Source organism: Coregonus clupeaformis, chromosome 15 (assembly GCF_020615455.1).
Source record: "Coregonus clupeaformis isolate EN_2021a chromosome 15, ASM2061545v1, whole genome shotgun sequence".
In the NCBI taxonomy this organism is placed as follows: Eukaryota; Metazoa; Chordata; class Actinopteri; order Salmoniformes; family Salmonidae; genus Coregonus; species Coregonus clupeaformis.
The window spans coordinates 43,467,934-43,540,022 of record NC_059206.1 but is presented as its reverse complement, the minus strand read 5'-3'; the positions used below and the strand labels follow the sequence as shown (position 1 = coordinate 43,540,022).

The 72,089-nt window shown below is 42.8% G+C and overlaps 2 protein-coding genes across 7 annotated transcripts; one reads left to right on the top strand and one right to left on the bottom strand.

Moving 5' to 3' along the window:
• Positions 1-15,584: 15,584 nt before the first annotated feature.
• LOC121582387 (annexin A4) lies at positions 15,585-22,830 on the bottom strand. The gene is made up of 13 exons (XM_041898135.2): positions 22,735-22,830; positions 21,389-21,447; positions 20,612-20,699; positions 19,618-19,712; positions 18,287-18,400; positions 18,004-18,094; positions 17,551-17,630; positions 17,232-17,288; positions 16,918-17,011; positions 16,413-16,508; positions 16,201-16,259; positions 15,954-16,076; positions 15,585-15,837 (listed from the first exon to the last, which is right to left on the bottom strand). Exons 2-13 carry the CDS (start codon positions 21,395-21,397, stop codon positions 15,784-15,786), a joined length of 960 nt encoding a protein of 319 aa, XP_041754069.1. The 5' UTR covers positions 21,398-21,447; positions 22,735-22,830; the 3' UTR covers positions 15,585-15,783.
• A 3,473-nt stretch (positions 22,831-26,303) lies between these two features.
• Positions 26,304-63,180, top strand: LOC121582384 (AP2-associated protein kinase 1). Of its 6 annotated transcripts, none has more exons than XM_041898127.2 (21): positions 26,305-27,417; positions 32,395-32,513; positions 32,747-32,855; positions 34,809-34,951; positions 38,585-38,706; positions 38,915-38,996; positions 39,297-39,429; positions 39,685-39,788; positions 40,026-40,120; positions 40,321-40,472; positions 42,453-42,613; positions 43,671-44,066; positions 44,529-44,689; positions 44,804-45,033; positions 45,202-45,297; positions 45,888-45,980; positions 53,731-53,835; positions 54,074-54,175; positions 55,346-55,498; positions 55,809-55,919; positions 61,595-63,180. In XM_041898127.2, the coding sequence occupies exons 1-21, from the start codon at positions 27,258-27,260 to the stop codon at positions 62,371-62,373; spliced, it is 3,606 nt and encodes a 1,201-aa protein (XP_041754061.1). In that variant the 5' UTR covers positions 26,305-27,257; the 3' UTR covers positions 62,374-63,180. The 6 variants fall into 6 exon arrangements, with proteins under 6 accessions (XP_041754064.1, XP_041754061.1, XP_041754060.1 ...); XM_041898126.2 differs by having other exon boundaries at positions 45,885-45,980; XM_041898132.2 differs by lacking the exon at positions 61,595-63,180 and adding an exon at positions 56,378-57,320 and having other exon boundaries at positions 26,306-27,417; positions 45,885-45,980.
• Positions 63,181-72,089: the final 8,909 nt, after the last annotated feature.

Sequence of the window (72,089 nt, the reverse complement as noted above, 5' to 3'; positions counted from 1 at the left end):
ATACATGTGTAAGCCTTCAGAAATATTTCTATGAGAATTAGAAAACAGCATACATTTATTTTTTCCCACATTAAGTACCAATTTGAAATCAACAAGGACTTTCTGCATGGCGACAAAATCTGATTGCAGCTCCAACATAGCCTGGTCAGCTGTAGGGGCAATAGAGTACATAACAGTGTCTGCATATAGATTAATGTTACAGGTTTTTGCAGCTAGACCAATATTATTTATATAAAACAGTAAAGAGGACAGGCCCCAAAATCGAGCCCTGTGGGACACCTTTAGTACTATCGAGTCAACTTGACTTGACACAATCAGAAAGCACACAGTGTCCTGTCTGACAGATAGAGTAGTTCCCAAACCACAATGAACATGACGCAGCCATACCTCTGGTGGAGTGGGCTCTCAAGCCCTCCAGAGGTGGTAAACCCTTGCTATTATAAGCCATTATAATAGCCTCCACTATCCAGTGGGATAGACGCTGGTGAGAAATGGGCTTGCCCATGCAGAGGGGTGCCCAAGAAACAAAGAGCTGGTCGCTCTTTTGCTGGACACGAGCAATGGAGACACTCTTCTTCTGTGGAGGAAAAGGGTTGTGGGTGAACAGCTCTACATTGAGCAATTGTAAGCACTGCTGACTTTAGGCACAAAAGCGGGGTTAGGTTGTAAGATAACCTTGGATAACCTCGGGGCATTTTGCAGGCACGAGTGGTGGACTGACAGTGCGTGTAGCTCACTCAACCGCTTTGTGGAAGGCTTGAACGGCTGCTGTGAAATGGCCTCAAGCGCAATAGATAGGCCCCATGATGGGACTAAAGCAGGGATCTTCAACCGTTTCTTGCCCAGGGACCCCCTCCTAGTCAAACCGGTGACCTAGGGACCCCAATCATGCATTAGCAAAGACAATTTTTTCACGTCTTGTCTTACCATCAGATGAATGGTAATGGCAAGGAGAAGTAATCGACATTTTAAAATGAAAAGATTTGGTAGATCGTTTTCATTATTTTGACCTTCCCACATTATAATTGGAAGAGGAAGTATAGGCCTAAAGGTAGCAAAGCAGCTGTTTAGCTAGTTAAACATACTGTAGGTTTGCCATATCTTGGCTAAAATGTATGTCTGAGTCAAGAAAGCTTACCAGTAGGGGTACTGGTAGCCTATTCGCAATACTTTTTTCAAAGCCTATGTCAGATACTCCAGTGAGTGTCACTTGCTCCAATGAGTGTAATTTGCTCAATATTAGGAGTTGATAAATAATGTTGACATCATTAGAAAGAAAATGTTCTCCTCTTCTACTCTAGGTAAGTAATTCAAAATGTGTTTATTCTATTGTTGCTAGCGATATTCCTAAAAGAAACAAAAAAAAAACAAAAAAAAAACTGCAGTACCTCAGCAGAACACTAAGGCGCTGCGGACCCCCTGGTTGAATACCCCTGGACTAAAGGCATGGACACTACGCAATCACCCTTCATAAAATGTTAATAATATTAGAGAGAATTATTTATTTCAGCTTTTATTTCTTTCATCACATTCCCAGTGGGTCAGAAGTTTACATACACCCAATTAGTATTTGGTAGCATTGCCTTTAAATTGTTTAACTTGGGTCAAACGTTTCAGGTAGCCTTCCACAAGCTTCCCACAAAGAGTTGGGTGAATGTTGGCCCATTCCTCCTGACAGAGCTGGTGTAACTGAGTCAGGTTTGTATGCCTTGCTCGCACACGCTTTTTTTTCAGTTCTGCCCACAAATTATCTATAGAATTGAAGTCAGGACTTTGTGATGGCCAATACCTTGACTTTGTTGTCCTTAAGCCATTTTGCCACAACTTTGGAAGTATGTTTGGGGTCATTGTCCATTTGGAAGACCCATTTGCGACCAAGCTTTAACTTCCTGACTGATGTCTTGAGATGTTGCTTCAATATATCCACATTTTCCTTCCTCATGATGGCTTCTATTTTGTGAAGTGTACCAGTCCCTCCTGCAGCAAAGCACCCCCACAGCATGATGCTGCCACCCCTGTGCTTCATGGTTGGGATGGTGTTCTTTGGCTTGCAAAAGCCCCCTTTTTCCTCCAACCATAATGATGGTCATTATGGACAAACAGTTCTATTTTTGTTTCATCAGACCAGAGGACATTTCTTCAAAAAGTACGATCTTTGTCCCCATGTGCAGTTGCAAACCGTAGTCTGGCTTTTTTATGCCGGTTTTGGAGCAGTGGTTTCTTCCTTGCTGAGCAGGCCTCTCTCATCTTTTTAAGTGGGAGAACTTACACAATTGGTGGCTGACTAAATACTTTTTTCCCCCACTGTAAGTGTATGTAAACTTCCGACTTCAACTGTAAGCCACTGCAGTCATATTGTCTTTCCTGACCAGGATGTGACAATTCCAAAGAAAAGGGCCAAAAGCACTGTAAGCAGCTTTAGGTAATTTATGTGTGGGGACCACAATCCGTTCACTGCTCTGCCCTCGTGGACTGCGCCCACCATGTGAAAGATGCGTCTGTCTAAACTACTTTCCTCGCAGACACTTTGGCAAAGATCGAGCGGCCCCACATGGTAAGGACACCATTATCCTCCGATTGAGGTGACGATGGGGACACAGGTGTAGGGTAGACACCCAGTGCTGAAAATCTCTCATCCTCATGCACTTCAGGGGAGTTAGGGCAACCTCCACACAATTTCTGAAAGTCAGAGGGGCTAGTGCTAGCCCGAAAGGGACAACGAGATACTTGTAGGCCGTGCCCTGATTGGCGAACCTGAGAAATCTCCTGTGGGCTGGCCGGATGCTATGTGAAAATAAGCATCCTGCAGATCGACTTGGCAAATGGAGCGAGACAGCACGTTGTGTAGCATATGAAACATGAACTTTTTCAGATATCTGTTGAGAACCCCCACCCCACCCCCCCACCCCCCCACACACACACACACACACACACACACACACTTCAAGGGAACCAGGAAGTACCGAGAATATAAACCGAATTGGCTTTTTTATGCTTGTACTGCTCTGATTGCCCCGTTGCTCAACAGAGAGGAGATTTCCTGCTCTAGTATTTGAGTCACTGCTCACTACTGAAACCTAAATTCCATTGAAAGTGGTTGGTTTCACAACAAACTGAAGCCTGTAACCCTTTGTAACTGTGGACAAGACCCAGGGATGGAATGTGTATGCGCGCCAGTTCTCCACTTTTGTGGCCAGTTGCCCATAGGCTTGATGACTCTCACCCATCAGTGATACCGTAGCGCCGTCTGGTGGAGTTATGGGGAGTCACCCTTTGGTTATACACTTGTTCTGTGCCCTTGGCTAGACACCTGGGTGCAACAGAGGTATATTTGTTTGAAAAGGCAGTGATTGCATACGGAATGGAGACATTGCTTTGTGGCAACTGGAACTTTGTCTTCTGGCCTCTGGCAAAGCTAACAAGGATGCCGAGGGGAGAGCTATAGAATGGAGGACACTCGGAGGAAGAGTGGGCACAAAACGATGGGTTGCTGCAAGGGGGATATGGCTCTGGGAAAGCAGATGTGCCACTCCTTGTCCATCAGGCTGGACAGGTTCAGCCACGGGCCCTCTCTCCTACCACCGCAAGGCTCATGGCGTGCCCACAACCTTGGATAGTGCCACTGGAGGCGCGTAGGTTGAGGTCCGAGATGACACAGATCTCTTCCCAGAGAGCTGGGTTGGGCATGCCCGAATCCAGGAGGTTGCCCATCTCATTCAGCAGCTTGCCCTCATGCCATCAGTATAGAGGTGACATTCAGCTCAATCTTGAGCTTGGCTGCAGTCCGTTTGCACACGTGGAGTAGCCCGTACTCCAGGCTGTGAGAGGAGGGCCCTGCACTTAGTGCGCTGGAAGGCTTCAAGGTCTGAGCCAGGGGGTCTTCTTCCCCTTCCTTATCCTCTACACGGAAGAGGCGCAGAAAACTGTCGTCCTCCTCCTCGTCCATCCCCATGTCTCCCTCCCCTGCTGTTAGTTCATCTAACAGCGGGTGGAAATCCAGGGGGGAGAATGTCCATAACCTCGGCCTAGCTGGTCTCGGTTCAGGGTGGTTGGGTTGCCTCTTCGCCCAAAGGCTGGGAGGAAGAATAGCCTCGTGGGGGGGCTGCTTTGTGCACCCTGCGCTTGAGTCTGGACTTCGGCAACTCCTTGCAATGCACACAGGACTCTGGGTTAGCGAGAGCTGTCTGGTCATGCTCCAGTCCCAAGCAGGCAATACAGATAGGATGAGTGTTCTTCTCTGACATAAATAACCCAGACGGACATGGGTGTGGGGATGCAGGGGGCCTACTCGGTTCACCCTGTGAAGGGGTAGTAGTAGCCATAGCTCCGGCTAGTGGGAAGTCCGGGCTATGCGTGTGCTGACCAACACTTAGCAGTTCACCTTGTGGGCTAGTAGCCTAGATATAGCTAGCACACTGCTAGCTAAAGAAAAAGCATGTTGCGTAAGTCTTTGGTGAACTAGCTAGGTTAGCGTTGCCTTGCAGCGTGGGCTAACTGAATCTCAAAAGTTTGTTTTCTCTCTTCCACCATGGTGGAAACAAGCAGCACGAAGCAAGTAGCTAAGTGGGCTAGTGGGGTGAAGGCTAGCTTTTTGGCGCTACTGTCGAATGGAGACTGAGAAACAAACTTTTCCTTTCAGTAAAGTACTCAATCATCTCGACGAGAAGCTGTAATCCTACGCTCTGCGGCAAGTCCTAGCAGGTCACCTGTGAACAGTTAAGCAGGAAAACAGTGATTCAAGTTGTACTGAGGAGAGCATAGAATGAGTTTGTGATCTCCGTGAGGAATAAACACAATAATGAGTTAGAGGGTGGGACCGTGGCGCTTTATAAGGAGTGGGGTTCCCATTATTCGCACACTTCCTGTCTGCCTGCGACAGACGTTGTGTGATTGAAGCTCTTGTGACTCCGCCCCCGAAGGACATTCCCCATAGTGAGATACCTAAACGAGTATTTGAAAGAAAACACAGAGGAGTGAGTGCCCAATTAGGCCTATGGGAGAGCACAACAAAAACAAGATGTACTAACAGCTATTACTAACAAACTGAAATCGAAGCTCAGAATAAAATTAAATAAACCGAAAGTTGTGTTGTTTTATCTGTGTTTGTTGGTGTGAAAACTTCTATCAGGCACTCTGAAGTAGATAGGTATAGAGGCACAATGCAGGGTAACTACAATGTTGGTACACATTATTAAGAAGTACACATTACTACAAAAAATTGTTTTCACCTGTTTGCATTGTGCACAATTTAAAGATTCAGCCCACAGTAAGTGTAATTCTAAAGAGAGGGGAGGTTTAAACACCATCTATTTGCATTTGTTTCACAGATTTATTTATTCCTCATCTTTATGTGTGAATTGTATCATGTATATTTATGAAGCCAACAATGAAATCAATCAAATAGATTGAGCGCATACATACATACGGTATAGGTCTGACTTACTCTCAGACTCCCGCTGTGTCAGTGACATCCATTCCCTCTGGACTGTGTTGAATGGGTGTTAGCGGCAGAGGCAGTCCCTCCTGCTGGCCCTGGCTCAGGCCCTGGCAGCTGTGAGTCCCTGCATGGGCTCTGCTCTCCTCCAGCTTGATGAAGTCACAGCAGCATGGCTCCTCGTAGCACTGCGTGGTCTCCGTGTCTTTATGAGCGTGCCACTACTGGCTCATGATTGGTGCGATGGAGATGAGGGCAGCCACGGCCCACAGCACACACACCATGAGCAGCGCCCGCCATTTCCCCAGTAGAGAATGGTACCTGAGGGGCCGTGTGATGGCGATATAGCGGCCCACGGCGATGGTGCACGGAGTCTCAATGCTGTCCTTCACAGAGGACATCCATGGACATCCAGAGCTCACAGGCTGTGCCGCTGAGGAGCCAGTGCCCTGTCACCACCAGGGAGGCCCCCAGTGGTATGCAGCCCATTATGAGGTCAGCGCTGGCAAAGAAGGTGATGAAGACGTTGGAAGTTGTCTGGAGGTGGAGGGTGCGGGCGATGCTGAGGATGACCAGTAGGTTGCCAGCAACTGTCATGAAGATAATAACCAGCAGAACAGGCCAATGGTTCAGCCGGGGGGCTGGTACGATCCAGGCATTGGCAGGGGGATTCTTTCTCGCTGATGAAAGATAAGGGCCATATGTTTCGAAGCCGTATCGCAAGTGATGATTAAACACAACGTCGGGATTGTAGTTCACATAAGGCAGTTGTGGGCGAAGCTAATGGCTAACAACTGTAAGGAGAAGGCAGAATGCCCCCTAGAGTTTGAGAGCTATGGGGACATCGGGATGTGGCTGCGCTGTTGATGTCATGTTAATCAGGCCTTTTGATTTGAACATATGGATTGCTTTAGTTTTGTAAGGTAGGCTACCCATTTTAATTATTGAATTTATGGATCAAGCCTTAGCAGTCATTCTGATCTTGTTACCAATGATCAGTGCTTTAGTTTATGTTGCTGTCCAGTGGTTCTGAATTTGCGACGCAACGACTGTCCAAGTTCCCTGTGCAATAGCCTTTTCATTTGTGCTAGGTTATTTGATTTAATTTATACACTACCAGTCAAACGTTTGGACACACCTACTCATTCAAGGGTTTTTCTTTTTTAAACTATTTTTTACATTGTATAATAATTGTGAAGACATCAAAACTATTAAATAACACATATGGAATCATGTAGTAAACAAAAAAGTGTTAAACAAATTATAGTATATTTTATATTTGAGAATCTTCAAATAGCCACCCTTTGCCTTGATGGCATTCTTTCAACCAGCTTCACCTGGAATGCTTTTCCAACAGTCTTGAAGGAGTTCCCACATATGCTGAGCACTTGAGTTGGACTACTCTGCGGTCCGACTCATCCCAAACCATCTCAATTGTGTTGAGGTCGGGGGAATTGTGGAGGCCAGGTCATCTGATGCAGCACTCCATCACTCTCCTTCTTGGTAAAATAGCCATTACACAGCCTGGAGGTGTGTTGGGTCATTGTCCTGTTGAAAAACAAATGATAGTCCCACTAAGCCCAAACCAGATGGGATGGCGTATCGCTGTAGAATGCTGTGGTATCCATGCTGGTTAAGTGTGCCTTGAATTCTAAATAAATCACAGACAGTGTCACCGGCAAAGCACCCCCACACCATAACACCTCCTCCTCCATGGGAAATACACATGCGGAGATCATCCGTTCACCCACACCACATCTCACAAAGACACGGCGGTTGGAACCCAAAATCTCAAATTTGGACTCCAGACCAAAGGACACATTTCCACCGGTCTAATGTCCATTGCTCGTGTTTTTTGGCCCAAGCAGGTCTCTTCTTCTTATTGGTGTCCTTTAGTAGTGGTTTCTTTGCAGCAATTCGACCATGAAGGCCTGATTCACACAGTCCCCTCTGAAAAGTTGATGTTGAGATGTGTCTGTTACTTGAACTCTGTGAAGCATTTATTTGGGCTGCAATTTCTGAGGCTGGTAACTCTAATGAACTTATCCTCTGCAGCAGAGTTAACTCTGGGTCTTCCATTCCTGTTGCGGTCCTCATGAGAGCCAGTTTCATCATAGCGCTTGATGGTTTTTGCGACTGCACTTGAAGAAACGTTCAAAATCTTGAAATGTCCCATATTGACTGACCTTCATGTCTTAAAGTAATGATGGACTGTCGTTTCTCTTTGCTTATTTGAGGTGTTCTTGCCATAGTATGGACTTGGTCTTTTACCAAATAGGGCTATCTTCTGTATACCCCCCCCCCCACTTTGTCACAACAACTGATTGGCCAAACACATTAAGAAGGAAAGAAATTGCTCAAATTAACTTTTAAGAAGCAACACCTGTTCATTGAAATGCATTCCAGGTGACTACCTCGTGAAACTGGTTGAGAGAATGCCAAGAGTGTGCAAAGCTGTCATCAAGGCAAAGGGTGTCTATTTGAATAATCTCAAATATAACATATATTTTAATTTATTTAACACTTTTTTGGTTTCTACATGATTCCATGTGTTATTTCATAGTTTTGATGTCTTCACTATTATTCTACAATGTAGAAAATAGTACAAATTAAGAAAAACCCTGGAATGAGTAGGTGTGTCCAAACTTTTGACGGGTATTGTATATGTTACAGCACTTAATAAATACGTTGAAATGGAACCGAATGATCTGTTTCTATTCTGTCCTCTTTAAATGGATAGATGGACTAGATGGGCTATATGGCCTACGGTATAGGTCGAATGTGATAGTCTGCCAATAACCAGCCTATCACTCCATTCCTATTCAATTCAGAGTTTAGAGAAATTAATTGAATTATTATCAGGCTGGTTAATGCAATGCCATGTCTGTTGAATTTGGAAAATCCACCCGCACTCGGCCCCGCCACACCTACTCAGCCTGTCAGGAGCTGCTATTGCGTTGTGGCCGTGCATACTGCATAGTTTTTACTAAACGATATGTGCTAAATAGTATGTAACGATGAGTACATAGTATGCAATTTAAGTATGCAGTATGCTAGGATGGGTATTCGGACACATGCTGCGCGTCTCCTCTGTGAAGGAATTCAAATCAATAGTGTTTTTCCTGAGCCTCTCTCTCCGTCTTAGTGTTTAAAGCAACAATCCACAACCACAATGTTTTAACTACACTCTTAGAGAAAAGGATTCCAAAGGGGTTCTTCGGCTGTTCCCATAGGAGAACCCTTTTTGGTTCCACGTTGAACCCTTTTGGGTTCTAGATAGCACCTTTCTTTCTAAGAGTGTACAGTATTGCAACAACAGGGCTTCCCTTTCTGTGCCATGTTCGTCTTAGTGGTAATTGTAACCCGACATGGAACCTGGCACTGAACACCAACCTGGGTATCCATCACCTGGTATAAAGATGGACATACAGTATCACCCCATGTTGTGTGAAGTGAAGACACAACATGGTGTAATTACCAGTGCTGGTTTTCCAAAACGCTGAATCATCCAACTGCAGACACTAAACCCTGTTGGAAGTGTGCTGTGCTGGCTCCATTTCACCAGGATCTTGTCAGTTGGTGTGATAAGGTGAAGTGGTCTGATCAGTTTCACTATAATAGCGTGTATAACGGCCTGGACCTGGAACCTGATATATATGAGCCTGACACAGAGCACTAGAAACCAAGTTTGATGCAATACAACCCAAACAAAACAGTATGGAAATATGCTTATAGAATGTTAACTAGATGTGTGTACTGACAAAATTCCTGTTCAATTCCCAACAAGACCGTGTACTTGCACTTGTACACAAGCTCTTATGCTCAAGACAATTTACCATATAGAATGATGCAACTGTTTACAAGCCATGCAGTTGAATATTTTAACAGAATTAAGGCATGATTGTGTGATCTCTTCTCAGACTCAGTAGAGTCAACTGAAGTGACCCACTAACTGTAAAGCTTATGGAATAATCTTTAGTTTACACCAGGGGTGTCAAACTCATTTTAGCTCAGGGGCCACATGGAGGAAAATCTATTCCCAAGTGGGCCGGACCGGAAAAATCATGGTATATATAACTTAAAAACAACAACTTCAGATTGTTTTCTTTGTTTTAATACGATCAACATACAACATAAAGCTGGAGCCTGAGGACAGTGTGTCCAAAATAGTACAAGCACAACATCACTGTTAATCATAAAACACGTCAAGTTTATTTGAAAATTCTAAAGAAAAAGAACACACAAACACACAATGCCTCAGTGATTAACATAACTGTTTCACAGATCACAGAACTATATCAGGGTGTCATTTCTCAGGCAGAAATGTAGATACAAATAATGAAATCCTGTTCCCCAAACAAGTGCAAGAACCACAGAGTCAAGAATAGGTTAAATATACAAATAAAATAAAATCAATTAAAAACAATAGCACATCAACATAAAAACATATAAACATAAAACTGGAGCCTGAGGACAGTGTCCAAAAGCACAACATCACTATTAATCATAAAACACCTCAAGTTATTTGAAAGTTCTGAGGACAAAGAACACACAAACACACAATGCCTCAGTGATTCACAGAAGTATATCACAGAACTATATCAGGGTGTCATTTCTCAGGCAGAAATGTAGATAAATATAATGAAACCCTGTTCCCCAAACAAGTGCAAGAACCACAGAGTCAAGAATAGGTTAAATATACAAATAAAATAAAAACAATTAAAAACAATAGCACATCAACATAAAAACATATAAACATAAATCTGAAAGCGTTGCTCAAACTCCCGTAACAGTCCCGTTATTTTATCTTTGAACCGCTTCATGTCTGCCACATGTTGGGTCGCGCACACATTTTTCAGACAGGGGAAGTGAGCTGCATCACCACCGGCAAGTTGCGTCTCCCACAATGACAGCTTCAACTTGAAAGAACGTATGCTGTCATAATACTTGCAGCTGTTTGTTCAAGTTATTCAGGTGCTCTGTAACATCCACCATAAATGCAAGGTCCTGCATCCATTCTGCGGAATGAAATTCTAACACTGGTTTGCCCTTTTCTTCCATGAACTGTTCAATTTCTTCTCGTAAATCAAAGAAACGCCTCAGCACTGCACCTCGGCTTAACCATCTTACCTCAGTGTGGTATGGCAGGCCATAGATGTGGTCTTTCTCTCTGAGAAGGCTGTCAAACTGACGGTGATTCAGGCTTCTGGATCGGATTAAATTAACAGTTTGGATGACCACCTTCATGACGTTATCCATCTTTAATGACTTGCAACACAAAGCCTCCTGGTGCAAAATACAGTGAAAAGTCAAAAAATCACATCCTCCATTTGCAGATTGCACTTTCTCTCTGAACTTTGTCACAACGCCTGCTTTTTTCCCGATCATTGAGGGCGCACCATCTGTAGCCAGGCTGACAGCGCGGGACCAGTCCACTCCGACCCTGTCCAGCGCGCCTACGAAAGTGCGGTAAAAATATCAGCTGCTGTCGTTGTATCTGTCATCGGCACCAACTCCACGAACTCCTCGGTGACGGTCAATGTGTCATCAACTCCGCTGGATGAAAATGGCCAGTTGTGCAACATCTGTAATGTCCGTGCTTTCATCAATTGCAACCGAAAACGCAATAAATGACTTTACTTTTTGCTTCAACTGACTGTCAAAATCCACTGAAAGATCGGAAATCCTGTCTGCAACTGTGTTTCTTGTCAGGCTGATATTTGCAAAAGCCTGCCGCTTTTCAGGGCACACAATCTCCGCTGCCTTCATCATGCATGTTTTTACAAATTCACCCTCACTAAATGGTTTTGAAGCCACTGCGATTTCATTAGCAATGAGGTAGCTAGCTTTCACTGCAGCGTCACTGATGTCTCGGCTGTGAGTAAACACAGACTGCTGTTTCTTCAGACCCGCCAACAGTTCATTCACCTTCTCTCATCTCCGCTGTCCTTGAAAGTTGTCATATTTGTCGGCATGAAGACTCACATAGTGGCGACGAAGGTTATATTCTTTCAGCACTGCAACATGCTCTGAACACACCAAACATACAGCTTTCCCATTCAATTCCGTGAATAAATAGGATGACCATTTTTCTTGGAACACTCTGCACTCTGCGTCCACTTTTCTCTTTTTTGACAGAGACATATTGGGGCAATGAGGGTGCCAAAGCACATAATGTTAAAAGTAGAAGCCGTAATAAATATTGCGGGCAAAACAAAGTAGCTCATTGGCTGCACGTGCTTGACCTACTTGCTCTGCCCCGGTATAAACAGTTTGCTTGCTTAACACAATTGCTATTGCGCCATCCAGTGGACGCAATTGGAACAGCAGTTTATTTTATTGAAAAATTGCAGCGCATTTTTATACTTTACAAAATAAAATAAAATATATATATATATATATTTTTTAAATCATCTCAAGGGCCGGATTAAACCCGTTTGCGGGCCTGATCCGGCCCGCGGGCCGGACGTTTGACACCCCTGGTTTACACCTACCAAAAAAACTACAAATTATGTTTCCAGCCACCCAACATTGCACTAAATGCAGCTGCTCTGTATCGGAACTCATAACTTGTTCCATACCAGAGAATGGCAATGGCTCCTCCCCATGGTTAACAGGTACTAATACATCTTCCCTATAAAGGATTTTACATTTCAACTTGATTCTCACAACTCTGTGATTAGGCTGTAGGTGTATGAGGAAAGGGGGATACCTAGTCAGTATGGGGGCCTGCCTGAATTGATTATTATTTATTTTATTATTAAACTTTTATTTATACAGGGTGGGTCATTTGCAAGGGAGCCTTATAAATATAAGGAGATATAAATAATATCAATAAAATAAGTACAACAAATTCACATATCACCTCCCTTAATTTCAAGGTGGCCTGAAGGCTAATCCATGAGCTGGGGGCACAAAAACTAAAAGTATTATTCCCCAGGTCAGTGGAGACCCACGGGACCTCCAGAACCAGCCAGCCCAGGGAGTGGGTCTGAAAATTACTGGATCTCCAGTTAATGCGTGAGCTGAGGTAGTGGGGGAGTCTCTGAAGAACCGCTTTATGTACAAAAAGTAGCCAATTCTGGGCCCTTCTGGTAGTCAGAGACTCCCTGCCAACAGAACTATACAAAATGCAGTGATGTGTACGAAAATTGTCCCGAGTGATAAAACACAGTGCTGAATGATAGACTGAATCTAAAGTTTTTAAAGAAGAGGCTGTTGCATGCTTTTAGATTATATCACCATAATCAAGTACTGGGAGAAGCGTTGCTAGAACAATCTTCCTTCTACTTTCCAAAGCGAGGCATGATTTATTTGTGTAAAAAAAATCAATCTCACCTTTTTTGTCAGTTTTCAATGTGTGTTTTAAAAGAGAGCTTATCGTCATGCCAAATACCCAAGTAGTTATAATGGAGAACTTGTTCAATTTGGGCTCCCTTCAATGTGCAAATATGCAGGTCCTCAGGGTCAATATTTACAAAACCTAGAGAACAACAAACTTGGTTTTATTAGCATTTAGCACTAGTTTAAGATCAGTAAGCAATTTTTTAATTGAGTCAAAACCAATGAATGTCATGAATGACCTGCTGTACTGAGGGGGCACAGGAGTAAATAATTGTATAATCCGTGTAGAGATGAATGTTACATGTTTTCACAGATATATAAATAATATTGGTCTAACTAGTGAAGAGAACAGGGCACAAAATTGACCCCTGCGGCACACCTTTCGTAATATTGTGGAAACTAGATTTGATACAGTCAGTAAGCACACATTGTATCCTGTCCGTTAGATAGGCATCTTGCAATTGGTTCAAGAACTGATCTAGGCCTATTTCAGACAACCTTTGAACAAGAAAGAAATGGTCAACTGTATCAAATGCCTTCGACAGGTCAATCAATAAGACAGCATAATGATTTTTAGTCTAAACAATATAGCACATCATCTAAGACAAGTGTAGCTGCAGAAACAGTGCTATGTTTAGGTCTAAAACCAGATTGGTGCTCATTAAGAATAGAATGAGAAGTTTAAAAAGTTAAGCTGAGAGTTGGCCAGGGACTCTAAAACTTTGGCAAGGGAAGATAGCTTGGAAATTGGACAGTAGTTATCCAAGTCAGAAGGATCTCCGTCTTTGTGTGGGGGTAGGACTTGTGCCGTTTTCCAGATCTTAGGGATAACCCCAGAAACAATTGTCAAGCTAAAGATATAGGTTAATGAGTCTGCAATAAGTGGGCAGAAAGCTGCAGCAAAAAAGGATCAAGTGAGTCAGCCCCAGTGGATTTAAAAAAAATATATATATCTTCAATAAGGCACTTAGTACATCATAGACATCAAATGGTTGAAATGAAAATGAGGAATGTATATCTGGGAATGTATCGTTCTCTGCAACCTGGCTCGAGGTGAGTAACGGAATCCCTCGGCTGGAATCAGAGTTTTCAGAAGCTATTTTATCAAATAGGTGGCCTGCTGAGGTAAAGTGGTAATTAAAAGCATCACAAATGTCCATCTTATCTGTTATGGGACCAGAGGCTGTCATAACCTGCTGGGGTAATGAGGGAATGGAGTTTTGTTTCAGAGATTTGACTACCTTGCAGAAGGCAGCTTGATTCCCACCATTCGTAGATACACAGTTCAAGAAGTATGCAGATTTTTTTTCTTCTAACCAGGGATAGACATCTATTTCTCAAGTGTTTGAAGGGCTGCCAGTCAGACGTAGAATCAGTCAGCCTTAACCCAAGCTAAATGTATCTCCTGAAGTTTATCTGATAGTTCATTCATGACCCAGGCATTAGCTCTATCCCTTACCCATAGTTTCTTGAATGGAGCATGCTTATCTGTAATAGAGTTGAGCAAAGAAGTAAAACAATTTAGGGCCTGATCCAAGTCAGAGATATCTAACAACCCCCCATTCACACAATCCCAGATCAGAAAATAATTATTGCCTATAATTTCTCTTTGTAATAATGCAAGGGCGAGATTTCGGTAGCTTTGCATCTCTTATGCAGGCAACGAGACAATGGTCACTAATTAGCAAAAATGTCATTAGGGCATTTGTCAAAATAATATCTAAAAGAGTAGATTTTTCAGGGTGTTTAAAGTTGGGGCGGGTTGGTTCATTTATCAACCGAGTTAGATTTAGCTCAATTCAGATATCTTTCAGCCTGTCAGAAGCTGGCATCAACCAATCCAGATTAAGATAACCCAAAATGTATAATTCAGATTTAGCATAGTTAGATAGCAAGTCAGACAATTGGCTAAGAGCACATGTTGAGGCAGAGGGATACATTCCCACTAGTGTAAATTGGCCATTATTACCAAGGCCCACATTTAGGACTAGACATTCAAATTCCTTAGGGACAGAGTTAGTGTCCTTTGTAAATATGGCAACTTCTCCACCTCTGCCAACTCTGTCAGATCTAAAAACATTATAACCTGCCAGAGACACATCCGGCATAGTCTTATTTAGCCAAGTTTCAGATATTACCAGAATGTCCATGTTGGCTTAAGAGGCCAGAGTTATAATAAAATCCATTTGAGATCAAACTTCTGGCATGCCGCAGCTGTGGGATTTCAGATCAGACGGAGTCTCTAATACAAGCATAGGCCTACATTGCTCAGTTGGTAACCCCTTATTTGAAAATAACATAGGGCTAGATTGATACAAGATTGTCTAGAACTGTATCATTGGGCCTATGCTTTGAGCGAGGACATGGATTAAAACAAGTAAATGACGGTTACCTGTTGTGGGCCTGCAGTAGGATGAAAATGCTGTTCATTTATAGTTGGGATTACCTGAGCGGAATTTGGGGTGTTGATAATCAATGTCTTAGCGCAGCCTTGAAATGTGAGGACAGGGTCCAGGCACCAAGATGCTTACATACTTTATTGCCTTCCAAATCAAACTAACATCAAATTAAGGTAATTGAATCAAATGACTCAGAGTTGACTCAACAAACAAGACATCCAAACGAAGTCATTAAATGGACTTCAATCAGTAAGGGATGAAATTGGCCTTCTGCTGAGACTGGGGTGGGAGGCAGAGGTTCAAAAGGTCCATATTTTATGCTTCCTGAGATGTGGCAACAGCTCTCTCTAACCAACAACACTAATTAAAGCTCTAGCAGGGGATCAATAAAGAGATGCAGGCAGGTGTAAAATGTCACTTGTCTTTGGTTTAATTAGGATCACAAACTGTGAAAAAAGGCATCATGGTCATTATAAAATGCTCTGGCCACAGAAGAGCAGAGGATTTTGAGAGCTATAAGCAAAGGAAACAGCAGATGGTAGAGGTACCAATGGTGTTGTTGCAGAGTGAAGTCATCGCTGAATGATGTCCTAGATGTTCAACGTCCTACTCTCCACATAACTCCAGCAGGATTTTGCGGTAATCTCCAGATGTGTCTCCCTAAACAATACAGAAACACTCAGATTACGTCAAGAAAACAGAAAGAAATGGGCACAAATATAACTTTTACTTTTTATGAGATAAAGTATTACTTAATCTCGTGACCGGGGTCTCACCTTGATGAAGGAATGGAGAGTCTTGCCGTATGCCTTCAAGAACTCGGTCTTGATGTCCAACATGTCAATCTCGGCCCGAGCCACCATGATTCTAATCAGGACGCTGTCTGTAGTTCCCAGACCCTGAGAAGACAGGAGGGAAGGAGCTGCCAACATTCTGATACATTCTGTCTGATAACCCACAAGTGTAGGCAGATATGCACCCTCCATGGGAGGTGTGTTAAAAAAAGTCTCAATTAAGCTTTACCTTCATGGATTTATATAACCGCTCTGCAAAGAATGCTGGCTTGTTTCTGAGGCATTTCACTGCAAAAAAATAAATCAAATCAATACATCAGGCATGATAGCTCAACAAGCTTTAATTTAGCTTATTTTCATCAGAACTGATCTGACTCTCAGTCTTATCTGTCTTTGGTACATTATTACAAGAGGCACTGAAACAAATTGGATCCGTCTGACCTATTGCCAAAAATACATTCTCCAGCGAGCCAGACATCTCCCTCTTAATGCTGTCATCGATGTCCCTCCCAGAGATCTTCTGATACTCCTTAAACACTGAGACAATGAGGTGAGAGAGAGATGTGGAATCAATCATACTGTTGTAGTGAGTAAGAAGCACATCACAAAATGTTGATTCCTCAAATAACCAGAATAGGTCAGCAGAACAGTGTCTGTGCATTACATTTTGGGCCAAAGTCAGTGTGGAAGTAACTTAACTGAAGAGAAGTGTAAAGCGTAATAAACAAGCAATAAACAAGTAGAATGGGGAGATTTGTTGTTGTTGAACGACTGTGAGAAGGTCACTTCTGGTGATATGTAACTTGTTGTAACTTGTCACTCTGATCTTAAAGGCGAGTCTTGGCAGAAATGTAAAAATATCTATTTTATTATTATAAAATATTTTGGGAGTGGCGGCAATGATGAATATATGGAAAACACTGAAATATTTATGAGGGGACAATACCTTGGAGTAGGTGGTTTCTGTTCCTCACACAGAGCACAGTGAGGAACTTGACCTCATCTGTTCCCCAACGAGCCTCCCCAGCCTCGTAGATATCCTGAGAAACCACAGCAAAAATATTTCACAAACCCAAAAAGAAAATCTCCAAACACTGACTGTTTTGGGACATATTTGATGTCAGATTAGGTTAAAACTATGTCTAAAATTGATCTTACTGTTCATCTTCCTAACCGTAGGGTGATCCTGATACCCCAGCATGTGCTACTATGCGAGTTAGACAGAGCCAGGTCACCTCCTCTCTGGGTCCATATTCTCACCTTAGCATCCTTCACAGCCTGAGCCTCATCCACAGTGTTGCCCTCATCTCGCCCCGCCTGTCAGTCACAGCACAGAGACAGAGGCCATGTTAGCAAAGAGTCAGACAATGACGTAACCATTACCTGGCTATAAGAGACCTCTAAAAACTACAAACATCCATTATGTGTTAAATTGTACACAAGTGATGAAGTGAAGGGGGAGTGACTATTTCATTGACAACAATTAATATACTGTAGTTCTGTTTGCTTTCCTTTGATTGTTTGAATATGAAGGTCAACCAGGTGTGTAGTAAGAGAGGTCAATATTGTCTATTCTCACCGTGAGCAAAGAGACTAGAACTCTCTGGAACATTCCAGAAGTATCACTATCAATATCTTCCTCCAGGCTCTGTCCATGTTCTGCCGTCACACATGATTAAGCAAAAAGTAGGAGTTAAGAGTGATCTGACTCGGCAATTATAACCACAACACTTGAAATGGTTTGTGAACACCCTGTCAAAAGCTATGGCAGGCAACAAAAGTTGAATATTGCTCTATAGAAGACACTAATAAATCATTCATATCATGCATTGTGTTCATGTTGTGTAATTCATTGTTTGTCAGTACACTCTAAAGAGGGTGAGACACTGATATCTTAGATCAGAATTCCTCTTTATATACAGTGATCAATACTAAAGGTATTGACTTGTACCATACACCGCATGTGATACCTCTTCTACAGATGGAGATGCAATACATGGCACAGAAAGGCTGAGTACTGTGTAGCTACTACCTTTGATATAGACCGTCGTGATGGCTCTAATTTCAGCGTTCGTCCTTGAGGCCAGGATATCAATGAGAGCAGCCTCCTCTGTTCCAGCACCCTAGCGTTCAGTAAAATAGAGATGTGGAGAGCTATGTAAGTACTTCAAAGAGTAGTGTGATGCAACACATTTATGGGTTGTGGATGAGGTGAATAGCCCAATACAATGTCAATAGCTCGAAGATGTACAGTATTGAAAAGCGTTACATAAATCCCCATTGTGATGGTCTCCCTAGCAGTAATAACCTCTGACCTTCATAGCGTTCTTCAGCTCGTAGGCATCATACACAGGAGCGGTCATCAGGAGGCCCAGCACCACCTTCTCAAAGTTCCCCGTCAGCTCTCCCTGCAGATCATCTGCCAGGTCCTACAGGGACAGAGACACAGACATTTAAATGGGTCTCAATTGACACAATCTCCTGCCTAGAGCTCAAGTAAGCATAGACTATTGCTCTCATACACTCATATCTCAGAGGTGATAAACAAGGCTTTCAGAATGTTTAATCTGTCAGGCCTTGGATTTCCTATATGCTTCAGACATTCCAGATACAAGTCTGCTTCCAGAAGGGAGTGGCTGCAAAAGAGCTGTACACAGAACGTTTGTAATGTACACATTTAGCTTCTTCATGAGTCTGCCTGCCTGTGGGCGTCCCCATGGACTGTATGACTCACTGTTTCTGACCAGGAGGATTCCACTAGCAATCTTTGCCCTTCCCTGTGGCAAGCTTCCTCATTCATGGGACCTTTTAGATAACTTTATCAATGACGTATTGTATGCCAAACTCTGTGCCAACAGAGTAAACATTGATCAGACTTCCCTTTTAGTTTTAAAATGTCGAGTTTAGTTATTGTTTAACATGGGGCCGGTCATTCTATAATCTCCCTACTTCACTCAAACACAAAGTGCAGTATCCTGATTGACACTTGTCTTCATTTAAAATCAGGTTAACCTCAACCCTCATGAGAGAGGTCTTTCCACCTGACCTGTGATGGTAGACAAGCTTCTCTCTGTTCTCTGAAACACATAACCATCTTTGTGTAAGAGTTAATGATCAACCTAAGGCACCAACTGTCAGCACAATGTTACCATTAACAACAGACACCACCACACCCATAGAAACACACACAAAGCCACACACCAGAGGGGTATACTACAAAACAGCATCAATAAGTTAGCCAGCTAAATTTGATAAATAACCAGAAATATTTGTTGTTTTTCCAGTTCATTAAGAAAGCTAAACTTAGATATGTGTATTTGGTTGTTGAGCCAATTAGAGAATGCCCATTTCAGGCATATCTTTCTAATTAATAAAATGTTATTTTAATCATATTTAGGCCAGTTAGCGGGCTAACTCCATGATCCTGCTTTGTAGTATACCCTCCCATGACTGATCACATGATACATATAACTATTTACACAATCCATACACTCTCCTGTCACTATAAAGTATTAAATATCTTCACCCCCCATTACTGGAGCTGGTGGTATTTAGCTTTTGGAAAGTTTTGAGAATAGTCTGATAATTCAAACTGGGATATGAGAAATGCAATAACACAGGTAGAACACGTCAGTAGAACACTTACCTTCCCCACGGTCTGCTTGTAAGCCTCTTTGATGCGTTGCCTCTGAGCAATGGTACGACGTGCCAGGACTTCAATGACAGCTGCCTCATCCGTGCCTATAAGAAAACATCACAGGGTTACATTACTGTATACCTTCACATTATACTGATCCATTAGATAAAATAACTTGCTGGTGATAAAACAGCATCAATCACCATTGAAATATCCTAAATATCTCCCTGGTATCACACAGTTATAAAGAGCTTAGCCAGATTTCAATGTTGAACAGACACACTTCCTGCTTCCAAGCTCCTCTGTCACCCTGGAAACACCCTGGTCCCACAGGCACAGTTGTTTCTCAGTGTATGTGCCATCTGTTTCTAATACATCTCACACTAGAGTCAGATGAAACCTATTAAGTCTAGCTAACAGCATCAACATTCCTAACATAGAGCCAAGTATACTATCGTGTAGGCTTGTGTTTAACATCTCGTAACTTGTTTTCTTACAATGCTCATTGTTTTTTCTGCATTGTATCCCTACAGCATAGACCTGTAAAAAGCAGAGATACAAAATATAATACAAAGATAATGCAATCCTACAGTAACTTTTGACTAGAACAGGAGAAAGGCAAAATAATGATGAAAAATAAAAAAATATGAGTCACAAAGACTGGAGTGGAGAAGGAAAGAAAGTACTCCCAGGCCACACTCAGAGGACTGAATGAGGTCTTAGAAATGGAAAGTAACTACAATCATGTGTAGGGCCTGTAGAGGGCCTGTAGAGAGTTCTAGAATAATTACAACTGATTAAAGTAATAGTAGCATACTGTTCAACATGGTGTTTTTGAAGCTTTCATTGAAAGGAAAGACGTACAACTATTTTAAAATTAAGACCTATTTATCAGAAGAAAAAAGGGGATCCTATCATACTCATCCGAACTTGTTTTCTGAATGTCTGAATCGTTTTTAGAAACAAACAGCTAGTCATTGCTTAGAATGTTGGGATCACTCACCAGCCCCCTTCATGGCTCCTCTCAGTCTCTTTACATCCTCCTCTGCATTGAAGCCAGCGGCTTCAGTCACAGTTCCACGGTTGCCAATCTGCAGAAACAAATATTAAAATGGCATACATATAACTCCCAATGAATTCAGCAGCTGGAATTTATCCAGTCACTATCCAACACTACTGCACTTTGAGTCATAGGCTATAACCCTCAAACTCAACTCTGGACCTCGAAGTCAGTTCCACTGCATTTTTTCATTATTCACGTCTAATCAAGGACTGATTTAGACCTGGGACACTAGTGGTGTGTAATTAATTATCAGGTAGAACAGAAGACCAGCAGGCTCTGGACCTCGTAGGGTAAGAGTTGAGTACCACTGGGCTATAGGTACACACATGCACAAACATACACATCTCAACAGGTGTGTGTGTTTGTTCAGTAACAGCAATAAACGTATTTACTATGTACCGTATAGGTGTAGCCTATATGTCAGACTGCCTTTGTTGCTCTTTGTATACCGAGGCTGATACTTTCAAAAAGCTGTCTTGTCTGTGCTGTCAGTAGGACTACAGCAGTAAACATTTGTTTGGATAATTTAATTGGTATAGTACGTCATACATCTTTTATGCAAGCTTCAATGAACATACTGTTCATAAGTAAATCATTTCCAATACTAAGCAAAAAAAAAGAAATCTGATCTGATCATGCAAATGTTGAACACTACAATCATTCATAGTTCACTCACACTGCATGCTACAGTACACATGTTTGGGTGCTGAGACTTACCGCTGCCATTATGCCAGTGAGATAGAGTTTCGAATCTTGAGCAAGAGAGATGGGAAAAGCTATGAAAATAAAAAGTTATATTATTTCTCAGCATTGTTAATAAACGCATATATGTCATTTTTCCTGAGATGTGCATTATATTACCATTATCCATACAATACCTCTGACCCTTGAGTAACAGATAAAGATGGGCTAACGAAACATAGACCATCTACATACATTTGTTAATTCACACTTTGATCAGTTGATCAAAAGCAGATGGTCCCGTTGCTACATTACCTAATCAGCTCTGTAGAGAATAACAATGTGGTGAGCTTTCACAGCAGGAAAGACTGGGTTAAATACTCATTACCCTCATTACTGTCTAATTACTACTGAATGTGATAGTGCCCTGAGAGGGTTTTACCCACACACATTTCATAATTTAGTCTCCTGTGTTTTCTCAGTGGAACTCTCCTCACAGGTCAACACACACACACACACACACACACACACACACAAACAAACACACACACACAGCTCAGAAAGAGAGAGCCACTGGGTCTTTAACTTTTTCTACTCTTAAAAATCTACTTACCAACTGAAACAATTAGCCTACAACACTTCCCCCAAAATACATCAGTCTCTGGTCAGAGCTTAGTTCTTCAGGGTGTCACTCAACATAGTTTATGTTGTTAATTATTATATTAATAGGAGACAACATCTTTATATTCTCACTTAAAATTTTAAAAAGTGCCCTTATAGTCCAGGGGTTGTTGTCCATTTTGTGCCTCTTCATTAACCAAGGATGACAACTCTTTCAGGAATTTACTGTATACATCTGCTCAGTTTGGGGTGGAAATACCTGGCACAAGAAGAACCCTTTTGACCCCTGCCTCGGTCACACTGCCATATCAAAACATTACTAGATCTAAAGTCCCACCTTTCTTGATTACTTTTTACATCAATAGGCCTACATTAGTAGCCTACATTAGCCCACTGGAGTAAATGCATTTCTCAAAGTAACCACTGCGCAGATCCTACAAACCTTTGGTAAATATGGAGACATTATTACCCAACACATTTCTTATAGTTACTTGTTAGTTTCCAAGTTGCCCCGCTTGTGATTGTAACTTATGACCCAGTTCAATAAGTATATAGTTTGCAGGACGCGATGGATGTCTGTCTGCTGGCGGCCAGCAATGGAATAATAACTTTTGAGGTTTAGTTTCGGTTCGAGACACACCCTTGAATGTGTCAGATAATAGGGCTTCTAAAGCTTCTAGCTAAAAACAACACAATACATATCGAGCCTATATTTCTAGTTTAACCTCATCCTATAAGATGTCATAAAAAAGTTTACTTACGGTATAGACAGTAAAAACGACTTCTCCTTTCAAATGAGGAAAACGGAAGAGAAGGTCTCTTCTGCGAACGTTGGGCTTTGAACCGCAGCACAGAGAGGAGTTTTCGGTCCCTCCCCTTTGTGGTAAACCATTTTTTTTCACCTTTATTTAACCAGGTAAGCCAGTTGAGAACAAGTTCTCATTTACAACTGCGACCTGGCCAACATAAAGCAAAGCAGTGCGATAAAAACAACAACACAGAGTTACATATGGGGTAAAACAAAACATAAAGTCAAAAATACAACAGAAAATATATATACAGTGTGTGCAAATGTAGCAAGTTATGGAGGTAAGGCAATAAATAGGCCATAGTGCAAAATAATTACAATTAGTATTAACACTGGAATGATAGATGTGCAAGAGATGATGTGCAAATAGAGATACTGGGGTGTAAATGAGCAAAATAAATAACAATATGGGGATGAGGTAGTTGGGTGGGCTAATTTCAGATGGGCTGTGTACAGGTGCAGTGATCGGTAAGGTGCTCTGACAACTGATGCTTAAAGTTAGTGAGGGAGATAAGAGTCTCCAGCTTCAGAGATTTTTGCAGTTCGTTCCAGTCATTGGCAGCAGAGAACTGGAAGGAATGGCGGCCAAAGGAGGTGTTGGCTTTGGGGATGACCAGTAAGGTATACCTGCTGGAGCGCATACTATGGGTGGGTGTTGCTATGGTGACCAATGAGCTAAGATAAGGCGGGGATTTGCCTAGCAGTGATTTATAGATGGCCTGGAGCCAGTGGGTTTGGCGACGAATATGTAGTGAGGACCAGCCAACAAGAGCGTACAGGTCACAGTGGTGGATAGTATATGGGGCTTTGGTGACAAAACGGATGGCACTGTGATAGACTATATCCAATTTGCTGAGTGTTGGAGGCTATTTTGTAAATGACATCGCCGAAGTCAAGGATCGGTAGGATAGTCAGTTTTACGAGGGCATGTTTGGCAGCATGAGTGAAGGAGGCTTTGTTGCGAAATAGGAAGCAGATTCTAGATTTAACTTTGGATTGGAGATGCTTAATGTGAGTCTGGAAGGAGAGTTTACAGTCTAACCAGACACCTAGGTATTTGTAGTTGTCCACATACTCTAGGTCAGACCCGTCGAGAGTAGTGATTCTAGTCGGGTGGACGGGTGCCAGCAGCGTTCGATTGAAGAGCATGCATTTTGACTTGTGTTTAAGAGCAGTTGGAGGCTACAGAAGGAGTGTTGTATGGCATTGAAGCTTGTTTGGAGGTTTGTTAACAGTGTCCAATGAAGGGCCAGATGTATACAAAATGGTGTCGTCTGCGTAGAGGTGGATCTGAGAATAACCAGCAGCAAGAGCGACATCATTGATATACCCAGAGAAAAGAGTCGGCCCAAGAATTGAACCCTGTGGCACCCCCATAGAGACTGCCATAGGTCCAGACAACAGGCCCTCCAATTTGACACATTGAACTCTATCTGAGAAGTAGTTGGTGAACCAGGCGAGGCAGTCATTTGAGAAACCAAGGCTATTTAGTCTGCCAATAAGAATGCGGTGGTTGACAGAGTCGAAAGACTTGGCCAGGTCGATGAAGACGGCTGCACAGTACTGTCTAATATCGTTTAGGACCTTGAGCGTGGCTGAGGTGCACCCATGACCAGCTCGGAAACCGGATTGCATAGCGGAGAAGGTACGGTGTGATTCGAAATGGTCGGTGATCTGTTTGTTAACTTGGCTTTCAAAAACTTTCGAAAGGCAGGGCAGGATGGATATAGGTCTGTAACAGTTTGGATCTAGAGTGTCACCCCCTTTGAAGAGGGGGATGACCGCGGCAGCTTTCCAATCTCTGGGGATCTCAGACGTTACGAAAGAGAGGTTGAACAGGCTAGTAATAGGGGTTGCGACAATTTCAGCGGCTAATTTTAGAAAGAAAGGGTCCAGATTGTCTAGCCCAGATGATTTGTAGGGGTCCAGAGTTTGCAGCTCTTTCAGAACATCAGCTGTCTGAATTTGTGTGAAGGAGAAGCAGGGGGGGCATGGGCAAGTTGCAGCGGAGGGTGCAGAGCTGGTGGCCGGGGTAGTGGTAGCCAGGTGGAAAGCATGGCCAGCCGTAGCAAAATGCTTGTTGAAATTCTCGATTATTGTAGATTTATCGGTGGTGATAGTGTTTCCTAGCCTCAGTGCAGTGGGCAGCTGGGAGGAGGTGCTCTTATTCTCCATGGACTTTAGTGTCCCAAAACTTTTTGGAGTTAGTGCTACAGGATGCAAATTTCTGTTTGAAAAAGCTAGCCTTTGCTTTCCTAACTGCTTGTGTATATTGGTTCCTAACTTCCCTGAAAAGTTGCATATCGCGGGGGCTATTCGATGCTAATGCAGTACGCCACAGGATGTTTTTGTGCTGGTCAAGGGCAGTCAAGTCTGAGGAGAACCAGGGGCTATATCTGTTCTTAGTTCTGAATTTTTTGAATGGGGCATGCTTATTTAAGATTGAGAGGAAAGCACTTTTAAAGAACCACCAGGCATCCTCTACTGACCGAATGAGATCGATATCCATCCAGGATACCTGGGCCAGGTCAATTAGGAAGGCCTGCTCGCTAAAGTGTTTTAAGGAGCGTTTGACAGTGATGAGGGGTGGTCGTTTGACCGCTGACCCGTTACGGACGCAGGCAATAAGGCAGTGATCGCTGAGATCCTGGTTGAAGACAGCGGAGGTGTATTTAGAGGGTAAGTTAGTCAGGATGATATCTATAAGGGTGCCCATGTTTACGGATTTAGGGTTGTACCTGGTAGGTTCCTTGATAATTTGTGTGAGATTGAGGGCATCTAGTTTGGAGTGTAGGATGGCCGGGGTGTTAAGCATATCCCCGTTTAGGTCACTAAGCAGTACGAACTCTGAGGATAGATGGGGGGCAATCAATTCACATATGGTGTCCAGGGCACAGCTGGGGGCTGAGGGGGGTCTGTAGCAAGCGGCAACATTGAGATACTTATTTCTGGAAAGGTGGATTTTTAGAAGTAGGAGATCAAACTGTTTGGGCACAGACCTGGATAGTATGATAGAGCTCTGCAGGCTATCTCTACAGTAGATTGCAACTCCACCCCCTTTGGCAGTTCTATCTAGATGGAAAATGTTGTAGTTGGGGATGGACATTTCTGAATTTTTGGTGGCCTTCCTAAGCCAGGATTCAGACACTGCTAGATCAGGGTTGGCGGAGTGTGCTAACGCAGTGAATAACTCAAACTTAGGGAGGCGGCTAGGGCAGGCTACATTATATTTTACAGTGAAGAACATACTCACTCACTCTCTCTCGCTCTCTCTCTCTCTCTCTCTATTTAAAAAATATATATATGTTAATTGTGATTGCAGATAAATGTACCTTATTGTTTGTTCTCTCTCTCTGCCACAGACTTCTTGATTTTATTATTATGCTTCCTGAGGAAAATAGCCTGTTATCCCATTCCCATATACTAGTATACTAATGAAAAAGTTCATTAAATGAGTTCATTTTAGAGATGCTCCATAGTGGCTGCTCACCCGCGCCACCAGGCAATGCCACCAGTGTGTGCCCCCCTCACTACAGACCCCATGACTCCACTGCAGTAAAGCTGTAGGCTAAGGGCTGTAACAGGCAGCTACTGATATGTTGTCGTTGTAGCCGAAGCTTATATTAACCTAGCTTGCGTACATCCAACATATACTAACTTACTATCTAGCTGGCTATATGTTATCTATATTTTCTAAGGGAGCTGTCAAACCAAACTGAGATCGAAAGTAGCTACAGTTGGTACAATTTCGGAATTACCATTTCCTGTTACCATTTTGATAGGCATTTCCTGTTGCGAAAGAGCTAGGTAGCGGTTCGTGGCAGCCAGTAAGCTAGCTGACGTTGGCTAATTGGTACCCTAGCTTGCTAGCTAACTTGATGATGAATTGTAGCAGACTTGGAAATAATAATTATTTGCTGAAAGACATTGAATATGGAAGGATCGTGTAACATTGGCACGTTGTACCGGGGATATATTACAACGGACATTATTTTTACAGGATAACCTCAGCTACATGAAATGTCATAACGTTAAGCTAACCGCGGAGATGGAGGGACCTACAACCCCCTGAACAGCTGCACTGATGGAGATATTTCCTCCTCCAAGATGATAGCTAGCAAGTCGAATACTGCACAAGATTTAGCGGAATTATATTAACGTTAAGTCTGCTATCTTGTCTCTATAGTTATCTAGTCTGTCAAGCAAATGGGAGAGTGGTTATTCGGAGTTAGCTCATAATTGACAGCTAACGTTAGCTGCTGGTGAAGAAATCACTGCTGTTTTTGGCATCTTCAAACAACAAGACTGGCTTTGTGAGACAAACCTTAGGCCTTGTCCAGAAAACAAAGTTAATTTGTGAAACTGACATAGCTGGAAACAAGGACATTTGAGCTTTCTGCATCGTCATTTGAGCATTCTGCGTCGTTTTGATTGAAGTGAGGACAATTTTTCCTGATCATCTGACTGATAGTTATCATGAGGAAGTTCTTTGATTCATCTCGTCGGGAGTTGGTCAGTTCAGGACCTGGTTCTGGAGGAGGTAGCAGTGGATCCAGCCATGTAGGTGGCAATTTAATTGGACGTTCATGTACTATTGGGCGACACCAAGTCACTATTGAAGAAACAGTGGCCGAAGGTGAGTGAGATGTAGGAATTGATGCTTGTCTTTTGGAAACAATGTTTTGATGCCCATGCTGACTGAGAACATGTCATGTGACATTTCAGTCAGACAGCAAACTGCAACAATGTTTCAACATTGATCAGTCATTTATAGGTCAGGTAGCTGCTACACGAACTGTGGTATGATGACATTCAGTTCTGCTTAAGCTAGAGGCAGCCCAAGGTTTCAGAATGATATGGCTACAGTAGGCTATGTCATTGGCAAAGACATATTGTTGTCAACTTCCCACTCAATGCCAAGATGTAATCCTATTCCTGACACTCGTATATCAGACACACCCAGTCCAATGACCATTTCAATGTAGCTGGATAAGCAATTCAAAGGTGCCATGTTGTTTGTAGTTTTCCAGTTTTGATGATCAAGTGTAAGGGCTGTTGCAAGACAGTGATTTATCTGTCACGTGACTGACATATCTCATTGTTTGAGCAGCAGCTTAATTTGGTAAATCCGTTGGCAGGAAATCCCCTTACATATGAGGTGCTGATTAAATGGGCCCAGGGACAGTCTGTTTTGAGTGTTGTATGATTTATTAAAATGTATGACCATGGACACGAGGAGAGGCTCACTCTAGGAATGCTAGCTCATTTTCAGGTACTGAAGAGCACTGAGAGATGTCTGGGGTGTGGAAGTATCTGTAGGCCTACTCTTAAACTAAAGTCCATTGGGGACATTAAACCTAGTATCTTTGTCATTTTGACAACCCAAGACCATACAGATCAAGTTGCTGATCGTTTGGATATCACTCAGGTACTTGGTAGTGAAGTCCAAAGAATCTGCAGATAATGCCTTGATGTGAGGAAGGGATGTAATATTAGGCTAATCCCTGACTCCCTGTGCAAATGGTCAAATCACCTCTCAAAACAGTATATTTTTATCATTAAGCAGCAATCTTGGTTCAAGTTAATGCAAATTCAAACAATTCCTGAAATGAAATAATTCAAGAATAGAAAAATGAAATAGCCTTTAAAAACGCCATGCCTAGCCTAAATAAACACAATGTACATTACAATAAATGGAACATCAAAATTCTCCAATGTATCCCAACCCATGTTACCATACAACCCTACCATTTTGTATCATACACCTGAATGAAAGGTATACACCTTTTTCTTCTCTTAACCTGCTACTCTATATCCCCAGGTGAGTATGTGTGTATGTGGCTATGTGAATGTTAATGTGAGTGTGTTAGAGAGAGATAAGAGTGCTGCATGCTGGGAAATTGCAGTGCCTGCATTATACTGCTCAGTAGAGTCATTTGTGTGGATTGTGTTCACTGGTAGGGTAATGATGTAGCCCTGACATCTTGCAAAAGTAGTTTACTTTGCACAACCTTCTTAAAGACTGCAATTTTGCTCTAACAACCTTGGTTCATCATGACAATAATGGTCCTATCACTTTTTCACATTCAATGCTTTTGTTGATTAGGAAGGCAAATTGCATCATGAATTCTGCCTATTCTGTCCATCCTTTTGAAGCGCTGCTTTGCAGTGTACACGATTCAGGAACTGAGTCTGAGACATGCTGAATAGAGAGATAGTCAGTGTCTTGCATATTGTTGAAGTAGCCTATCCCTGCCCCAATCTTATTTCAGCAACTAGCACTGCAATACTGTAAAGATCTACACAGTGCACTGCAGTTTCAACACACTGAAATGTAACACCAGTATGGTATAACATATAGCCTAGGTAGGTTATCAACATTAGCTACAGACAGCGAATTCCATGCTAAGACAGTTAGGCTAGATAGGCCTACAGTTTCCCTGGGGCAATGCCATCATGGAGGCTTGAGTTGCACTGAAAGTCAGGAATTAAACATGATGCCACAAAGGCAGTTGGCAAAAGATGACTAATGATGCTACACCAGGGTTTCTTTATGTAATTCTATGTGTTACGCACACTACATTAGTGGATGGATGCTGCATTTTACGGAATGGTTAGGCCTATTCGATTTCTTTACTCATATCTTGCCTTGTCTTCTAATCATATTGTTTCGTAGTGGGACGTGAATCACCATTATAAGAGTATTTATTTAATATTTGGTGTGACTTGCTTCAGTAGTCACATTCTCAACCTTTCAATCTTGTATTCTCATTAATTTCAATGGTGGAATACAGGCTTCAACATACTAAACTGAAATCACTGCCACAACTTTCAGAATGTTCAAACTAAAACATTTTGAGAGCTTAAAAACACATTATATGGATTATGATGCTGTAGTACTTAATCTAGTCTACTATGCTAACCCACTATAATAACTCCACACCTACAAACCACCCAAGAATAGGTCACTATAACTAACCCAGAGCCTATGAAAACCCTAGTGCTACCATTACTTCTGCCGTCACTACCACTACTGGGTCGTTGCATTTGATTTCAATCACTTTTTGACCACACCCTTTTGGATTTGAATGACATTTACCATAAATATTGTTCCATGGTAGAAGTGGTCAGAAAGTAAGTTTTTGGACCTGAATGCCAAAACATTCAGGAAAGTTGACCCATTTAGCATACCCCACCATACCATGAGACATGTCTTCATCACTGGAAAATATTAACCATTGAGTTTGATATAATTTAAAAGCTTACAAAAAGGGTAAACTCAAACAATTTAATAATTTCTTGAATAAAATGTATTTTAATAAAGATTATGTAATTCTGTTACCTTTAACGTAAAAAAAAGAAATATTTTCTGCATACTGTAGCTTAAAGGGATACTGCAAGATCAAATCACATTTTATTTGCCACATGTGCCAAATACAACAGGTGTAGACATTAGTGAAATGCTTACTTACAAGCCCATAACCAACAATGCAGTTTAAGATAAAAAAAAAAAAAGCAAATAATTAAAGAGCAGCAGTAAAATAAAATAACAGTAGGGAGGTTATATACAGGGGGTACCGGTGCAGAGTCAATGTGCGGGGGCACCAGCTAGTCGAGGTAATTGAGGTAATATGTACATGTGGGTAGAGTTAAAGTGACTATGCATAAATAATAAACAGAGTAGCAGCAGCGTAAAAGAGGGGGATGGGGTGGGGTGGGGGGGCAGTGCAAATAGTCTGGGTAGCCATGATTAGCTGTTCAGAAGTCTTATGGCTTGGGGCTAGAAGTTGTTGATCACGTTGAGGGAGAGGTTGTTATCCTGGCACCACACGGCCAGGTCTCTGACCTCCTCCCTATAGGCTGTCTCATCGTTGTCGGTGATCAGGCCTACCACTGTTGTGTCGTCGGCAAACTTAATGATGGTGTTGGAGTCGTGCCTGGCCATGCAGTCATGGGTGAACAGGGAGTACAGGAGGGGACTAAGCACGCACCCCTGAGGGGCCCCTGTGTTGAGGATCAGCATGGCAGATGTTGTTGCCTACCCTTACCACCTGGGGGCGGCCCATCAGGAAGTCCAGGATCCAGTTGCAGAGGGAGGTGTTTAGTTTCGGATATTTTTTTATAACCCAACCCTGATCTGTACTTCTCCACAACTTTGTCCCTGACCTGTTTGGAGAGCTCCTTGGTCTTCATGGTGCCGCTTTCTTGGTGGTGCCCCTTGCTTAGTGGTGTTGCAGACTCTGGGGCCTTTCAGAACAGGTGTGTGTATATACTGAGATCATGTGACACTTAGATTGCACACAGGTGGACTTTATTTAACTAATTATGTGACTTCTGAAGGTAATTGGTTGCACCAGATCTTATTTATGGGCTTCATAGCAAAGGGGGTGAATACATATGCACGCACCACTTTTCCATTATTTATTTGTAGTATTTTTTGAAACAAGTAATTTTTTTTCATTTCACTTCACCAATTTGGACTATTTTGTGGATGTCCATTACATGAAATCCAAATAGAAATCTATTTAAATGACAGGTTGTAATGCAACAAAATAGGAAAAACACCAAGGGGGATGAATACTTTTGCAAGGCACTGTAGAGCCATGTCATCATGGAATGCTCTGCCACCAGAGGTTACTCAAGCAAAAAGCAAGTTTAGTTTTAAAAAACAGTTTTGTATCACAGCGTCTCTCCTCTTTCTAAAGATCTAATTTAACTGTACAGTATATGTGAATATGTGTACGTTTTATGTGAACCCCAGGAATAGTAGCTGCTGCATGTTCAGTAGCCAATGGGGATCCCAATAAACTAAACTAAACTGGTGTGCGTGGCCAAAGAGCTCTATTTTCATGTCATCTGACCATAGCATTGCATGAGCGGGGCGGGGTGGCAGGTAGCTTAGTGGTTAAGAGTGTTGTGCCAGTAACCAAAAGGTCGCTGGTTCTAATCACCGAGCCGACTAGGTGAAAAATCTGTCGATGTGCCCTTGAGCAAGGCACTTAACCCTAATTGCTCCTGTAAGTCGCTCTGGATAAGAGCGTCTGCTAAATGACATATTATATGAGCCACGTCAGTTAACATCATTTGAATGAACATTCTACATTACCACAATACCAGGCAGCCATTGTGAGTGTACCAATGAGTTTACCAGTCAAATTGCCAGGGCTAGAGATTCCATGCCTATTCTATTCATTCTATTTGTATGTGTGCTGTTGCTGCAGGGAGGGGGGCATTGCCTAGGCAACCGAAGACGTGTTTGCTACAACATCCTGCTTGTTTCAGGAGCAACAAAGTTTCATCATGTTGTAAAGAGTCCATTTTTGTTATCACACAGACTCAACCGCACAAATGCTCAGCTGTCGTCTTCAATCAGCATTTTTTTTTTTTATGGTTATGACAGTTATTTTATTTTATCTAATTGTGCCAGCCATAGCACAGAGTGGTCTTGCCAACATCCCAACCTTGATACCTAAATACAATAGAATGTGATATGTTCATGACCTGGAATATCCCTTATATTCAGTTTTCTCTATTACTTCAGACTACCAATGGTTGCTTGCCTCCAAACACTGAACCTTAATTCGGTCTCATTCACTCTCTCTCTTTCTCACAGGTGGGTTTGCCATCGTGTTCCTGGTACGAACCAGCCAGGGACTCCGCTGTGCCCTCAAGAGGATGTATGTCAACAATGAGCACGACCTGCAGGTGTGCAAGCGAGAGATCCAGATCATGGTGAGTAGCTGTGACATTACCCCACACCCACGACATGCTTGGAGGGGAGCTACTCTTTTTAATATTCTCCTCTGCTTACATGAAAACACAGGCAGGCCCATGAACTCTGCATCACCTTATTTATCCGTTTCAATTTCCCTCTGGGGACAATAAAGTTTGAACTTGAACTTAAATGGCATGATAATGTTCACTCTGTCTTTTAATGTAATCTGGTTGTGCATGTGCTCTTGCAGAAGGACCTGGTCGGCCATAAGAACATTGTTGGCTATCTGGACTCTAGTATCACCACTTGTGGAGGAGGAGATGTGTGGGAAGTGCTCATCCTCATGGACTACTGTAAAGGTGAGTGCTTACTGAAGGGTCTGTGTTCAATCAAGTGTAGTTGAAAGACAAAAATAAAGCCGGGCGACTGTCACTCCACATGAGGGCGCTCTCTGTCTAACTATTAGTCTAGCTTCCATCAAGGCCAGGGGTGTCAAACTCATTCCATAGAGGACCTAGTGTCTGCAGGTTTTGGGTTTTTCCTTTGAATTAAGACCTAGACAACCAGGTGAGGGTTCTTTACTAATTAGTGACCTTAATTCCTCAATCAAGTACAAGGGAGGAGTGAAAATGTGATCTGGGCCTACCACCGGTGTGGTGACTTTTTTTTTTATACTTGTCTTTGCATATTTACATTTACATTTTGACTTTTTTTTAAATACTTGTCTTTGCATATTTACATTTACATTTTAGTCATTTAGCATATCATTTGAGTTCTGTGCTGCACCAGGTTTTATTTCCTTGATGTGAATATATGTTATATGGATAGTACAAAAAAAACTCCCCTCAAAGGCTGTGAATGTTGCCATTCTTTTGTGAGCTTTATTATCCATTGTGACATTGAGCTTGCTTGCTCTCTTTCACTCCAAGGCTATCTTCACTTATCATGCTAACAGTTAGTCAAGCTAGGGTCCTACATTTCTTTATTTTGTTTGTTCGCGGAATAATTCGCTCTTAATAATGGAGTGATAGAGCATAGTTTTTCCGCTCTATGGGAACACTGTCAGAATGAAGAGGACACTTAAATGTTCATTGAATGACAACATGTCTGACATGATGAAATAGTTGTGAGGTTATGAATTGGTTTTTGAGTATTTTCCTCTGTGGCCCAACCTTGAAGACCTTACTGTATAGACAGTTTTACAAATCTATCAACATATTAATAATACAATATTTGTTTTAGATTCTACTTCTTCCTTTAGTGAGCTGCCTCATCACACTAGCTATACACTGAGTGTACAAAACATTAGGAACACCTGCTCGTTCCATGTCACAGACTGACCAGGTGATTCCAGGTGAAAGCTATGATCCCTTATTGATGTCACTTGTTAAATCAACTTCAAATCAGTGTAGATGAAAGGAGACAGGTTAAAGAAGGATTTTCAAACCTTGAGACAATTGAGACATGGATTGTTTATGTGTGCCATTCAGAGGGTGTATGGGCAAGATAAAATATTTAAGTGCCTTTGAACGGGGTATGGTAGTAGGTGCCTGGCGCACTGATTTGAGTGTGTCAAGAACTGCAACGTGCTGGATTTTTCACGCTCAACAGTTTCCCGTGTGTATCAAGAAAGGTCCACCACCCAAAGGACATCCAGCCAACTTGACACAACTGTGGGAAGCGTTTGAGTCCACATGGGCCAGCATCCCTGTGGAACGCTTTCGACACCTTGTAGAGTCCATGCCCCGTTGAATTGAGGCTGTTCTGAAAGCAAAAGGGGATGCAACTCTCTATTAGGAAGGTGTTCCTAATGTTTTGTACACTCAGTGTACAGTATAACACCATGTGAAACCTCTCAGTAAAGGCCTCTATTGTGAAGTGGTCATTTTAGATCAGTGGTATTCAAAGTCGGGGTCGAGACCCCTAGTGGGGGCAGGGGAACTGCAGTGGGGTCACCCAAAAAAAACATTAAGAGTACATGTTATTTTATAGGACGATACACACAAGTTTGTAGAAAAATATACATTTGTAGGGGGGGTACTTGAAAATTATTTGTTGACGTAAAAATCTATATTTAACGATTTTTATGGTTGTGTCATTAGATTTGGGTGAGTTGTGGTCACAATTAATTATTGTCCCCAGAAATTCTGGTGAAAACAATGGGGTCCCCGCTGTAAAAGTTTGAATACCACTGTTTTAGATGATCAAGAGACTGAGTGTCTGAGTGCAAGATGGGTGTACTGAGTGAACCTTGCTAGCTCCATACCCAGTGTGTGTGTTCAGTAATGAGACTGAGTGATGTATCTCTGCAGGGGGCCAGGTGGTGAACCTGATGAACCAGCGTCTGCAGACAGGCTTCACCGAGGCAGAGGTGTTGCAGATCTTCTGTGACACATGTGACGCCGTGTCTCGACTGCACCAGGGCAAGACACCCATCATACACAGGGACCTCAAGGTGCAGAGGAGTAGGACCCTTCTCCTGTGTTTTCTCCCACCTCCTTTCTCTGCTCCCACTCCCGCTCTCTCATCTCATTCTTGGCTTAGTCTTCCAGTCATATAAATAATATATATGTATATCTCAGTTGAGGCTGCTGAGGGGAGAACGGCTCATAATAATGTCTGGAACGGAGCGAATGGAATGGCATCAAACGCATAGAAACCATGTGTTTGATACCATTCCACTCATACTGCTCCAGCCATTACCACGAGCCTGTCCTCCCCAATTAAGGTGCCACCAACCTCCAGTGATATATATATATATATATATATATATATATATATATATATATACACACACACACACACAGTGCATTCGGAAAGTACTCAGACCTCTTCCCTTTTTCCACATTTTATTACGTTACAGCCTTATTCTAAAATTATTCAAAAAACTATTCCTCAATCTATACACAATACCCCATAATGACAAAGCGAAAACAGGTTTTTAGATTTTTTTGCAAATGTATTAAAAATAAAAATCAGAAATACCTTATTTACATACGTTTTCAGACCCTTTGCTATGAGACTCGAAATTGAGCTCATGTGCATCCTGTTTACATTGATCATCCTTGAGATGTTTCTACAACTTGATTGGAGTCCACCTGTGGCAAATTCAATTGATTGGCCATGATTTGGAAAGGCACACACCTGTCTATATTAGGTCCCACAGTTGACAGTGCATGTCAGAGAAAAAAACCAAGCCATGAGGTCGAATGAATTGTCCGTATAGCTCAGAGACAGGATTGTGTCGAGGCACAGATCTGGGGAAGGGTGCCAAAACATTTCTGCAGCATTGAAGGTCCCCAAGAACACAGTGGCCTCCATCATTCTTAAATTGAAGAAGTTTGGAACAACCAAGACTCTTCCTAGAGCTGGCCGTCCGGCCAAACTGAGCAATCGGGGGAGAAGGGCCTTAGTCAGGGAAATGACCAAGAACCCTATGGTCACTCTGACAGAGCTCCAGAGTTCCTCTGTGGAGATGGGAGGACAACCATCTCTGCAGCACTCCACCAATCAGGCCTTTATGGTAGAATGGCCAGACGGAAGCCACTCCTCAGTAAAAGGCACATAACAGCCCGCTTGGAGTTTGCCAAAAGGCACCTAAAGGACTCTCAGATCATGAGAAACAAGATTCTCTGGTCTTATGAAACCAAGATTGAACTCTTTGGCCTGAATGCCAAGCGTCACATATGGAGGAAACCTGGCACCATCCCTACGGTGAAGCATGGTGGTGGCAACATCATTCTGTGGGGATGTTTTGAAGGTGCAGGGACTGGGAGACTAGTCAGGATCGAGGGAAAGATGAACAGAGCAAAGTACAGTCGTGGTCAAAAGTTTTGAGAATGACACAGGTATTGGTCTTCACAAAGTTCGCTGCTTCAGTGTTATGAGATATTTTTGTCAGATGTTAATATGGTATACTGAAGTATAATTACAAGCATTCCATAAGTGTCAAAGGCTTTTATTGACAAGTACATTAAGTTTATGCAAAGAGTCAATATTTGCAGTGTTGACCCTTCTTTTTCAAGACCTCTGCAATCTGCCCTGGCATGCTGTCAATTAACTTCTGGGCCACATCCTGACTGATGGCAGCCCATTCTTGCTTAATCAATGCTTGGAGTTTGTCAGAATTTGTGGGTTTTTGTTTGTCTACCCGCCTCTTGAGGATCATCCACAAGTTCTCAATGGGATTAAGGTCTGGGGAGTTTCCTGGCCTTGGACCCAAAATGTCGATGTTTTGTTCCCCGAGCCACTTAGTTATCACTTTTACCTTATGGCAAGGGGCTCCATCATGCTGGAAAAGGCATTGGTCGTCACCAAACTGTTCTTGGATGGTTGGGAGAAGTTTCTCTTGGAGGATGTGTTGGTACCATTCTTTATTCATGGCTGTGTTCTTAGGCAAAAATGTGAGTGAGCCCACTCCCTTGGCTGAGAAGCAACCCCACACATGAATGGTCTCGGGATGCTTTACTGTTGGCATGACACAGGACTGATGGTAGTGCTCACCTTGTCTTCTCCGGACAAGCTTTTTTCCGGATGCCCCAAACAATCGGAAAGGGGATTCATCAGAGAAAATGACTTTACCCCAGTCCTCAGCAGTCCAATCCCTGTACCTTTTGCAGAATATCAGTCTGTCCCTGATGTTTTTCCTGGAGAGAAGTGGCTTCTTTGCTGCCCTTCTTGACAGCAGGCCATCCTCCAAAGTCTTCACCTCACTGTGTGTGCAGATGCACTCACACCTGCCTGCTGCCATTCCTGAGCAAGCTCTGCACTGGTGGTGCCCCGATCCCGCAGCTGAATCAACTTTAGGAGACGGTCCTGGCGCTTGCTGGACTTTCTTGGGTGCCCTGACACCTTCTTCACAACAATTGAACCTCTCTCCTTGAAGTTCTTGATGATCCGATAAATGGTTGATTTAGGTGCAATCTTACTAGCAGCAATATCCTTGCCTGTGAAGCCCTTTTTGTACAAAGCAATGATGACGGCACATGTTTCCTTGCAGGTAACCATGGTTAACAGAGGAAGAACAATGATTTCAAGCACCACCCTCCTTTTAAAGCTTCCAGTCTGTTATTCTAACTCAATCAGCATGACAGAGTGATCTCCAGCCTTGTCCTCGTCAACACTCTCACCTGTGTTAACGAGAGAATCACTGACATGATGGCAGCTGGTCCTTTTGTGGCAGGGCTGAAATGCAGTGGAAATGTTTTTTTGGCATTAAGTTCATTTTCATGTCAAAGAGGGACTTTGCAATTAATTGCAATTCATTTGATCACTCTTCATGACATTCTGGAGTATATGCAAATTGCCATCATCAAAACTGAGGCAGCAGACTTTGTGAAAATTAGTATTTGTGTACTTCTCAAAACTTTTGACCACGACTGTACAGAGAGATCCTTGATGAAAACCTGCTCTAGAGCGCTCAGGACCTCAGACCAGGGCGAATGTTCACCTTCCAACAGGACAACGACCCTAAGCACACAGCCAAGACAATGCAGGAGTGGCTTTGGGACAAGTCTCTGAATGTCCTTGAGTGGCCCTGCCAGAGCCCAGATTTGAACACGATCGAACATCCCTGGAAAGACCTGAAAATAGCTGTACAGTGACGCTCCCCATCCAACCTGACAGAGCATGAGAGGATCTGCAGAGAAGGATGGGAAAAACTCCTCAAATAGAGGTGTGCCAAGCTTGTAGCATCATACCCACGAAGACTTGAGACTGTAATTTCTGCCAAAGGTGCTTCAACAAAGTGCTGAGTGAAAGGTCTGAATACTTATGTAAATGTATTATTTCCGTTTTTTATTTTTTATAAATTTGCAAAAATGTCTAAACAGTTTTGCTTTGTCATTATGGGGTATTGTGTATGGATTGATGAGGGGAAAAAACTATTTAATCCATTTTAGAGTAAGGCTGTAACAAAATTTGGAAAAAGTCAAGGGGTCTGAATACTTTCCGAATGCGCTGTGCCATTCAGCAGACACTTTATATCCAATTCACATGATCAAAAACTGAAAAGAGCAGCCGTTACGTGACTCATATTTTATCCTTCTCTGGCTTTGTTTGAATCTTCTTCTCTTTTATATCGCTGCAGGTGGAGAACATCCTGTTACATGATAAGGGACACTATGTGCTGTGTGACTTCGGCAGTGCTACCAATAAGTTCCAGAACCCACAGATTGAAGGAGTGCCAATAGTCGATGATGAAATAAAAAAGTTTGTGAACTTACATAGCTTAATACATGCCATTTCCTGCCATTTTATTTCCTTTAAATTGAGCATTTTTACAGCCATAGAAGAATACAGTTCAGAAGAATACAGGCCTTTTCAGCCGTGCCTAGTCAGAGTTAGCCTTGTGTTAGTTCAATAAGGATCATGATATTCTTCATCCTCGTCTTTGTGACCTTGTCCTATTCTCTCTCAGGTACACCACTCTGTCATATCGTGCCCCTGAGATGGTAAACCTCTACAATAGCAAGATTATCACTACTAAAGCTGACATATGGGTGAGTGGACCTTGTATGTTAAATGTAGGCTTTAGTCATGGTATCAGTGCCAGCTTCTGATTTGTATGGGGCTTTTTTACAATACACTTTGCAGCAATTTGTCACAGAATGCTCATGAAAATTGTGTAAAATATATATTAGCTAAATGAAAACTTCAAACTAATCTTTGGTTTAGTTAGTACAGTAAGAAGTTAGAAGAGCCATATTTGTGTGGAGAAGCCTTTTCCCATCAGGTTTCTCGAGGCATATGGATGTTGGCTCTAAAAGGTATGTAACTTTATTATTGTGTGTGTTCTCCAGGCGATGGGCTGTTTGCTGTATAAGCTGTGCTACTTCACTCTACCCTTCGGGGAGAGTCAGGTGGCCATCTGTGATGGCAGCTTCACCATTCCTGACAATTCCCGCTACTCCTACGACCTGCACTGCCTCATCCGTCAGTATTCCACCACTCACTGTATCTGCTATGGAAATTAGTGTCGATTTTACAACGCCATTACATATTTTCTAAGTATATTTTGTAAGTCCTGTACTACATGTTGCCTCCTTATCTAACAATGCTTAATCTATAGTTTGTGGGTTAGTCAGTGTGTTGCTTTTCTCTCTTCTGGTGTGGTTCAATTGGTCTCACTTTTTCTCTCACATTTCCTCCTCCTCCACCTCTCCTTCTCACTCTGTTGGTGTTTGTCAGGGTACATGCTGGAGCCCGACCCTGACAAAAGGCCTGACATCTACCAGGTGTCCTACTTTGCTTTTAAACTGGCTCGTCGGGACTGCCCTGTTCAGAATGTGAAGGTCAGTCTCTCTCTGCTCTGTGGTCAGTCTGTGTGGGTCAGTCTCTGTAGTGGGGTGACCTTTTCTAGTCTGTATGTCTCAGTCTCTCTCTGCTCTGGGAACAGCTGTGGATTGGTCCTCTAACAGGCTCTGAGCCAGACCTACCAATGTTCTATTCAGTCCATGCCCTGAAGCTACTGAATGTGCTTCCCAAATATACATTTACAATACTTTTGTCTCTAATCTACCCCCATATAGAACTCTCAAATTCCTGCTCAACTCCCTGAGCCAATCAAAGCCAGCGAGGCAGCTGCAGCGAAGAAGAGCCAGAGCCAGACCCAGAGTAAGGCCAGGTAAGTCTGTGTGCTGGTGTTTGTCATACAGGGGGGCTGCCTGAGTAATCTTCTGGTTGTTGTTGTTATACACACCAGTATTGCAGCTAGTATCCTTATTTTTTGTCAGTTGTGTGTTCTCTGTTCTGTTTTGACATCATTCATAAGGTAATTTCGTACCATTGACAAGTTGATCACCAACTCTCACCTTTGACCCCCAGGTTGACAGACCCCGTCCCCACCACTGAGACCTCCATCACACCCCGGCAGAGGCCCAAAGCTGGCCATGCCCAGCCCAGCGCTGGCATCCTTCCCATCCAACCGGCTGCCCTCACCCCTCGCAAACGGGCCAACCTCCCTGCCCTTCCTCTAGGTATGTACCCACCCTCACTCGGCCACTCTGCCGTTGTACTGCAATTAGGCTAACATTGGTCTTATTTGGAGGCATGTTAGCTACTCAGTAGATACACAGAAGCGACTGAGGTAGATTCTCTACCCCGCGCCGGAACTTACTTACTAATAATTTGTAGAGTGCAAAATGACCGCAAGAAGCCCAAACAGATATAATATTTGACTAAAACATAATAATTTAAAACCTTGCTTACATTTGCATACGATCACGTGTATCTCTATTTATTTGACATTTTGCAGGATGAAATCTCTTTAGATGCACCAAAAAATAAAAATAAAAACAATACTCAGTAACAAGAATAATATGGCAGCTACTGTGTAATAATAATAATAATAAAATAAAACGTACATAAACAGCATAAAAAAGCTATACAACTACTAGGCCTACAACTAATAAAAACGACAGAACTACTTATACAACTATGTACCTATAATACAGTGTTTTAATGCATACATATTTATAAATATCTTCACATGTTGATGTTTCTATTAGTAAAAAAACACTATTATGCGTGGGAACAGATTTCCAAAATTAAAATCACTTGGAGCTGATTTCCTGGTGTTTTTACACTTATGTCCAACAATGAAAATCCACGCCCCCTTTTTGTTTTTGCTCAGAAAACTTGGGGGGCCACATAAAAATGACAGTTGGGGAGCCCTGCTCTGCCCTAATGGCAGTAGCTAAGTTGGACAAAATTGAAGTAAATGAAGATGTAGGACATTGGGTACTAGCCATGATAAATACATGTCTGTGTAAGTGGGCATTTCCCTGAGGATCTAACCAGCACTGACCTGGAACAGTTGTTTTTTTCCCCCGTAGTTTCAGTAAATCAAATAAATGTCTCTTAAGGCTCCACCTGCTCAGAACATTCTGCCAAATTTGGTTGAATTATTTCTCAAATTAGATCCAAGTTATATTTAGTCAAAAATTATAGGGCTCTCGTTAGAAACCAATGGAGTGAACACTTGGCTGGTCTGCTTAGTCTGTCTCTCAACATTCTCATCTAATGAGGTCTAGCCAGAGAGTTGTCGTGCTCTGATGATTTTTCCCGCCTTTTTCCCACCTCTAACCAGACTGACTGCTCTAGACACCACTTTGCTCTGTTTTTGTGCTGCTTTTCCTCCAGTGATAGACAGGACACAGGAGAGTTGTGTACTTGTGTTTGCATTTTGATGGGGAATTACCTTGTTACTCAATTATTTAACCAAGCAGAGCCAAGCCACTGTCACTGCTTGTGACACCTGCCATGTCTAATTATGTTACTGTATTTCTCAACAGGGAGTTAATGCAGTTAACAAACAAAACACTTAGCAGCCAATTCATTTCCGTATCTATTAGACCACATTACCATGGCAGCAGCATTACGCAGATGGGCCTTAGGCTAAACTAATACCCTATAAATCCTATAGGACATGAACTGTCATTGTTCCGTTTTACCAATTACACTTCTTCTCAATGACGATTCTTCCATGAACCTTACGGTTTGCAGAAAGCGTATATGGCAGCCAAAAAGATGGTTGCGTTACGTTGGCAAGAGCCTCACTCTCTGCTATGGCATCAATGGGGGTGCTATAGAAATTGCTAACATGGAACTTTCTGTGTCCCGTATGCATGGTGCTAAAGAGACAAATGTTGAGCTGTGGACTACTGTTATTGAAAAAATAAGAGAACTGCCATAATATCTTCAGTAAACAGGGTCCTGTGGGGGGGGTGGGTGTTTAGTGTTTTCTCTTTTGTCCTAACTGTTGTGTCTTGTCTGTGTACCATAAATGAATTTTTTAAAATACATTTTATAAAAATAAAATTGTTTGTTTAATGAGCTAGATATTTCTGTCCTTTAACGTAATGTGTGACGACAACATTTTATGTATGTATGTTGCATTAAATATATTTTCATCGTTTCAAGACTTGTATAGTAACCAGATTCTGTACTCCTTGCAGGAGTGAACTTAAACCTTGCCCAGCAAGCGGCAGCCCTCCAATCACAGAAGGCACAGACCACAGCTCCGCCTCAGCCAGTGACCGGCCAATCACAGAACCCTCCTAGTCAGGCCACACTTCAGCTGGGTGGAAAGCCCCAAGCTGGTGCTCAGCAGAAGCAGGTAAACTCAGGCAGCCACCCAAGCCCACAGCCATACCACCCTGCATCCCACTGCTGGCTTGTCTCTGAAGCTAGCAGGGTTGGTGTCTGGTCAATCCCACCCTTAGCGGCGTTGGCAGAAAGCGGATGTTGACTGTTTTCAGGGATACAGCGTCTCACAATAGGAGTGCTGATCTAGGATCAGGTCCCCCCCTGTCCATGACGTAATCTTATTAATTGTTATCTTAAATCAGCACTCCTACTCTGAGAAGCGACCACAGATATTGTTGGAAGATTTCTAATTTGCATGATTCACCCTCTACATTGTGATAGTTGTAAGCTTTCTGGCACAAAATTAACTGCCATCAGCAGGTGGGTGCTTACACGTTGGTGGTGGATGACGTGAGTTTCCCCCATAGTGCTCTGAGGATCTGGAAGTTTTTAATGAATCTAATCAATTACAGTACAAAACCCTGCGTTTTTTACACACTTAAATGGGTTAATATAATTGGAGAAAAAAAACGTTTCTAAAGAAAATGTTCCTCTTTACACTAAGGGATCTGGAAAAATGCATTTCAAAGAAATGTAGATTTTGGGGGGGGATTTTGTTGCTTAGTGAATAAAATACACTTATACCAGCTGTAAAATACCATCTGTAAGATGAGTTGCTGCTCAGGGTTGGGTTATTGTTCAGTGGCCCCTTGTATAGACTGTGTAATGGAACAAGCTTAGATAAGGAGATAAGTAAAGTGCAGGAAACTCTTGACCAAACAGAGAAGAAGCGAGCATTAGGGAGGAAAATGGATGAAAGACGTTGCCACACAATTATACCCCATTACATTTTCATGAGATTACAGTTTTTACAGTCTGCTCTCTTATTATAACAAAAACACAAGCAATGGAGTAATGGGTCCTTAGATTTTAGGTAGGGAAGGCAGTTTTCCGGGATTATATGTATCATTCTGAACCCACAATAACAGCCACATGCATTCTTAGTGGCACTCTGTGTTTAAAGCAGCTTTGTCTTCGTTGTCATGGTTTGTTGACGCTGTGTGCTGTCGTCCGTCTTTGTGTGGTAGCCAGGGCAGCTGCAGCAGCAGCCAATCGCGGCAGCAGTCACCGCAGCAGGGGGAGGAGTGCAGGCCAAGACAGAGGGCCTGAGCGCCCCACAACAGGCCGTGCCTCCCGCGCTGTCCAGTCCCACCCCCCAGCAGGCCCCGTCCAGCCCAGCCCCACCTAAAGCCCCAGCACGTCGTAAGCAGGCCAGCCAGAGCCAGGCCCAGCAGCAGCCAACCGCTCAGCCCACTCCAGCCCAACCTCCGGCTGCACAGCAGCATACAGCTCAGCAGCAACCAGTTCCTCTACAACCAGTTGCCCAGCAACCAGTGGCCCAGCCAGAAGCAGCCCAGCAGCCACCTGTCCAGATCCAGTCCATCCCTGCTAAAACCAGTCAGAACACAGCTGAGACCGAGACGGTAACATACCTGCAGCCTGCAACGAGTCTGCTCCCTGAGCTGTCAGACACTCTCAAAGCCTGCTTGAAAGTAACATCAGGCCATCCATTGTTCCACCCAGCCATCCATCGTCATGGCAATGCCATCAGCCTTCATCGTTTTGCTGTCTTTTCGGTTTTGTTTGTTTGAGTGTTGTTCTCGCAGTACCTTAAAAACGAAATCCATTGTGAACGTTTGAATTATCCTCATTTCGGTGTGATAGACTTTTTTTCCCCCCTTTGTCTGTTCATTTTTCACTTTAATTGTAATTGTTTGACTTTGTTTGCCTCATTTTCTTTTGTGTTGTATGTATTTGGCATTGACAGTTATTCATTAGTGTGTGTTATTGGGTTTAGTTCTTTAAAATTAGTTTCCTTTTCTTCCCCCTATTTGTATTGTTTATATGATATTTTTATTTCTTCCTCTCTCTCTCCGTCCCTCCAGACTTCTCTTCCTGCTCTGTCCAAGACTCCGCCCCACTCTCCAAAGGCTGCAGAGCGCACCCCGAGTGACTTTACCCAGAATGCAGTCGGTGGGCTACCTGGAAGTGACTCCATCCAGCCACTGCAAGAGGCCACAGCAGAGGATGGCTTCAACCAGTTAATGTAAGATATGCGGCAACGACATCATCCCCTGAAATATCAGCCTTAATTAAATATATTTAGTTTTTAATGTGTAACAACAAGTTGACCTGTTCCGGCCTTTGTGTGTTTTTCCAGATCTGTTGGTACAATTCCACCCAATTCTACCCAGTCTCTTCAGCAGAGTGTGTGTGAACCAGCCCAGGATGGCAACTTTGCTGCCTTTGCCCCTTCCCCTGCCTCTGCCCCTGGCCCTGCCATCGGCTCCCCCAGTCAGCCCGCCTGGAACCCTTTTGGTGATGATGCCTTCTCCAATCTCAGTGTGGAGTATCTGATTAACAAAGACTTGGTTGACATACAGGCTGATGGTAAGGCTATGTGCGCACGCGTGTGTGTGTGCGGAATTATGTGTTCATAAAAGAGATAGGAGCTAAAAGTACATTCTTATACCTCATTTCTAATATATCCTCTGGTGTAATAGTATTTCCAACCAGATAAAGCTGCATTATAAGTTACTTTGTCTTTTTCTCTATGAGACGTGTCTGAAGAGGTGGAGACGGCCCCCACAGAGGACCTGATACCTGGCCTCCTGGAGGTATCCTCCCCTGGGGAAACAGCCCCCCAACCTGCTGGTGAGACCCTTCTTATCTCCATCACTCATATCTCCCTACTGTATATCTCTCAGATATTCCCATAGCTCCTTTGTTCTTCCTATAGCAATCACATCCTCCATCCTCCATTACCAACAGCTATAGTGACATACCCATAGAAATCCTATAATACACTGTTCTATGTCATTCTATGGACATAAGGGAAGGGAACTCTGCTGCTACCCAACTCTCCAAACAAGGTGCATGAAATGAGGAGAAAACTGAAGTGAAGAGAAGTTGATAAATGTGCTTCTATATTCCTGCTGAGTAAATGGTCCTCTCTGTGACCTCATCAGTGGCCATCTGAACGCTAAGCTCAGCAGAAATGTATATCTGAAAGCTTTCATTAACTCTGTATGCTCAAATCCCTAGCTAGCCATTTAATGGGATGTCTTCATTGAATAACTTACCAAGAAAACACTGTCTCTTTGCCTTGCACTATCCATGCTCAATCATCTCTACTTGTAATTAGACGGAGATGGACATTGCGTGCTTTTTGTATCTATGCAGTGTTCATTAGTGTCTGTGTTGTCTTTCCCTGCTCCCCGCCTCGCTACTTACTGTACCAGTAGAGCAATCTGAAGACATCCTTGGCCTGGGTACAGGAGAGTCTTTGTTGACTGTTCTGGTCCCTTTCAGCATCCTAGAACTCTCAGACACTCCAGGTAAGGATGTGTCCATTTCTATGTGTAAAAGCACACTCCAAATCACTTATACCCACATACCAATTTTTTTTATTTATTTAACCTTTATTTAACTAGGCAAGTCAGTTAAGAACAAATTCTTATTTACAATGACGGCCTACAATGACGGCCTCAGTAAAATGACTTACTGAGATGCTGCCGATTTATTGTCTAAGACCAGAATTAGGGTGCGTTCGTAAATTCACTCTGGCAATCTACTTCAAGTTCAGAGCTCTCTGGTTTGAGAGTGCCAGAGCACATAATAATTAATGCATTTACAGTTGTTAGGACAGGTGCCAGTAAACATTGACTAAAAACAGAATTAAATTGTTGCCAGTAACACAGTTACAATGAATAACCCTCTTAATAACATGAAAACAGTCTAACCAGTTCTGCTATGGCGAGTAAAATGGTCAGAGTGATCTCTCTCTCATTTGTGTCTAAAAGTAGCTAGCAAACTAGCCAATGTTCGCTTTGTTAGCTTCGGTGCTTGACTGCTGTTGTGATGTCAGAATGCTCGGATCAACCCTACTCCTCGGCCAGAGTCCATTGTGCGCTCTGAATGCTTCAAGAGCAAAACGCTCTGAATTTACGAACGGACAATTTGACAGCGCTCTGAATTTAAAAATGGCCCAGAGCGCCCTCTGACACTCCACAGTTAATTTACGAACGCACCCTTGGTATCCACACACAATTAGTGTTCTTTAGTGGTCATTGCAACCTGTTCCACTTGGCGGTTATCAAAAACCTTTCAAATCCTAATATTTTCTTGATTCAGCCTAAAATGCAGACCAAAATAATGCAGCACTTCAAATTGTAATGTGGCATTTTGCTCTAAGGAAGTCAAAGTACTGCTAGTCACATTGCTAGCAATGATGTACAGTGCTCTCTCTCCCCAGTTAAAGGGGCTATAGTGGACTTGTTTTCTGTACCTTGGTCCCTGACAGTCCACTGGCTCAACTGTAAGTACATAGTGGAGAGGCAGGAGGAGACAGGTGTGGGTTGTGTTTTGAGATAACCTGGTGTGCAGAGTGGTCTTTAGGTGTAACCCCAGCTAGTTGACGTAGCTACTAGCTAGCGCTCTCTGTGTGACTGTTTTATTCATCTGGTGTGAAAGTAACATTTAGGGTTTTGTGGCTGTGTGAACAAACATCTCAATGTAGGAAAAGTATTCATTGTTTTGCTTTGGGAGTACTAATTCTAAATGTTAACTGGCCTGTTGGAATGTGGTGGAAAGAAAGAGTAGGCTTATAAAAACTTTTCTTCAAAGTGAGCGGTTCCTCAGCAAACAGTTTCTTTGCTCTTCTGTAGGGTGAGATTCTTTCCTCTATTTAGCTATGTTCTAATGTCTGTCTCCAGCTTTTTTGTCCTAATATGTCATTCTGTTATCATCTTTGTCTTATCCATCTGTAATCAATTAATCTATCCCCAACTTATATTTTCCATTTTCTCATTCCCTTCATCTCTTTTTTGTTTAAGCCACTGGTATGTAAAAAAAAAAAAACATTTTCTACTATTTTTGTTGCATTTATTTATCAACATACATAATAGATTACAAAACCCTTGAAAGCTAATGTAAAAGTCAATAGCTTAATTAAATGATTCTAAACTGTTCCAGTTCCTTAAGGCTTCTATTGATTAAAACAATATCAATGTTGATAATGTACAATAAATACCATGGCAGACAGTCTCCATGTGGGCTCTCAATCACCACTGCCTTCAATAGATCGTCACATCATTACATCTCAGCCATATCTGGCTATTTGGAGCTAGGAAACACTAGTGGCCACCCATGTGGCTCAGTTGGTGGAGCATGGCGCATGCAACGCCAGTTGGAGGTTTAATTCCCACGGGTGACCAGTACGAAAAAGTAAAAACATTTATGCCCTCACTACTGTAAATCGCTCTGGATTAGAGCGTCTCCTAAATGACTCAAATGTAAATATTAATTAATCAGCAATGTTCCTTCGTTGGCTCCCCATGAACTGCAGTGCTACCATTTACACTATACCAGGAAATGTCCCTTAACGATATGCGTGGGTTGAGTGTGGTCATAGTTGTAGTAGTTGTATAGGCCTATATGTAAGCAATTTTTATGTTGCTCTGTACATTCTCTGAAAATAGTGGGTGACGCAGGCTTGGAGGACGTGCAGCCGAGTCCATCCACGGACTGTGGAGTAGATCTGTGGAGTAGATCCACGGATCTTTGGAGTAGATTAGTTCCAGAAAATGTACATGAGCCTATCTACATAGGCCTATATTTCTGAAAATATACTTCCATCACATTATGTGCTGGAGCTGTACCATAATTTGCCCTCATTGAACACCCATCCTCTCACTTTCCCTATAGCCTAGCCTCATTGAACACCCATCCTCTCACATCCCCTATAGCCTAGCCTCATTGAACACCCATCCTCTCACATTCCCTATAGCCTAGCCTCATTGAACACCCATCCTCTCACATTCCCTATAGCCTAGCCTCATTGAATACCCATCCTCTCACATTCCCTATAGCCTAGCCTCCTTGAACACCCATCCTCTCACATCCCCTATAGCCTACGCTCATTGAACACCCATCCTCTCACATCCCCTATAGCCTAGACTCATTGAACACCCATCCTCTCAAATCCCCTATAGCCTAGACTCATTGAACACCCATCCTCTCACATTCCATATAGTCTCATTGAACACCCATCCTCTCACATTCCCTATAGCCTCATTGAACACCCATCCTCTCACATTCCCTATAGCCTTGCCTCATTGAACACCCATCCTCTCACATTCCCTGTAGCCTCATTTAACACCCATCCTCTCACATTCCCTATAGCCTCATTGAACACCCATCCTCTCACATTCCCTATAGCCTCATTGAACACCAATCCTCTCACATTCCCTATAGCCTAGCCTCATTGAACACCCATCCTTTCACATTCCCTATAGCCTAGCTTCATTGAACACCCATCCTGTCACATCCCCTATAGCCTCATTGAACACCCATCCTCTCACATCCCCTATAGCCTAGCCTCATGGAACACCCATCCTCTCACATTCCCTATAGCCTAATTGAACACCCATCATCTCACATTCCCTATAGCTTCATTGAACACCCATCCTCTCACATTCCCTATAGCCTAGCCTCATTGAACACCCATCCTTTCACATTCCCTATAGCCTCATTGAACACCCATCCTCTCACATTCCCTATAGCCTCATTGAACACCCATCCTCTCACATTCCCTATAGCCTCATTGAACACCCATCATCTCACATTCCCTATAGCTTCATTGAACACCCATCCTCTCACATTCCCTATAGCCTAGCCTCATTGAACACCCATCCTCTCACATCCCCTATAGCCTAGCCTCATTGAACACCCGTCCTCTCACATTCCCTATAGCCTAGCCTCATTGAACACCCATCCTCTCACATTCCCTATAGCCTAGCCTCATTGAACACCCATCCTGTCACATTCCCTATAGTTCATTGAACATCCATCCTCTCACATTCCCTATAGCCTCATTGAACACCCATCCTCTCACATACCCTATAGCCTAGATCATTGAACACCCATCCTCTCACATCCCCTATAACCTATATCATTGAACACCCATCCTCTCACATTCCCTATAGCCTAGCCTTATTGAACACCCATCCTCTCACATCCCCTATAGCCTAGATCTTTGAACACCCATCCTCTCACATCCCCTATAGCCTAGCCTCATTTAAAACCCATCCTTTCACATTCCCTATAGCCTAGCCTCATTGAACACCCATCATCTCACATCCCCTGTAGCCTCATTGAACACCCGTCCTCTCACATCCCCTATATCCTAGCCTCATTGAACACCCATCCTCTCACATCCCCTATAGCCTCATTGAACACCCATCATCTCACATCCCCTGTATCCTCATTGAACACCCATCCTCTCACATCCCCTATATCCTAGACTCATTGAACACCCATCCTCTCACATCCCCTATAGCCTCATTGAACACCCATCCTCTCACATCCCCTATAGCCGAGCCTCATTGAACACCCATCCTCTCACATCCCCTATAGCCTAGCCTCATTGAACACCCATCCTCTCACATTCCCTATAGCCTCATTGAACACCCATCCTCTCACATTCCCTATAGCCTCATTGAACACCCATCCTCTCACATTCCCTATAGCCTCATTGAACACCCATCATCTCACATTCCCTATAGCCTCATTGAACACCCATCCTCTCACACCCCCTATAGCCTAGCCTCATTGAACACCCGTCCTCTCACATCCCCTATAGCCTCATTGAACTCCCATCCTCTCACATTCCCTATATTCTCATTGAACACCCATCCTCTCACATTCCCTATAGCCTAGTCTCATTGAACACCCATCCTCTCACACCCCCTATAGCATAGCCTCATTGAACACCCGTCCTCTCACATCCCCTATAGCCTCATTGAACACCCATCCTCTCACATTCCCTATAGCCTCATTGAACATCCATCCTCTCACATTCCCCATAGCCTCATTGAACACCCATCCTCTCACATCCCCTATAGCCTATATCATTGAACACCCATCCTCTCACATCCCCTATAGCCTATATCATTGAACACCCATCCTCTCACATTCCCTATAGCCTAGATCATTGAACACCCATCCTCTCACATCCCCTATAGCCTAGCCTCATTGACCACCCATCCTCTCACATTCCCTATAGCCTCATTGAACACCCATCCTCTCACATTCCCTATAGCCTAGCTTCATTGAACACCCATCTTCTCACATCCCCTATAGCCTAGCCTCATTGAACACCCATCCTTTCACATTCCCTATAGCCTAGCCTCATTGAACACCCATCATCTCACATCCCCTATAGCCTCATCGAACACCCATCCTCTCACATTCCCTACAGCCTAGCCTCATTGAACACCCATCCTTTCACATTCCCTATAGCCTAGCCTCATTGAACACCTGTCCTCTCACATTCCCTATAGCCTAGCCTCATTGAACACCCATCCTCTCACATTCCCTATAGCCTAGCCTCATTGAACACCATCCTGTCACATTCCCTATAGCCTCATTGAACATCCATCCTCTCACATTCCCTATAGCCTCATTGAACACCCGTCCTCTCACATTCCCCATAGTCTCATTGAACACCCATCCTCTCACATCCCTTATAACCTATATCATTGAACACCCATCCTCTCACATTCCCTATAGCCTAGATCATTGAACACCCATCCTCTCACATCCCCTATAGCCTAGCCTCATTGACCACCCATCCTCTCACATTCCCTATAGCCTCATTGAACACCCATCCTCTCATATTCCCTATAGCGTAGCTTCATTGAACACCCATCCTCTCACATTCCCTATAGCCTAGCCTAATTGAAAGCACATCCTTTCACATTCCCTATAGCCTAGCCTCAATGAACAACCATCATCTCACATCCCCTGTAGCCTCATTGAACACCCATCCTCTCACATCCCCTATATCCTAGCCTCATTGAACACCCATCCTCTCACATCCCCTATAGCCTCATTGAACACCCATCTTCTCACATCCCCTGTAGCCTTCATACCCATCCTCTCACATCCCCTATATCCTAGCCTCATTGAACACCCATCCTCTCACATCCCCTATAGCCTCATTGAACACCCATCCTCTCACATCCCCTATAGCCTCATTGAACACCCCATCCTCTCACATTCCCTATAGCCTAGCCTCATGGAACACCCATCCTCTCACATCCCCTATAGCCTAGCCTCATTGAACACCCATCTCTCACATCCCCTTTAGCCTAGCCTCATTGAACACCCATCCTCTCACATCCCTTATAGCCTAGCCTCATTGAACACCCATCCTCTCACATTCCCTATAGCCTCATTGAACATCCATCCTCTCACATTCCCCATAGCCTCATTGAACACCCATCCTCTCACATCCCCTATAGCCTAGATCATTGAACACCCATCCTCACATCCCCTATAGCCTAGATCATTGAACACCCATCCTCTCACATTCCCTATAGCCTAGATCATTGAACACCCATCCTCTCACATCCCCTATAACCTAGCCTCATTGACCACCCATCCTCTCACATTCCCTATAGCCTCATTGAACACCCATCCTCTCACATTCCCTATAGCCTAGATCATTGAACACCCTTCCTCTTACATCCCCAATAGCCTAGCCTCATTGACCACCCATCCTCTCACATTCCCTATAGCCTCATTGAACACCCATCCTCTCACATTCCCTATAGCGTAGCTTCATTGAACACCCATCCTCTCACATTCCCTATAGCCTAGCCTAATTGAAAACACATCCTTTCACATTCCCTATAGCCTAGCCTCAATGAACAACCATCATCTCACATCCCCTGTAGCCTCATTGAACACCCATCCTCTCACATCCCCTATATCCTAGCCTCATTGAACACCCATCCTCTCACATCCCCTATAGCCTCATTGAACACCCATCATCTCACATCCCCTGTAGCCTTCATACCCATCCTCTCACATCCCCTATATCCTAGCCTCATTGAACACCCATCCTCTCACATCCCCTATAGCCTCATTGAACACCCATCCTCTCACATCCCCTATAGCCTCATTGAACACCCCATCCTCTCACATTCCCTATAGCCTAGCCTCATGGAACACCCATCCTCTCACATCCCCTATAGCCTAGCCTCATTGAACACCCATCTCTCACATCCCCTTTAGCCTAGCCTCATTGAACACCCATCCTCTCACATCCCTTATAGCCTAGCCTCATTGAACACCCATCCTCTCACATTCCCTATAGCCTCATTGAACATCCATCCTCTCACATTCCCTATAGCCTCATTGAACATCCATCCTCTCACATTCCCTATAGCCTCATTGAACATCCATCCTCTCACATTCCCCATAGCCTCATTGAACACCCATCCTCTCATCCCCTATAGCCTAGATCATTGAACACCCATCCTCTCACATTCCCTATAGCCTAGATCATTGAACACCCATCCGCTCACATCCCCTATAACCTAGCCTCATTGACCACCCATCCTCTCACATTCCCTATAGCCTCATTGAACACCCATCCTCTCACATTCCCTATAGCCTAGCTTCATTGAACACCCATCTTCTCACATTCCCTATAGCCTAGCCTCATTGAACACCCATCCTTTCACATTCCCTATAGCCTAGCCTCATTGAACACCCATCATCTCACATCCGCTATAGCCTCATTGAACACCCATCATCTCACATCCCCTATAGCCTCATTGAACACCCATCCTCTCACATCCCATATAGCCTATCTCATTGAACACCCATCCTCTCACATCCCCTATAGCCTCATTGAACACCCATCCTCTCACATCCCCTATAGCCTCATTGAACACCCATCCTCTCACATCCCCTATAGCCTCATTGAACACCCATCCTCTCACATCCCCTATAGCCTCATTGAACACCCATCCTCTCACATCCCCTATAGCCTAGCTCCCTTTGCCTTTCTTCCTTCCTTTTCGTTACTTGTCCTTCACCCTCTCCTCATCTCTTTTTCTTTCTTCACCCCTTTCTCCATCCTCACTTGCACTGCTCAATTCAATGGTGTTTGCTGTTCTGGCCATGACCATGTGAAATGCAGTACTCGCTAGGTAGAGTATTGCTGTTGCTCACATTTTCTTACTGTTCTCTCTCGTTCCATCTTTCCTTGCTCATCTTTTCTCTCTGGGCCTGTAGAGAAGCTTATTGAGGGACTGAAGTCCCCAGATACACACCTCCTGCTCCCTGACCTCCTGTCCATGGCTGATCCCTTTAGTGGAACTATGGAGGAGGCTGTCAATGGTAAAAGTATTTTCGGTCTTTCAGCCACTCCTGGATATTTCACAATTGTACACACTTTTACATTGCTCTCCAAATGTCAAGGTTTTCCATGGAATGCTCCATGGCAATGTCCTCTATCTGCCCTCTGTTTACTCTAGCTTCTTTTGTTCTCTTGTGGGTGTCCTCTTACTCGCTCCCTTTCTCTGCTTCCCTCTCGCCTTCTCTTCTTCTATGCCTCCCTCTCTCTCTACGTGTACAGTAGTGGGTCCAGCAGAGGAGTCTCTGGTGAGTCTGGACTTTCTGATCCCTGGTCTGGAAGCTCCTGTGTCCCAGTCTGAGACAGACTCTGCACTGCTTCCTGGTTAGTTTCTGTCTCACAGGCAAGACGACACACAATCTAGATGTTCCCAGAATACAATGCAACAGTGGAAGAAGATTATTTAGATCTGTGGAAACAAAAAGGTTTAGGTTGATGTTTTTACTGATAATACCACCTCCACACTGGTCTTGGGTCATTGTGTAAGGTTTATCGAGGACGGAATGAAGCCCATTGAGTACAATGACCACAGCTGATTGATATTTGGAGTGTTTGTCTATTAGTAGCCTGGTTAGTCCAGTTACAAATGTGTCATTCATAACCAATGTTCTGATTTAAAAACTGACATGAAATAAAATGGCAAATTGAAATGGAGAAATGAAAAAGCAGAGGCCCACAAACTCTGAGAAAAACAGATGACAGTGTCCTTGTACAACTAGTATTCACAGGATGAGGCAGTTTTTTGAGAATTGTGATGTTTATTATGCTGTGTGTTTCATGCAGGGCTCTGTAATTGCATCACCCGGGGCTTTGTTGAATGATTTGATGATGTAGGCTTATTACTGGACAGGGCATAGTACAATGACTCACTTACAGTTGGATACTTTGATGTGTAGTGCCTCAATTACCATACATTCTATAGCATGTAATTAATGGCCCAATGTTGCTGTTTTTATATCAATTTCAAATAATTTCTGGGTAACAATTAACTCACTGTAATAGATATCCATTAAAATGGGCAAAAATAGCTTTTTAGCAACAACAACAATTCTCAAGCAATAATTTTGCTAGGACTGTCTGTGAATCGTCTGAGTGGGGAAGGGAAAACTGAAAACTAGCTGTTATTGGCAGAGAGGTTTGGAATGCTCTTTGTTATGGTGATGTCACCATGGAAAGCCGAAACTCCCGCCCATGCAAACCTGCTGATTAGAAGGTCCTATGTAGATTGTATTCAACCAGCAACTATCAGGAATAACACTGATCAAATGTTCTCACACTTTTACAGTGTTAGTTTCATCAGCTGTTGTACAATATGATTTAAAAAAAACACAGGAAAAACATAATTTTGACTGCACTGGGCCTTTAATAAGTGCTGCTAGGAACATGTGGAGTATTTTTCATATTTTGTTCTATACAGTGATTCATTTAATTGGCCATATCCTATTACCTCGTCTAACTCTCGCCCCCTCTGCTCCTCTGCCCTCCCTCCCCCAGACCCCCTGCTTGGTGAAGACTCTCTGCTGGGCTGCTCTCTCATCTCTCCCCCCTCTGGAGCCTCTCTCTCCTCTGCTCCCGCTTCCGCTTGCACTGGGTCTGTTCTGGATGAGTTTGACCTGGTATCTGCGGGTTGCACCCAGCTTCTGGCAGGTAAGGCACACCCACAAGCCTGAACTGTGCAACTTAGGCCTACAATTGGAGAAGCGGGAGCGCTGCCATTTACACTTGATGTGTCCCGTAGGAACACCTGATTAGGTTATCCCTGTTAAGAGTTTAGCGCTAGTCACAACTACGCTAGTAGGCTCTACTGACTTGCGTTCTAACTCTAAACCTCTGTAGCTGTGTGGCACACTGCCTCCTATTCCTCCTTTATCTGTCTCACTTTCTGCCATTTCTTATTCCTCCTTATTCCTCTCCCAAACACCTTAACCTCTCCTTTCTCTGGCTTCCTCCTCTGCAGACTCCTCTGATCTCCTGATCTCAGGCTTTGAGCCTGCGCCCAGTGCAGAGACGGGCAACGAGGATGAGTTTGACCCCATCCCTGTCATGGGCTCCAAAAACTCCTCTCAAGGTAAGGACGGCGGGGTGTTCAAGGCAGCCTTCACACAGAGGCAGGGCCAGGAGTAAGGACAGAGAGTGGGTTTGTGGGCCTTGTCCCACACTCTGAGATGATGATGTCATACTGTTCCTCAACCATGGTCAGATGAATTCTGGGATTGATTCCAGTCAGTGTCCTCAGTAGTGTAATTGAACCTTGCTCCCTTTCCCCTCTTAGATTAATCTGAGTAGCCATTCTCCCTGTGTGTAGTTATTCCTTCTTCTAACGACGCTCATAGATTGTATTTGGAGAGCAATTCCGCTTACTTCCTGTCTTTCTCTCTGTCTTCTGTAACCGCATCTTCTCTCCCTCATTTCCCTGGCTTCTCTGTCTGTTCTTTATTCCTTCCCTCCCCTGCTTTCTCCCCCTGTCCTTCCTCCCCCTGCTTCGCCCTGGCCCACCCCCCTGCCCCCTCGTCTCTGTCCGGCCAGTTTCAGGAGGCCACTCTCGCAGTAACAGTGGCAGCTCTGAGTCCAGCCTGCCCAGCCTGGCTCGCTCCCTGCTCATGGTGGACCAGCTCATCGACCTGTAGAGGGCGCTGGGGAGCCGGGACACTAAATAGAGAGAGAATGGGGGGATGAGGGGTTTGAGGTAGAAGTAGTGATGGTCGAGAGGAGAGTAGACCCCACCATTAATCGTTACACCCCCGTTCCACTATTCATTTCCGTGACGAACGCTTGTTCCATGTGAGCTCCACCTGTGATTCCAAACACATTGGGCCATTGTCCTGTTCGTGTTTGTCCAATGCCTCTGGTATTGATTCCCATCATGTCCACCACTTTTCTTCTTCTGCCCTCTCATTTCATTTATATTCTCTTGCCCTTCTGCGGTCATCATGGCAAATGAGGTCACGGCACGCTGCTTCTACCTTTTAACGTTCATGGCACACCAACTTCTTCTAACTTTTGCATTCATGTCACATTAACTTCATCCAAGAGTTCTTCTTTCTGTAGACCAGGGCCAAATGTTTCACCATGTTTCCTTCCTATCTCTGGTATGTCTATTAGCAGTGGCCAGTCACACCACATTGTGTCCTATAAGGAACCAGAGAACTCCACTCTTGTTGTTTAGTAGTTGTTGGCTAGTTGTTATGGTGCGCAAGTAGTGTTGTCTCCTTTCTCCAGTGTTATATTTCACTTGGATTATCATTTGCGCACATTCGGTAACACCAATATCACACCATTGATTTATTGTACACATTTAGAGGTATATTGTATACACTTGAAAAAATGTTTGTCTATCTGCCTATTTAATTATCCAACTTTCAGTGGCTGTGTTGTCAGGGCTTGTGTTTTAGCCCTACTCCTGAGTGGCGCAGTGGTCTAAGGCACTGCATCGCAGTGCTAACTGTGCCACTAGAGATCCTGGTTCGAATCCAGGCTCTGTCGCAGCCGGCCGCGACCGGGAGACTCATGGGCGGCGCACAATTGGCCCAGCGTCGTCCAGGGTAGGGGAGGGAATGGCCGGCAGGGATGTAGCTCAGTTGATAGAGCATGGCGTTTGCAACGCCAGCGTTGTGGGTTCGATTCCCACGGGGGGCCAGTATAAAAAAATAAAAATACGTATTCACTAACTGTAAGTCGCTCTGGATAAGAGCGTCTGCTAAATGACTAAAATGTAAATGTAAATGTAGGTATCATAGCTTGTAGGTGGGATGTCATATCTAAAATGACTGAACAGTCCACCAGCTGTTCCAGAGGTTGAGCCTTCCTTATCTGTGGATATTAGCTAATAAGTTCTTCAAAAAGCGAATAAGTTCGCACCAACATAAGACTTTAAGCCAACAATAACAGAAATGTTGAGCTAACATTCCCAAAAGAAGCTAAAATGTGCAAACATGAGATTGGCTAGTGAGTCAGCTGCACATTGACAACATTGATGCTTTTCTAAAGCATTTATTTGCTTGTTTTTCTTTTCTTGACTACATGTATACAGACAGTCAATATCATCCCTTTCATTTCAGCCTGTATGTGCCCACGCAATCATTCCATTCCCTTCAAACATGATTCCCACAAAACTTCCATTCCTACTTGTACATAGATCCTATATCATAGTCATTTATTGTCCCTACATAATGTAAATGTATGTATATCTGCAATACCCACGGACTCTGATCCAGTGATCATATGTTTGGTTCCTCATAAAGTAATTGTTAAAATGTGCTCTCTTCCTCATGTCATCATAGCTTACATTGTGAAAAAAATATATAGAAAAGTTTATTTCATATATAGCTAATGTTAAATGTGAGTATGAATAGTGTTAGAGAATGAATGTATGAAATGAATATCAGTCTATAAATAAAGATGGATATATATATAAATATAATTCTTAAGATTACTATTATAGAAGAATACATTATATGTTTTTCCTTTTTGTGCAGCTGTGTTTGAGAATCTTTTTCTCACCATATTTGTCCCCAGATTACTATTGTGACATTAGCAAAACATACAGTTATGACAATCTTAGCTTTGATCTGTTGAGGGTTGGGTAGGATTTCTCCAAGTAGCATCTGTTTACTTGCCTTCACCTACGGAGGGTTGTATTGTAGACAAACTAGTTTGTTGTGCAATGGGACCACTACACAGGGAACTTTACCATGTCTTATACTGTACCATACTTACTCACGCTGTACAAAGGCAGAACTACAGTCTTCGCTGCAATAGTGCTACGAGTCCATGTTTTCGCCGCACAGATTTTACATGATCAAAAAGATGCATATCGAAGCATGACCGTGTTGTTGAATGTTCTGGTGTGTTGGTAGACAGTGTTATCATTGGTGTGTGTGTGTGTGGGTGTGGACATACAGTAATGGAACTCCTAGCCAGTCTGAGTCGTTGGATGTGATGTGGTTGTGTTGTTTGAACTCGCTGCAAAAACAGTGACGTCAACAGTGGTGTTGGTGTTGACTTCGTCATATTGAAAAGCACAGGCCGTCTTGAATTGCGCTGAGTCACTCTGTTGCCTATAGAGGAAGCAAGCCACTGTATCTGAGAGTAGAGCATCACTGGAGTCAGTGATCTGATCGAATATGGTGAACGGAAATAAATAATTACTCGTCATATCATGTTGTCACTGTACTGTAAAGTGTGTAATGAAGTGGTTTTGTATCAGACAGAGGGGCAAGCCCTACACAGGACTCAACGCTACCACCACATACATGTCAAGATAGGACTGCTCCCTATGCTGTTGGGTATTTAAGGAATTGCAGCTAATTGCTCTACTACAGTATTCGAAACAAGGCATGCCAAGCAACAACACTTACTGACAATATTTTGAAATCCAATGTTGTGTCCCATCTATCTCAGGCTTTTGTAGACATGTGCAACCAATGGAAGGCTGAAGTTCGCATCTTATCTCCCCTCCTCACACAACTGTTCAGTCTAGTCATCTGCAGATAGATACTCATGTGGCTATTGACCTATGCAATCCTTGCTTCTTCCCGTAGACACCACTGTGCTGTTGTAAAGGTCTTGCCCTCCAAGTAGTTAAACGTGTGTTGTTGTGAAAAACAGAGAACCTTCATGTTACCCTGTTGTTTTTGCCAAAATTGAAAAAGCTGTTTATGATGACCATTGTTCTCCTGAATGTTCTGGATCCCTGTCCATCTCTATGACACCCAATCCTGCGTCAGAGCTGTGATTTCTGTGTGCACCTTCTATTTTTGTGAGATAACTAAAGAATTACAAAGAAAGGGATGTGGAATAAATATATACATGTGAATGTACTGTTGTGTGGAGTATTGATTGAGTGACTGAAGGGGGTTGATTGCTGAGAATTTGATGCCCTCACAGTGGCAGTCATGCGGGTAACGTAATGGATTGGCAGAGATTGATTCAGAGGGAGAAGAGCGACACATTTGAACTAACTGTTGTCTTTAAAACACACGCTTCTACTCAAGTACAATCAATTCAATCATGTACTGCAAATGAATCACTGCTTATTTTCATCTTATTTCCACATGCACAGCGGTTCAATTACTCATGTTTGGGAGATGACATTCAGAGTGGATTTCATAGTTTCTTGTTTAAGAAAATATGATGGAAAACATGTATTCCTAACCCTTGCTTTGAATACATTCACACACTTTGAATTTTGATAGGGATAACTCATATACAAGAACTGACACACAAATACTTATTCCCATGGTGGCCCTCATGTCATATTAACTCTTTAAATTGGGGTTAACCCCATTAACCCTCCGCTTCTGGAACTGCAAGCTAACACTGCTCTCTGTCTGCTCCCTGTCTGCACAGGTAAGACTGCCTCTGTGGAACTGCATGCCTGCCTGCTTGCCCCTCTGTCTCCCCCTTACTCTAGCCCAATAGGTTTCTTTTATATCCTACTATTAAAGAGAGGCACCATCAATACAATTACTATTATCATGGAAAATTGCATACAGAACATACTCTTTGGATGATTGTATTATTTTCCTTCCATCTGTTTTTCATTTTGTTGCTTTACAAAACATGCTTTGATCAGTTGTCACTGAGTTCAATGTGACTATAGTTTTTTTTCATCCTGTTCCTATTTTTATCTGATTGTATAACTCTTGTTTATCATGTCTTGTTTTTATTTATTTTCATTTCATATAAATAAATAATTTCAAGTAGGTTATGTTGTAAATATCATACTCTAGCCCAGGGGTGTCAAACTCATTTTGCCCCAGGGGTCGCATTCAGTCTTCAACAAGGTCTGGAGGGCCGCACTGAAAATGTGTTATATTTCCTCGGCGTCAACATTTGCAGAAAATAGTTCCATATCCATCGTTTTTGGAATTTTCTATGCTTCCTGACTGTCAAGCTTTCATTTTGGTGATTTTATTAGTGAGCTGGACACGGTCAAGTCACACGCCTTGACTTTTTCCATATTTTGTTGTCTTACAAAGTGGGATTAAAATGGATTTGTAATTTTTTGTCAACGATCTAAACACAATAATCTGTCTTGTCAAAGTGGAAGAATCTTTTGGTTGTTGATCATTGCTACACAACTGAACTTATTTAGGCTTGCCATAACAAAGGGGTTGAATACTTATTGGCTCAAGATATTTCAGCTTTTCATTTTTAATTAATTTGTCAAAATGTCTAAAAACAAAATTCCACTGACATTATGGGATATTGTGTGTAGATCAGTGACACAAAATCAAAATGTTATCCATTTTAAATTCAGGCTGTAACACAATAAAATGTGGAAAAAGGAAAGTGGTGTGAATACTTTCCATTATGAAATTTACACTGTTTCGATTTGGTTTTACACCTTTTTAAAGTATATTGAGTTCATTCCCCGCCCAATTGTATCTTATCTATTAGAGCTTGCTAGTTCTCAGAAAATGATTACCCAACTCCCCTGTTCTCACACTACTTTTCCAAGCGGCATGGGCAGCTTCAGATTGCTCTCCTGTCTGATTGTGTTTCAGACTTACCATTCAGAAATTAAATTGAAACATTTTAATCTTCAGTGCCGACTACAGAAGTAACTAGTGTATGTGGATGGAATGTCTGTCATGTTTAGACTATGATTTTCCATCACATTCTGTGCACACCATAACAAAACTAGTCATTACAGTGTGCAATAAACTTTCATGTTAATTGTCTTGACTATCCTGGTTTAAAAGGCCTGTCAGTCTGACTGTTGTCCTCTGTACCCTACAGACCTGCAGAGGGAACCTAGCAGCTATGAGACACTACCAGGTTCCTCCAGGACTGACCGCTCTGGACTGGCTGTTGAAGAGGAGCACAGACAGAGACTTCCCTTTGCCCACAGCAGCACCATTCCCCCCTCACTGTATCCAGATGAGACAAACTCCCACCTGTTGTCTTCTAATTCCTCTGACCAGCCAGTCAAGCCTGGCCAGCAGCAGTCCCAGTGCCTCTCACCTCATACACAGCAGCACCCAGTCCCCTCCCCTGATATCTTCCTGCAGGCCCCTTTCAGGATCGCAGGGAAAGAAGGGAGAGATGTGTTTACTAACTCCCCTTTTCCTCTGGCCCACAAGCCTGCTCTGCCATCCGATCCTTTCCTCCAGGCACCCTTTGGGAAGAGGAATGAAATAGCTGGGGCTGCTGTCATTGTCTCCCACCCTCCACAGCCCAACAAACAGCCCCCCTGCCAGGTCCAGGTCCAGCCAAACACCCACCATCCCCAGAGCCTTTTACATCCCAGTGTCCAGGGGAAGGCCCTGTTCACACCTGTTGCTGCCCCTCAGCCCCTCATCCGGCAGGCCCAGCCCAGGTACTCCTGGTGCTCGGAGGTCCCCCTGCCCCAGCAGCCTGTCGCAGCCCACCGCGTGGTCTCCAGTGTGGGGCAGCAGGCTGCTGTGGGCTCGGTGGCTGTGGGCCCGCTGCACTCCTGGACCATTGGAGGCAGAGCTATAGTTGATCCATTCCTCAGGGCCCCCTTCCACCCCAGATGCCAACAGGGAAAGCCTTGATATCTGGACCTCACCCAATACCAAATCTGGCCCCTCGCCAAATGCCAAAGCTGGCCTCCATCTAGTGCCTGCACCTAGGGAGGGAGCTTATCAGCGGAAGCCTGTCCCAGGCCAGCCCTGCTATTTCCCCCTGTGGAGGGCATAACCCAGTACCAGCAGCCCTTTTGTAAGTGTGCAATCTAGATTACTCTGGCTCCCTCTGTTGAGGATGTGATAGGTAGACTGACTGTTTTTCTGTACAATTGCAGTATTAATGATGACTCGCTCCATCTTGCCCACATTCAACTTGTTTTTTTACACCCTCGTTCTACCTCAGCTTTCTGATTCGCCTTCAGATGAAGCACTCTGGTAGATTGCAGCACTTCATTTGCAATTCATGATTATTTCCAGGACATTGAACTGCTAAAACTATATTGAAAATAAAGATTTTCCAGGATCCTTTCACTCTAAAAGTACTAATGCCAATCTACATTTTCTGAATTTGAGAAGTCTCCCGTGTAAAAGGAAAAGAAGAACTAGGGATAGTGTTTTATTTGTTGAATGGTTTGTGTTTGTATACTTACTGTATATAATTTTTTGTTAGATATTGTTTTCAACACCATGTTAATAATATACTAATGTCGTGTAAATGACATTGCTTTTATATGGTTAGACTTGATATACTATTGTAGTACTAAATTACATCAGTTGAGTATTTGCCTGATGAGCTGGTGACATTTGACTGTGTCAAACGTGTACACTACCGTTCAAAAGTTTGGGGTCACTTAGAAATGTACTTGTTTTCGAAAGAAAAGCAATTTATTTGTCCATTTTAAAATAACATCAAATTGATCAGAAATACAGTGTAGACATTGTTAATGTTGTAAATGGCTATTGTAGCTGGAAACAGCATATTTCTTAAGGGAATATCTACATAGGCGTACAGAGGCCCATTATCAGCAACCATCAGTCCTGTGTTCCAATGGCACGTTGTGTTTGCTAATCCAAGTTTATAATTTTAAAAGGCTAATTGATCATTAGAAAACCCTTATGCAATTATGTTAGCCACAGCTGAAAACTGTTGTGCTGATTAAAGAAGCAATAAAACTGGCCTTCTTGAGACTAGTTGAGTATCTGGAGCATCAGCAATTGTGGGTTCGATTGCAGGCTCAAAATGGCTAGAAACAAAGAACAGGACTGATGGTTGCTGATAATGGGCCTCTGTACGCCTATGTAGATATTCCATTAAAAAATCAACCGTTTCCAGCTACAATAGCCATTTACACCATTAACAATGTCTACACTGTATTTCTGATCAATTTGATGTTATTTTAATGGACAAAAAAAAGAACGGTAGTGTGTATATATATTCTACTTCTATTACTCCATATTATTTAACCGTTGTTTTACCCAGTTTCCTTCTTCACAGGTCAACATAGGTCTTTAAATGTTTTATAAAAATACCTGTTGTCAAAAGCAAGAGGACTTTGAAAGGCTTATCTTAAAGGATACTTTGCTTTGGTCCATAACCATAGCAGCAGTCTGTATGCATCAAAATGCACTCTAACATACAGTAATGTTATATGGAGCCCAACAGACAGCAGCTTGACACTGAGTATACCACACATTAGGAACACACCTTCTTAATGTTGAGTTGCACCCCCCTTGCCCTCAGAACAGCCTCAATTCGTTGGGCCATGGACTCTACAAGATGTTGAAAGTGTTCCACAGGGATGCTGGCCAATGTTCCTTCTAAGCTGCGCGCGGGCACGCAGCTCCATGGGACTGCCACACATAAGAAATATCAGCGCGCGCAATTTCACGAGATTTAACTTCACGCAACTTTCTAGTTTTCCCTGTTAGTTAACACTATCAACGTTTCCTCTTACTGTGGGAATTGTGATCGAATCAACACAATATTAGCAACTTTCAATGCAATATACCGAAACAAAACGAACTATGCAAAACTAACTTTACAAGCGATTTTGTTGTAGGCAGAACGCATCAGAGTAGGATTCTATTACATTGACAGGCACGACTCAGGACTGTACTCTACACAGACCGGTGCGCCATAACCAATCAGAGCTGCAGTAGGCCTATATGCAAATAGACCATTGCCATATATGGGTCTGTGCCATTCCTTTGAACTGGACTGTTTTTACAGCATCAGCGGTCATGGGTAGATGCGCTTGTTTTGAGATCAAAGCGAGAGCTACATGAAGCGACGTGTGCACATTGGTACATTTGTTCATATCCTTTGCTAGTTAGTGAGTTATTAGCCCAGTTATAGATCATTTGTAGTCAGCAATGGGGGAGTGATTGCTTCCTACAAGAGCACAAAACGTGTGCATTTCTAGGCATCTTTGAAAAGTCAGGTAAAGAGCTTTTTTTTTTTGTCTAAAAGGGGCAGTGTTGTATTTTGAGAAAGGCTTGAATAAGCTAAGTAGCCAATAGGCAAAGGGTAGCATAATTTGTCTGATTCTCTGTAATAATGCTATGGGAATAATACATTTTATTTTGTAAAGTGGTTACTTGCATCAAACACAACATTTTCAGTCACCACCTTGGACAAGTGTGTAAACAGGTTAACGTCAAGCCCTTTATGTTTTTTTTTTCAAATGCCTACATTGAACACCACACATTGGCTGCGACTGTATGCTGAATGATAGAACAGCTATTTCCATGTTAAAATGTTATGGGATGCATTTGCTCCATTGTTTTTGATGGTATACCACTCTGGTAGGCCTACATTATGATCAAATAGCCACAGTAGCCTACTTGACCACTGTTAAAACTAACTTAAAGCGGGTATAGCCTCAGTGTTCATAGTAAACGCACGCCGGAAGTTGCACAGAATTTTCACAATGTTGAAGTTTGCACTCAGCAGACCTGAAATTTGCTCAATTATGATTAATTTTTTTTGGGAACATTGATGCTGGCCCAAGTTGACTCCAATGCTTCCCACAGTTGTCAAGTTGGCTGGATGTCCATTGGGTGGTGGACCATTCTTGATACATATGGGAGACTGTTGAGCGTGAAAAACCCAGCAGCGTTGCAGTTCTTGACACAAACCGGTGCACCTGACACCTACCATACCCCGTTCAAAGGCACAAAAAAAGTTTCTTGCCCATTCACCCTCACACACATACACAATCCATGTCACAATTGTCTCAAGGCTTAAAAATCCTTCTTTAACCTATCTCCTCCCCTTCATCTACACTGATTTGAAGTGGATTTAACAAGTGACATCAATAAGGGATCATAGCTTTCATCTGGATTCACCTGGTCAGTCTGTGTCATGGAAAGAGCAGGTGTTCCTAATGTTTTGTACACTCAGTGTATATTGTTCGCCAATTTCCCTTTAATGCATAATAACGTAGTTAAAGAAATTATTCTCAAACCTTGTCACCCTACAGACCATAGGAAAAGCATCTCAATGTACCACCCAAAGACAAAACATTTAATAAAATGGCACATAATATTGATGAAGTAAATGAAAGACTTCCTTGTTGAGCCTTACATTACACTTCAGATTAGGAACCTCTGACCTATCATTTTCAAAATGTTCCACATCGGATTAATACTGTATGGATGGCGCATGCTGTCATACATTTTCTCTCACTCTGTATGTGTCATTTTGGAGGAATGCTGTACGAATTTTTAATACGCTGTCATGTTATCTCTCACTTTGTATGTGTCATTTTGGAGGAATGCTGTAAGGATTTAATATGCTGTCATGTTATCTCTCTGTATGTGTCATTTTGGAGGAGTGCTGTACGAATTTAATACGCTGTCATGTTATCTCTCTCACTCTGTGTGTGTCATTTTGGACGAATGCTGTATGGATTTAATACGCTGTCCTGTTTTCTCTCACTCTATGTGTCTCTATTCCTGGTATTGATCTATGGAGTCCATTCATAGGAAGGGGGTGTTGAGGACAGCACAGCAGTCTGATGCTCTCACCTGTGATTTACTGTTCAACAACACCCTCACTGGTCAATGCTTTGTTAACAACCACACTGTGCTGTAAACAGAATGAAGGATTTTTCATGAAATGATGTAGTAGGCCTATAATGGAGGTTTATTTTTATTCAGTCACTTTACATGTCTACCAATCTGATTAAACATTCATGTTAACAATATGCTTATTTAGACATTTGTAATTGTACTCACTGTCAAGTGGCATTCTTATCACTAATGACTCAATTGTTTGGATCATTGTTTGGATCCCAGAGTGAACGGTCAGAAGGGTATTTTACCAAATGTAGTCCGAATACAACATAGAAGTGAAGAGTCTTATCTTTGATTGCGCCAGTGTGTGCAAGCATGTTCTCACCATTTAGGTAATTGCATCAGGAATAGCGGTAGTAGAGTGATCTTACCTGTCTGTCACACAGAAGGAGTTGATCCAGGGGCAGGCCACAAGAGGCTCAGTGCTCCCTCGAGTGTGTCTGCCTGGTGCCTAACCTTCTCTGCCAGGGCTCTCTGGCATCATGGTTGGCCTTTGCTTTTACTGCCTCCAACCCCTCTGCCACCAAGTTGAGCTAGTTGCCGTTGGCTCTGTGATGTGCCACAGGCATGCCTATATGAGGTCATTCCCCACAGGATTGTGGCTCTGTGTGCTTCTGTGTCATTCTATAATAGCTCCATTAACCCATTTAATCCCATCGGTCACAATAGTGGAAAACATGTTTGTACTTTACAGGCTCTAGAGAAGTTAAAGTTGTACTTATCAAAAGTAAGTCCTATATTATGCATTATTAATGTGTCTAGTATGATTCAGAGAAGATTCATATGATTTCTCAAAATGGTCACAAGACCACAAGCATTCATTTCCAAGGTGTATTTTAACAGAAACATTTGGCACCAGAAGTCAGTATTCAGTTGCTTAAAAAACAAATACATTGTTGAAATGTTCAAATATTGTCTTTGTAAATATAATGTTAACATATGTGCCTTAATTTTCGATACATTGCGTCCTTGATACTCGTGGTCACATTTGTGACCAATGGGAAATACAGTGGCTCTAACTTCATAGCAGATTATTTATTTTTTCAGTAGGTTGAAGTTGAGTTGGGTAATGGATATACTTGATCAAGATGATCTTACAGATGATTTTACCATTATCCATTAGCCTTTACATATGTTTAAGTCAATTATTTTGACTAACATTTCTCATATAGCTGAGGTGCATGGGGTAGACCTGGTTTACAGTTTGAGTATTCAGGCTTAGGCTAGGCTTGGTTGACTAATTGGGCTCAAGCACAGGTGCAGACTTTGTAGGTACAGTGTGTAATTTGGAGCTGAAGTACAGGTATAGAGTTGGTTTGTATGAAAATTGGGTCTGAAATGCAGAATTACACCTATTTTTATGAAAATTGGGGCTGACATGTAGCAGTAGACCTGTTTTATTGGGTTAGACACCTGGTCTGTAAGAATATTGGGGCTGAAATACAAGTGTAGAACTGGTTTGTATGAATGTTGAGGCTTGGGCACTGGGGTAGACCAGTTTTATATGAATATGCCCATGGATTTTTTAGTATTTTTTAGTATTTTATTAGGATCCCCATTAGCTTTTGCAAAAGCAGCAGCTACTCTTCCTGGGGTCCACACAAAACATGAAACATGAATAGACAAGAACAGCTCAAGGACAGAATGTTTAAAAAAAAAGGCATACGTAGCCAACATATCAATACATACACACAAACTATCTAGGTCAAATAGGGGGGAGGGGTTGTGCCATGAGGTGTTGCTTTATCTGTTTTTTTAAACCAGGTTTGCTATTTATTTCGAGCAATATGAGATAGAACGAAGTTCCATGCAATAATGGCTCTATATTATAATACTGTACGCTTTCATTAATTTCTTCTGAATTTGGGGACTGTGAAAAGACCCATGGTGGCATGTCTGGTGGGGTAAGTGTGTGTGTCAGAGCTGTCTGTAAATTGACTATGCAAATAATGTGGGATTTTCAACACATTAATGTTTCTTATAAAAATTGATGCAGTCAGTCTCTCCTCAACTCTTAGCCAAGAGAGACTGTCATGCATAGTATTAATATTAGTCCTCTGATAACAATGAAGAGCAAGACATGCCGCTCTGTTCTGGTCCATCTGCAGCTTAACTAGGTCTTTCCTTGCAGCACTCGAGAACGTGACTGGACAATAATCAAGATAAGACAAAACTAGAGCCTGCAGAATCCTTTTATTACGGACAGACCTCTCCCCATCTTTACAACCATTGAATCTATGTGTTTTGACCATGATAGTTTACGATCTAAGGTAACACCAAGTCATTTAGTCTCCTCAACTTGTTCAACAGCCACACCATTCACTACTAGATTCAGCTGAGGTCTAGAACATAGGGAATGATTTGTACCAAATACAATGCTGTTAGTTTTAGAGATGTTCAGGACCAGTTTATTACTGGCCACCCATTCCAAAACAGACTGCAACTCTTTGTTAAGGGTTTCAGTGACTTCATTAGCTGTGGTTGCTGATGCGTATGTGGTTGAATCATCAGCATACATGGACACACATGCTTTGTTTAATGCCAGTGGCAGGTCATTGGTAAAAATAGAAAATACTAGAGGGCCTAGAGAGCTGCCCTGCGGTACACCACACTTGACATGTTTGACATTAGAGAAGCTTCCATTAAAGAATACCCTTTGAGTTCTATTAGATAGCTCTGAATCCACAATATGGCAGAGGTTGAAAAGCCATTTTCAACAACAGGGTATGGTCAATAATATAAAAGGCTGCACTGAAATCTAACAGTACAGCTCCCACAATCTTCTTATCAATTTCTTTCAACCAATCATCAGTTATTTTTGTCAGTGCAGTACATGTTGAGTGCCCTTCTCTGTAAGTATGCTGAAAGTCTATTGTTATTTTATTTTTTTTACAGAGAAATAGCATTGTATTTGGTCAAGCTAATAGGTTTACTGTTAGAACCAGTAAATGCCGCTTTACCACTCTTGGGTAGCGGAATTACTTTGGCTTCCCTCCAGGCCTGAGGACAAAGAATTTCCTCTAGGCTCAGAATAAAGATATGACAGATAGGAGTGGCTTTAGAGTCAGCTACCATCCTCAGTAGCGTTCCATCTAAGTTGTCAATGCCAGGAGGTTTGTCATTATTGATCAATAACAATTTTTCCACCTCTCCCACACTAGCATTACAAAATTCAAACTTGCAATGCTTTTCTTTCATTATTTGTTTTTTTTATGCATGAATACAATGGCTCACTGTTTGTTGTTGGCATTTCCTGCCTACATTTGCCCACTTTGCCAATGAAGTAATCATTAAAATAATTGGCAACATCAAATTGTTTTGTGATGAATAAGCCATCTGATTCGATTAAAGATGGAGTTAAATGAGTCTTTCTGCCCATAATTTCATTGAAAGTACTCAAGTTTTTTTCCCCATCATTCTTTATAGCATTGATCTTGGCTTCATAGTACAGTTTCTTATTTTTGTTGAGTTTAGTTACATAATTTCTCAATTTGCAGTAAGTCAACCAGTCAGATGTGCAGCCAGACTTTTTAGCCACTCTTTATGCCCCATCTCTTTAAACCATACCGTTTTTCAATTCCTCATCAATCCATGGAGCCTTAACAGTTCTAACAGTCAGTTTCTTAACAGGTGCATGTTTATCAATAATTGGAAGAAGCTATTTCATATATTCATCAAGTGCAGCATCTGGATGCTCCTTATTAATCACATCAGACCAACAAATATGTTTTACATCATCCACATAAGAGTCACAGCAAAATCTTTTGTATGAACTCATACACTATTTTGGCCCAGCTTTTGGAACTTTGGCTTTCCTGGATATAGCCACTATATTGTGATCACTGCATCCAATGGGTACGGATACAGCTTTAGTAAAAATGTGATCGATACATGTGGAAGATCTTGTTCCTGTAGTGTTTGTAAACACCCTGGTAGGTTGATTAATAACCTGAACCAGATTACAGGCACTGGTTACAGTGAGAAGCTTCCTCTTGAGCGGACCGCTTGATGAAAACCAGTCAATATTCAGGCCCCCAAGAAAGTAGACCTCTGTTTACATCCCATACACTATCAAGCATTTCACACATTATTTAGACACTGACTGTTAGCACTTGGTGGCCTATATCAAGACCCCAAAAGAAAAGGCTTTAGATGTGCCAAGTGAACCTGCAACCACAACACTTCAATAACACTTGACATAAGATCTTCTCTGAGCATTGCAGGGATATGGCTCTGAATATATACAGCAACACGTCCCCCATAAGCATTTCTGTCTCTTCTATAGATGTTATATCCTTGTATTGCTACTGCTGTATCATCAAATGAATGTTCTAAGTGAGTCTCAGAAATTGCTAATATATGAATGATATCTGATGTTAGCAAATTATTGATTTCATGAACCTTATTTCTAAGGCTACATATATTAATATAGCTATTTTCAGCCCTTTCCTAGGTAGCTTATTAGAGATAGACATAATATGGAAAAGAGCAAACAAAGCAAGATAGATAAATATACATTCAGCAGTCCATTAATCAATTGGTGTGTGTGTGTGTGTGTGTGCTGCGGGGTTGAAGCTACGAACCCATAGGCTTGGTTCTCTCATCCCTTCCAGGCTTCTGGGTGGGAGGGTGGACAATGAGCCTGTCATAGCGGATGTAAGCAATGTCCCCACGCGCTCTTGCAGCTTTCATGGCTGGGAAAAGTTATTTCCTCTTCTGGCGCACAGCTTCAGGATAGTCCTCGTTGAGGAAGATATACGTTCCTCTGAAGTTCTTGTCTCTTTCCAGAACAGCTACCTTGTCCTTGAACCTCAGGAACTTGACCACTATCGACCTGGGCCTGTCACCTGGTCCGGTTGTGGGTTTTCCAGTCCTGTGGGGCGCGCTCCAACTCAATCTTCCTGTGGTCCAAATTACATTTCTCAGAGATCATTTCCCTCACTTTGTCCTCTGACTCCATCCAGGTCTCATGTGGAGATTCTGCAATTCCAGTCCACAACCATGTTGTTCCGCCTTGATTGTTCCTCGAGATAGTCTGATTTATCCATCATTGTTATCATGGATACACACAAAGAACTGATGTCCTCTCTCAATGACTTACAGATTGCTGTCATCTTGCCGTTGTCCTGTTTCAACTCAACGAGCTGACCCTGGGAGAACTGCAAACTGTTCTTCAGGTCCTGGACCTCTCTGGTCAGGTCGTACATTATTTTATTAGTTGAATTCACCAGTATTTGGACAAAACACTTGAAGCTATTTTCTTGTTGTTGTAACAACTGCTTGTAGAACTGTTTTTGTTAGTTTAAAAGACCCTTCACGTGTGATAGAAAGACACCACTGTCCTCAGCAGTACTCCCGCCGGCTTTGGTCTTTGTCATGGTAGCTAGCAACGTAGGTTACGCTGTTACTCCTCGCAGTTCCAGACAGGGCAGGTCATAGGGAAGATTGAAAACAACAAACAATAGGGATCTAGACATCCACAAACCCGAGACAATCCGCAGTCCCAGCCACAATGGCGCTCAAGCCCTCAAGAAAACCCAGATAGCTAGCAGCTAGGCTAGATGCTACGCCAAATAGCTCCTCAGACCCGGCCTTGTTCGGCAGGATAACTGGACAGAGACTAGCAGTCCCAGCAACTGATGCCAACTGTGTCACGGGATCCAAACTAAAAAGTTAGCTAGATACTAAGAAACTTTTCAATACACTTTCAAAACAACAAACTTTTC

Excerpts from the sequence above, each read along its gene's own strand:
- LOC121582387 (XM_041898135.2), bottom strand. Across the intron at positions 18,095-18,286 it reads AGCTGAAGAACGCTATGAAG|GGTGCTGGAACAGAGGAGGC; the intron begins GTCAGAGGTTAT and ends ACTGAACGCTAG. Across the intron at positions 16,260-16,412 it reads GAATGTATTTTTGGCAATAG|TGAAATGCCTCAGAAACAAG; the intron begins GTCAGACGGATC and ends ATTTTTTTGCAG.
- LOC121582384 (XM_041898126.2), top strand. The coding sequence starts at position 27,258 with ATGAGGAAGTTCTTTGATTCATCTCGTCGGGAGTTGGTCAGTTCAGGA. Across the intron at positions 32,856-34,808 it reads CCTCATGGACTACTGTAAAG|GGGGCCAGGTGGTGAACCTG; the intron begins GTGAGTGCTTAC and ends GTATCTCTGCAG. Across the intron at positions 44,690-44,803 it reads GATGGCTTCAACCAGTTAAT|ATCTGTTGGTACAATTCCAC; the intron begins GTAAGATATGCG and ends GTGTTTTTCCAG.